This window comes from Haliotis rubra, unplaced genomic scaffold (assembly GCF_003918875.1).
Source record: "Haliotis rubra isolate DU_JTF1 unplaced genomic scaffold, ASM391887v1 Scf145, whole genome shotgun sequence".
NCBI classification, from domain to species: domain Eukaryota; kingdom Metazoa; phylum Mollusca; class Gastropoda; order Lepetellida; family Haliotidae; genus Haliotis; species Haliotis rubra.
The window spans coordinates 82,008-154,096 of record NW_025765392.1 but is presented as its reverse complement, the minus strand read 5'-3'; the positions used below and the strand labels follow the sequence as shown (position 1 = coordinate 154,096).

The following is a 72,089-nucleotide window of genomic DNA, read 5'->3' as shown; positions in this document are numbered from 1 at the left end:
ATACAAACTGTTGCAGGATGGTTAAGTGGGTATAATCAAATTTTACAACAATTCTTTTAATTTTCAATTATACAGAAATTGTTTTTGTTTCTCCTCATTTAGTGTTTACAAGGCGAATCCATCACTGGGTCTAAGTAAACTGAAAGTACATGTTATATTTCTCAGTTGTGGTACCATCAGAAAGTGCTGATGATCTCCCACTCTCGGCACATTTCAGGTATCCAGTCATGGCCAGAAATGTATATTGGCGTATTGACCAAGGTTAAGTACAGTTTCTTCAATGAGGTAACGATGTCAGTGCATGTTCTCCGTTATCTTAGAATGTTGACCAAATGGACAAACATATACATCCTATTATATGTTGAACACAATTCCGCAAGTAATCATAACAATATAATCGGGTCTATACCCTTAGTGAGTTGGGCTCCATTCACTGAGTTCAATTTTAGTCTAACTACCAAACTTCAATAGACCCTTTGCTCGGGCATATTTCATCTTGTGACAGTCTCTTCTTTTGTTAGTCGTTTACCGTTTCCATCTTTGTATGGAAAAATACCCCTTGACAAGTGTTCCCTAACACAGCATGGCATTAGGTTTCACAAATAAAGATTAGATATATACAAACCAACCAGTAAATGTTTTTGGACATATTTAATATCCTGATACATTCAAAGTATGTATGACTATGAAACATGGAATGTCATGGAAACATAGGTACAGGATAGAATAAATTTCATATTGTCTGATCACGATGGGCAGTAATGCGGAAGATGAGACACCGCGACACATGGTGATTGACGCAGCTCTTCAACTGCCACTGGTTTGGGAATGTCTGTGTTTCGACATTCATTTTCAAGATAAAGAGATAACTTAAATAAGGAGTCATCATTTGTTGTCAGTAAACATATGAATAGTATGGTGTTTATAATACAAGGGCAAATAGTGAGAGAGAGAATTTATATTTAAAGTCACATCGACAGTACTTCAGGCACATCGTGTCTAAACATGTTAAACATTAAAAATACATTTCACTCTAAAACGTGTCGTCCGTTGTTTCTTAAAACATGAAATCTAGCTTGATTTTAAGTTTAAATAAGCTGCAAATACAAATAGAACATGATATTATGAAAGATAGTGTTTCAACAGAAATTGCATAGATCTGAATCGGTACAAGGGTGGTTCCCTGGGTATTCTGCGCTGGCGCGTCATTGACCCTGGCAAGGCCTCCGCTACTGGGCGACACGCCTTATATATTTATATTTTACTGTTTAAAAATAACAAGAACGGGTGGTTAGAGGTTTTTTAGTATTTTTCGCTCTCGTGGTGCCACACCCGATATTAAGGCACTTGTGCTCAATTCTTGTGGTATGTCATATGCTAGTGTGCTCAAATACTGGACAGTCATCCCCTATGTGATAAACGTGTCTACAGAACTGTAAATAACCCTTCTTGTTTTTTTGTCCGTTACATTTATTGAATGATTGTTCTTTGATATAAAATGTTAAAAAGATACCATTGTTTGTGGTTGTGCTTTTGCGAAAAGGGCACATGGTTTTCCATTTCCAATAGATAACATGCCAGTGTAGTGATTTGTAATCACCTGGGTAGCGTCACGCAGAAATGGTCACACCATGACTGTTGTTATTCTGTTTAAGAGTGATGACAATTGCATTACCATGATCATGCTGTGAAAGCGATATGGATGTTACGTTGAAATGATTTATGATAATGAATATATGCTTTTTTAGCATTATCCCATTCAGCCTTGACATTGTTAAAAACATGCACACTGTTAAAGAAAATACATGGTTGAATTAATTAGTTATGTGGTTCAATTGGTTTTAGATCTATTCATTACATTCATGTCAAAACAATCGAGTGACCAAATATCAGAACAAGTGACACCCCAACACTGGACATGATTAAAGCGGATCAAAAGCACCATTTTCTAGTTATTATACAGTTTATTACCCAACAATCAACAATAGGCCAAAAAGGGTCCAATCATCGATATGTGCGTCATGAAATTAGCTAAATTAAAGATGCTGAGGATATTCAATTAATCTGGTCGTTCAGTTCCGTGTATTGTATGTACCGTTTCGTGTCAATAGCGAGCTTACACGAAATATCAAAACAAATATCGGTGTTGAAAATGGGGTGTATGTGGCTGTTTACATTTCGCCCAAACACTTTCTGCTCAAATACCATTTTCCTGCTCTAAAAGTCACTATGAACCTTATTCTTGTGGCGTATACTATACTATAGTATCGATGAAAATGCTAAAAATACATTCTAACCACCCGTTCTTGGAATATTCGACAGTAAACCTATAGCGTGTCGCCCAGTAGTGGATGCCGCCAATGGGTTGCCCTTGATCGCGCCAACACAGCATACCCAGGGAACCAGGCTAAATCGGTTATAAACTCATTTTGGACTGTATATCAACTTTCACATCTGGATAAATCGACCTTTCATGGACTGCTTGCTTAATACATACAGTAAGACAGGTTGGGTGAACTTATGAAATGAAATGAATATGAAATTCAAAGATATGTATGTTATATTGAAACAGTTGCCTACTGAGAGATACCAATAGAATGGAAACAATGATACACTAAGTGAAGCCATTAACAATGGTTCATCCAGAGACAGTAAGCACTCAACATGTATCATCCCTGTTGAGCTTCTCTACTATAGGCTGTTGAGGCGAGACTTCTCACCTCTATTACTTGTAAACTGCAAATATTCAATTACATAGGTCCCCAGATATCATTGAATCATGTTTGGCGTCAAGGAGTTTTCCAAGGCAGCCGTTAGATTTTCAAAAGACAGGAAATATAAAGGAAGAGTAGTTCATCTCCCCTGGCAATCATCATGACCTTTCAAAGCTTGGTCTCTCCTTAAAACACTGAATGACAAGAATTGACTGTGCTTCGTCATGTAGTTCTAAAACCACGTTTTGTTACACGAAACTATATAATGAATTACAAAAACATGAAAGTGTCTTGTTGAAACCGTGATCAATCACTCAGAATGTGTTACAGAATCTGACAAGATGGATGTATATATATATATATATAGACAAAGTCGACCTTTGGGCGACATTTGTGCGACCTTTAGGCGACAGCTGTCGCCCTAAGGATATATTTCTGTCGCCTAAATATCTGCATGTCACAACTATGTTCATTTTCCTTAATAACTATTCCAAACTAGATGGTTGGATAGAGGGTCGTCTCAGGACCTTCGGGTGTGCTTCTTTTGTATTTTTATAAAATTTCAGTGCTGTTATTGAAAAAACAAAAATATCATATATATAACGTCTGCGACCTTTCGGCGACACGTGGTTTTCTATAAAATTCTCTAACATGGATATATGTTCAGAAATAAACAATGGAGAAATTATTGTCTAAATATATACTCTTAGGTTTTGTACAGTTTTTTTCAAATATACACATCGTCAAGTGTTCAGCATAACATCACTGTTTCGCTCGCAGTACCTTTCGGCGATTTGCCTTCACGCTCCTGTGCGTCAAAACGTGAAAGTTCAAAAGCGGCAACGTCGAAATGAACACTTAGCTAATAATTCAATAATGTCTGTAGATATTGTGGGAGCTGACAGACAAGACTAATATGCCACCAAGAACACGTTTAAATACTTAAAACATTTCATTCTTCGATCAAAATAACAATGTAATAATCTGTAAATAAATTGAATTCATGTTTCACACGAAGGCCCGTTCACGTTTTGTGTCAAATCGGATCCCCTTTGCTACAGTTTTCGCGCACTACACGAGGTGACTTGGCAGCACAAAGCATTGGGAAATGCATGGTATGTATCGTAATCGGAGTATTTTGTTGAAAACAGCAGCATGTACAATTGTTTCAAAGGCGATGCCTGTCCCATGACACAATCTATTTCAAGATTTCTCAACTGGAAGAAACTGTTTGCTAGTAACTTGATCGCAATTGTGACGTTTCGTATCATGTTGTTTCTTGATCCTCACCTAGGGTTAGACTATCGCTTAGTGTCTGAATATGATTTTTTTATATCAACAAACAAACGCATTATAAATTGAAAGGAGCCCCGGGGAAAACAGAACTTGAGAAAAATCTAGACTTGCTTCATTTAGGGCCTTTAGCATTGCAGAAAGAAGGCAAGGCAGTAGGAAAAAATAATATTGTGGTTCAGGGGACTGTGACACAGACTACAGGGTACAGTAGTTGGCTATAAGTGAGTCATCATTAGTGAAATTTCCATAGACTTACATGTTAATTAACTGTTGCAAGAATAATTTTCATAAATTGAGTAGAAGTTTGCAAACATCTTGGAAATCATCTTCAGCTACGTGTACATAATTTTCTTTCATCTTTTCATTGATTAGTTATCGAATGACACCTGATTAAGCACCATAAATACAACTTTATTTTTATCTCTATCCCATAGACATGTTAAACCTGATTGGTATGTCTAATATATTTTGTTTAAGAAGTTGCAGTCTTCTTAATAATCCTCGAAAATTGAAAGGAAATTATGTGTACAAAGCTGGTAGATAAGTGCTGAAAGCAATTCCACCCAAACTAAATGTATGAAAATTATTCTTGCAAGAGTTAATTAACATGAAAATCTATGTGAATTTCACTATTGATGACTCACTTATGGCCAAACTACTGTAGATCCACAAACCTAAAAGAGCTAATCACAGCTGTATGATTTTATGTTCACTCAGTGGGTGAAATTGACCTTTTACTTTTAGGTGCAGTTCGGTCTTGGCAAAAAAACCCAAAACATCTCTCATTCTGACGCCTGATATTCAGGGTATCAGACTGACTTTTGCACTGATATATTGTTTTCTTATTTTAAATATATATCTACCAACTAATAGATAAATAAACCACCAAAAACAGTCAATAACCATTACTAATTTCAGGAACTAACCAAATCTGTAAGACTTGATTTCAGTAAAATTACTTATAGGCCAAATGTAGACATAGCATAACACATTACAATCGGTTTTATCACCCACACTGCATATTCTGACCATGGGGTAATACTCATTGACATGGGTTTGCTCAAATAATGAGCTGATAGTGCAGTGTTGAGGAAGACTTGTAGTTATAGTTTCATAATGGCACTCTCCATTGTTGCTCTTTGCTGTTTCCTCTGATAGCTGAACTACACATTTTTATATCAGCTACACATTTCCTAAATTGTTCATGCAAAGGAAATATGCATTTGCTCTCTTGACCATAATGTGTTTCAGTTACATTATTGATATCAAGAGTTTCTAACTTTCAAATATAGCTTTTTGTACTCCTGCTTTGAACCCTGCTCCTTTGGGTGTTTATGTGCAGTCTATCTCCTCCACTGGTCTATCAGAGTGAAAATATCAGTGTATAGTGATGAAATGTATATGTTGCACCATTTTCATGCTAATAATAATAATTATCTCCATATGAGTACAAAGATTGTAGCCTACCACCTTATTACCTACAAGTAAAGGCTGTCTGGGTCAAACTTTGTTTGTTTTTAGTAACCTGATACATTTTGTGGCTGATTATGACAAGAATTTCTAATTACCAGAAAACACATTTACTGATGCTGAGAGATCCTAAAAGATAAAAACTTTTCTTGCATTTGGCCCAGGACTATAACCATGTCTGTCCACATGCCACTGCCACTCAGCCAGCATAATTATGAGCAATACATCCTCCCACTCACAGGTTACTCAACTGACAACCATAAATGTTGGTTACGTTGTATTTTTCTGCACTTGGTCCAAACTTGATATAGTTTCAAATGCTAGAGATTTTCCACTTCACTGGTGCACTTGAATCTGTTAATTCAATATTGTGCATGAATACAGTCAGAATTCCCTTTTTGAGCTTTCATAATTCAATGGCAGCTACTCTTATCTTTGTATGCTTAATGCAGGGACATTTCCTCATTTCAAAGTCTAAATCCTGTACATTGTGTAACATAGGAAAGAGGGTAAATACCAGTGGACAGGATAAGATTAACTGAAAATCAAGGATGGATCTCACTAAACACATTAAGACATGTTATAACTTATTGGTTGGTCAATAGACCAACTGTTCCCTATCACAGGGATATGTTATTAGTCTTTTATGGTTTTAAGTTCCTTAGCAGTCAAATTACATAAAAGGGTAATTTTGTTCTCAAAGCGGGTGTTTCTTAAACAAACTATTTCTCTTTTTAAAAATGGAGGTGAAGTTTAACATTTCTTTCAGTACAAATTGTAAGAATTAAAGCCTCTTCCTGTTGTAAGTAACCTTTACAAAGCCATAATAACAGTTTCAGAAATGCCTCTTTGATGCATCTGTTTTAGGTAGTGTGCTATTCATCATTGGTCCATCATCGGCTAATAGTTTGCATTGTCGACTAACACCAACATCTCTGAACAGCACTGGGCAGACAGTATTGATATAAATCATAGAATCGATGATTATTATTATGAATAGTAAATTAAAATAAACCTGAAAGAAATCAACATTTTGTATTACTTGTGAGTTTTACCTTTATGCATGGATGACTAACAAAATCCTGAACATGACTTAGAAGCAACCCATGAATAAAGAGGCATAACTTTGTATATTGTGTGAGTAAAGTGAAACTATGATATTATGGGTATTCTTTAATTCCAATCAAATTGACTTGATGGCACAAGTTTTTTCCTTTGGTCACCCTTCAACTCAAGATCAAAGTTGACATAGACTGTAAAAAGTCAGGAAAGATCTAGCCTGTCTCATAGTTCCTGAACTGCATTATTTTTTACTTCCGTCTATGCCTTTCTGCAATGATAAAGACCTAATTTAAGCAAATCTAGATTTACTTAGTTTCAGGAATCTCCCATCTCACTGGAGCTCCTTTTCAGTTTAAAAGGATTATTTTGATTCTATCAAATTATATATATTCAGAGACTAATTGCTAGTTTCGGATGGTCCTGTTAGACATGGAAATCCTATCCAATCCAGTTTATGCCTGGTAAGTTAATTTTATTTTACAATGGTTTCTGAATATGAAACATTGTAAATTCATAATGTATGTATGTTGTTAGGGTGATAACTAAATCATGTAGAATTTTAAATACTTTATCAGTTCAGAAGAAAAATATTATTTCCTAAGCTCAGTTTTTGAATTTAAGTTCATAATCATTTTTGAGAATAATAGTGTTAACATTTTAATGTTACATAATACAGACAACTATGAGACGGGACCAAGACACGTTGAGCTTGGCAGAGGAGAAATGTGATCTTCAAATTGCAGAATCCGGGGAGTCTCAGGCATTCCAAAGTGAGGAAGTGGTAGGTTATGTGATCCAGAGATCAATACCTTCATGTTACTAGATTTAAGTTGTGAATACCAATTTTACAGCTTTGTTAAATTTATTTCTACCTTAACTAGGGATGTCGCGATACATAAGTTTCATGAATCGACACGTATCACGCGATACTCATGACATGATTCGATATGTATCATGATACCTATTTTAAGCTGCATTATTGTGTAATATTAGTTACATTTTGAACATTAAATATTTTATATTTTATAAAGCGTCCTTGAAAAGATCCACGTTTTCTATTCTCAGAGATTAAAAGTTCTAATTTCCCATCTTTGTGTATGAAAAATAATCATTTATAACTCTCATAACATAAAAACGGATACAATTGCAAAATGTGAACGATACATATTAAAACATGTTTAAATCAATACTTTCAAAACTAAATATCGATAGAGTTTTGAATGCATCAATGATTGTATCATCTTAGAAAAGTATCGATGTATCGTGGCATTCCTAACCTAAACATTGTTCTGGCCTACCTTTAGAATTCGGCACCACAAACTTGCAATACCGATGAAGTAATGCCTCATGAATCTTTGCAATTTGTTTAATCCTTCTCAATATTAGTACAGTTATCTTGAATGGTTGTGTGCCGATCAGTACCGAGTGCAGCAATACATGTTTTAGGTATTATCTCAATACAGGATCTTTTACTATTCATAAAAGTATCAAGCAATTCAAAATGGCCAATAAAGAGATTAATTAATAGACATGGAATAGCCTTATATACAGATAGTCTGTCTCTGATGACATATATGAAAAATTTAAAGAAAAACTGTATATACTCTCATAACAAAGCAGTTCCAGACAAGTATTGTGGTTCTGATCATGGAAATCTTTACAGAAAATGTAGAAATTTTGAAAATTGGCATAATTTGCTCTTTTCAAATATCAATAGGGTAATTTTCAACATTTTGAAGCTTTTTCTATTGACTTTTTGCACTTGATTGATGTCCAAACATTTGCAATTCAAAAATTTATCCCTGCAATAATCATATCTTTTTATAATAGAGATATCATTTTCCTTTTTAGGTTACTATGTATTCATATCTTACCACAGTTTTATAGAGAGCTGATCGTGTCGGAGTGTTTTAAGTAGTGCACACAATTCAGAAAGGATTGGCATTTTTTCAATACAGAGTATACAAATTAACATATTCCCTACATTTTTGTTGTTTGTCTGTTGTCAAACTTTCAATCTTCCATCGGATAATCAGGTGTATTAAAGTTCTGACACCATTATGTTCATATCACTTGAATTGGGTTGGGGGTGGGGATGGGTGGGTTCTCAATTAAATTTGTTTTACATAATTGTATCAGGTGTTTAAATGGGTTGTTGTCAAATGATTCATGTAATTGTTGATACATTTGCATTAATGTTTTGGTGTCTTTCATACACAGGAAATTCAGCAAATGAGAACTGAAGACACCTCTATTCCATGATAGCAGATACATTTTATTTGTTTATCTTTTCAGGATTCAGATGTAGTATCTGTGAGAAAGTACTGACATGTAAAGGTGGATATACTGTTCATCAGCAGATGACTTGAAGTCAAAGGTACCACCAGTTTTAGTAGTGTCTTTCTAGATATCAAGATAGTGAACACCAATAACATATATCATGATACAAAGTCAAGAATGTGTTTATCTCGACTGCTTTATGATATCCCTGGCAGGTCATTAGTAAATCAATCAAGCTAAATTCCATTGTATGCAACTAGGATGTGTGGTCTAAAGGTCTGTGTTGATGATGAATAGGATGTATCTTGTTGACCATCGGGCAACTTCTATATATATATATGTATTAATATTCAGCAGAATGTTGGGTAACACATCATATCTGTTATAATCACAGCCCATTGGGCAACACATCCCATCTATTATTTTTCGCACCTTTGGCCAACACATCCAATCTGTTATTTTACAGACCATTGGGCAACATATATATTCACATCAGACCTTATCAGAGGACCTTTGGGCAACACATCATATCTGTTATCAGCTGACCATTGGGCAACACATCATATATTTTCAATAGACCTGTGGGCAATACATCATATAATCAGTAGACCTTAGGGCAACACATCATATATATCAACAGTAGACCTGTGTGCAACACATCTTATATATATCGCAGTAGACTTTTGGTCAACACATCTTATATATCACCAGTAGACCTGTAGGCAACACATCTTATATATCACCAGTAGACCTTAGGGCAACACATCCTATATATCACCAGTAGACCTTAAGTCAACACATCATATATGTCACCAGTAGACCTTTGGGCAACACATCTTATATATCCCAGTAAACCTTGGGGCAGCACATCATATATATTACCAGTAGACCTTAGGGCAACACATCTTATATATCACCAGTTGACCTTAGGGCAACACATCTTATATTACCAGTAGACCTTAGGGCAACACATCATATATATTATCAGTAGACCTTAGGGCAACACATCTTATGTATTACCAGTAGACCTTAGGGCAACGAATCATATGTATTACCAGTATACCTTAGGGCAACACATCCTATATATCACCAGTAGACCTTAGGGCAACACATCTTATATATCACCAGTAGACCTTAGGGCAACACATCTTATATATGACCAGTAGACCTGTGGAGCAGCGTAATCATATGTATTACCAGTATACCTTAGGGCAACACATCATATATATTACCAGTAGACCTTAGGGCAACACATCTTATATATCACCAGTAGACCTTAGGGCAACACATCTTATATATCACCATTAGACCTTTGGGCAACACATCTTATGTATTACCAGTAGACCTTAGGGCAACACATCATATATATTACCAGTAGACCCGTTGGCAACACATATCACCAGTAGACCTTAGGGCAATACATCATATATATCACCAGTAGACCTTTGGGCAACACATCATACAATCAGTAGACCTTTGGCCAACATCTTTATATATCACCAGTAGACCTTAGGGCAACACATCATATATATCACCAGTAGACCTTAGAGCAACACATCTTATATATCACCAGTAGACCTTATGGCAACACATCTTATATACCACCAGTAGACCTTAGGGCAACACATCATATATATTACCAGTAGACCTTAGGGCAACACATCTTATATATCACCAGTAGACCTTAGGGCAACACATCTTATGTATTACCAGTAGACCTTAGGGCAACACATCATATATATTACCAGTAGACCCGTTGGCAACACATATATCACCAGTAGACCTTAGGGCAATACATCATATATATCACCAGTAGACCTTTGGGCAACACATCATACAATCAGTAGACCTTTGGCCAACACATCTTATATATCACCAGTAGACCTTAGGGCAACACATCATATATATCACCAGTAGACCTTAGAGCAACACATCTTATATATCACCAGTAGACCTTATGGCAACACATCTTATATACCACCAGTAGACCTTAGGGCAACACATCATATATATTACCAGGAGACCAAGGGCAACACATCTTATATATCACCAGTAGACCTTAGGGCAACACATCTTATATATCACCAGTAGACCTTAGGGCAACACATCTTATATATCACCAGTAGACCTTAAGACATCACATCTTATATATCACCAGTAGACCTTAGGGCAACACATCATATATATTACTAGTAGACCTTAGAGGCAACACATGATATATATCACCAGTAGACCTTAGGGCAACACATCATACAATCAGTTTACCCGTGGTCAATACATGTTATATGTCCCCAGTAGACCTTAGGCAACACATGATATATATCACCAGTAGACCTTAGGGCAACACATCCTATATATCACCAGTAGACCTTAAGTCAACACATCATATATGTCACCAGTAGACCTTTGGGCAACACATCTTATATATCCCCCAGTAAACCTTGGGGCAGCACATCATATATATTACCAGTAGACCTTAGGGCAACACATCTTATATATCACCAGTTGACCTTAGGGCAACACATCTTATGTATTACCAGTAGACCTTAGGGCAACACATCTTATGTATTACCAGTAGACCTTAGGGCAACAAATCATATGTATTACCAGTAGACCTTAGGGCAACACATCCTATATATCACCAGTAGACCTTAGGGCAACACATCTTATATATCACCAGTAGACCTTAGGGCAACACATCTTATATATCACCAGTAGACCTGTGGGCAACTTGAATCATATGTATTACCAGTATACCTTAGGGCAACACATCATATATATTACCAGTAGACCTTAGGGCAACACATCTTATATATCACCAGTAGACCTTAAGGCAACACATCTTATATATCACCATTAGACCTTTGGGGGCACACATCTTATGTATTACCAGTAGACCTTAGGGCAACACATCATATATATATTACCAGGAGACCTTAGGGCAATACATCATATATATCACCAGTAGACCTTTGGGCAACACATCATACAATCAGTAGACCTTTGGCCAACACATCTTATATATCACCGAGTAGACCTTAGGGCAACACATCATATATATCACCAGTAGACCTTAGAGCAACACATCTTATATATCACCAGTAGACCTTATGGCAACACATCTTATATACCACCAGTAGACCTTAGGGCAGCACATCATATATATTACCAGTAGACCTTAGGGCAACACATCTTATATATCACCAGTAGACCTTAGGGCAACACATCTTATATATCACCATTAGACCTTTGGGCAACATCTTATGTATTACCAGTAGACCTTAGGGCAACACATCATATATATTACCAGTAGACCCGTTGGCAACACATATATCACCAGTAGACCTTAGGGCAATACATCATATATATCACCAGTAGACCTTTGGGCAACACATCATACAATCAGTAGACCTTTGGCCAACACATCTTATATATCACCAGTAGACCTTAGGGCAACACATCATATATATCACCAGTAGACCTTAGAGCAACACATCTTATATATCACCAGTAGACCTTATGGCAACACATCATATATATCACCAGTAGACCTTAGGGCAACACATCATATATATCACCAGTAGACCTGTGGTGAACACATCATATATATCACCAGTAGACCTTAGGGCAACACATCATACAATCATTAGACCTGTGGTCAACACATCTTATATTGCCAGTAGACCTTAGGGCAACACATCATATATATCACCAGTAGACCTTAGGGCAACACATCTTATGTATCACCAGTAGACCTTATGGCAACACATCCTATATATCACCAGTAGACCTTAGGGCAATGCATCTTATATATCACCCATAGACCCTAGGGCAACACATCATATATATATTACCAGTAGACCTTAGGCAACACATGATATATATCACCAGTAGACCTTAGGGCCAAAACATCATACAATCAGTAGACCTGTGGTCAACACATGTTATATGTCCCCAGTAGACCTGTGGGCAGCAGCATCTTATATGTCCCCAGTAGACCTGTGGGCAACACATGAAATATATCACCAGTAGACCTAAGGGGCAACACATCTTACAGTCAGTAGACCTGTGGTCAACACATCTTATATGTCCCTAGTAGACCTAAGGGCAACACATCTTATATATCACCAGTAGACTTGTGGTCAACACATCATTTATGTTACCAGTAGACCTTAGGGCAACACACATCATACAATCAGTAGACCTGTGGGCAACACATCATATGTATTATCAGTACACCATTGGGTTACACATCATATGTAGTGTATATATACCAAACTCTCTGTAGTTCACTTGACTACAGTCGAATGTAATCAAACTGTGTATCCCTAAAGAGGCTGTTTCACTGATCAGTTTGTAATCTAGGTATATCATATGGGTAAGTTGGGTTTGGTTGTCACACTGTGCACTCAGCTGTAGTATTAAATCATACATACTAAAGGGTTAAGATTTCTTCCTTGCAGTCTGTATTGACTGATGTCAGTTATGATTCAACACTTCAAATGATATGTGTCACCTAGATAGATAAAAATTACAGAAATGACAGATCATGTTTGTATTCTACAGTGTCGGTACATACTGTATGTTTTTCTAGATTTGTGGGTTTCATTGAGTAGTCAATGCCAAAATTGTTTACATTTCAAACCTCAAGCTGAACTTATGTGCTCTAAATGTAATTTCTGTTTATCAAATACACAACAAAACTCTTAAATCTGAAAACATACCATGTCTTTTTCTAACTGAATAACTAACCCTTAGCCTTTAGCAGTGCTAGAACTTGGCTGACATACTGCTGACATATGTCATCAACTGGTTCCAATTGCATCGTGCATGACATGTAGGAGATTTGGAGAAAAATCTCTCAGCCAATTGTATGCAGAATTTTATGAAGTTTGGTTTAGAAGTTAAAGCGAATCAGATCGTTCCTTTTTTACATATTTTCAGTTGGGACCTTTGTTATACAAAAACTAATGCTGCCATTTTTGTCAATCAAAATGTTGTTTTAATTAAAATGTCTCTTTTGTTCAATTACTTTCTTGTTGCTTTGATTATTTTATCATTGCCGTAATAATTTCTCTGTGTATATACCAAAACATGTGTATGTTGCTGCATATTAATATTGTCAATGTTTTGTTTCGTCATTATTTCACTTGTTTGATAAACACTAAGCAATAAAGTTAACCAGTATCTATCTGGACATCCTCCCACCTTTCCCTTTCTCTGTGGTATTCAGTCTGTATCTCGCTTAATGAAAGCTTACTACTACTAGGGTTGATGGTAGGAGGGGTAGTAGCCTAGTGGTTTAAGCGTTAAACTTGTCATAGCTAAAAACTAAACTCACTCACTACTAGTGTGCTGACCCTCATTTCACTCATAGACAGTGGCAGTCCTCCCATTCAATTTTTCAGCCATGTTGTTACCAGATTAAAGTTTCCTGAATACTCAAGGCTTCATCTTTATAGAACTATTTCTATTCTACGTTATAGCAAACTTAATTTAATGACTATAGATTGTTATATTGTATATTGCATTGATTAGAAACTAACATATACTACTCACACTTTGCTAAGGATCACATAAAATTCCCAACTATACTTACACATAGATTTATAATTTGAAATTGTATACATTTAAAACTGGATAAATAATACTATAGTAACCCTTCTTTAGGCAAACAGCTACTTTAGTCTAACCTTATGCACTTGATACATGGTTAACCATAAAAATGGTTTTAATGGCACCAATCAACCATTTTGCAAATCATGGAACGAGTCATTTACAAACAAACAACACCTGTCAATAGCAGGTATGGGATCCACAAGATGAAATGACATACTGAAACCTAGGATCCATGCTTACAATAAGCTTAGATATTTAAACCAAATTTGATCCCACATTATAGTTTTCTGTTGAATCAATGATTTGATCCTTAGCAAAGTGTGAATAGTATATTTAGGCCACAAGTCCTCATAATGATAACAAATTAGCTAAATCTTAAAATGGCAAATGTTTACTTGTCCTAATAAAACCTTAAGTTGGGGAGTTGGGTAAAGACTATAGGACTAGAAGCTGAGTGATGATACTCACTGTACATTGATGTTTAGCATAATTTTGAAAACTTTGTTATATTTCAGAAGCGAGAGACCATTCAGTCATTTCTACAGATTTCCAAGCACGAATGCTCTTATGTTCAGCTGAGAAAAATGATGAACAAGCAGAAAATACAGCAGCAAAGGACAAGGAAGAGATGGCACACATTTTAAGAATGAAATTAACTTAATAAATATTCAGATCATTTCTAAGGGATGTTACATTTGGGAATTCACTTTTCCAGTATAGTACAGATACTAGTACTTTGCTGGTAGAGGGTGGAGTGAATCCTTGTGTGATTTGAACCAACCCTCTAAAGGTGAAACACCTTATCCTGGAACAACATTGTTAGCAATTTAACCTGACAAATGTTAGTCAAGGTCTCGATCAGAGAAGTGTAAATGCCACAATTACAATTTTTTGCAAAGTTATGCAAATAAGAATGTCAAAACTATTTGGTTTAATAAATAGTAATTATTAAACTTACAATTTTTTCTTGTTCCTATCATTGGTTCGCACTGGGGTGGAATGTGGCTCCATTTTCCATGGTGGAGTCTCGAAGCTGATTTGGAAAAATAAAGGGTATGGGGTGGTAGCACTTGTGGATCCAGTCGGTGATGGGCTGTGTTTAGATGGTATTCAGACCAGACATCAGGCAAATATCGGTGTTGGAGCCCCAGTTTATTCAGGAGTCGTCTGGTATGCCTCAGTGTATGATAAGAATACTGGAATAGTCCTGAATGGCTCAAAATGGGCTGCGTTTAAATGGGTATTCAGACCAAATATCAGGCAAATATCAGTGTCGGAGCCCAAGTTTATTCAGGAGTCGTCTGGTATGCCTCAGTGTATGATAAGAATACGGGAATAGTCCCGACTGGCTCACAATGGGCTTTGGTTAGGTGGTATTTAGACCAGACATTTGGCAAATATCCGTGTCGGAGCCCCAGTTTATTCAGGAGTCGTCTGGTATGCCTAAGTGTATGATAGGAGAACCGGAATACTCCCGACTGGCTCAAAATGGGCTGTATTTAGATGGTATTCAGACCAGACATCAGGCAAATATCCGTGTCAGACCCCAGTTTATTCAGGAGTCGTCTGGTATGCCTCAGTGTATGATAAGAATACTGGAATAGTCCTGAATGACTCAAAATGGGCTGCGTTTAAATGGTATTCAGACCAGACATCAGGCAAATATCAGTGTCGGAGCCCTAGTTTATTCAGGAGTCGTCTGGTATGCCTCAGTGTATGATAGGAGAACCGGAATACTCCCGACTGGCTCAAAATGGGCTGTATTTAGATGGTATTCAGACCAGACATCAGGCAAATATCCGTGTCGGAGCCCCAGTTTATTCAGGTGTCGTCTGGTATGCCTCAGTGTATGATAAGAATACTGGAATAGTCCTGAAAGGCTCAAAATGGGCTGCGTTTAAATGGTATTCAGACCAGACATCAGGCAAATATCAGTGTCGGAGCCCTAGTTTATTCAGGAGTCGTCTGGTATGCCTCAGTGTATGATAGGAGAACCGGAATACTCCCAACTGGCTCAAAATGGGCTGTATTTAGATGGAATTCAGACCAGACCAGACATCAGGCAAATATCCGTGTCGGAGCCCCAGTTTATTCAGGTGTCGTCTGGTATGCCTCAGTGTATGATAAGAATACTGGAATAGTCCTGAAAGGCTCAAAATGGGCTGCGTTTAAATGGTATTCAGACCAGACCAGACGTCAGGCAAATATCAGTGTCGGAGCTCTAGTTTATTCAGGAGTCGTCTGGTATGCCTCAGTGTATGATAGGAGAACGAGAATACTCCCGACTGGCTCAAAATGAGCTGTGTTTAAATGGTATTTAGACCTGAAATTAGGCAAATATCCGTGTCGGAACCCTAGTTTATTCAGGAGTCGTCTGGTATGCCTCAGTGTATGATAAGAATACGGGAATAATCCCGACTGGCTCAAAAATGGGCTGTGTTTAGATGGTATTCAGACCAGACAACAGGCAAATATCAGTGTCAGGGCCCCTCGTTTATTCAGGAGTCGTCTGGTATGCCTCAGTGTATGATAAGAATACGAGGAATAGTCCCGACTAGCTGAAAATAGGCTGTGTTTAAATGGTATTCAAACCAGACATTTGGCAAATATCAGTGTCGGAGCCCTAGTTTATTCAGGAGTCGTCTGGTATGCCTCAGTGTATGATAAGAATACGGGAATAACCCCGACTGGCTCAAAATGGGCTGTATTTAGATGGTATTCAGACCAGACAACAGGCAAATATCCGTGTCGGAGCCCTCGTTTATTCAGGAGTCGTCTGGTATGCCTCAGTGTATGATAAGAATACGGGAATAGTCCCGACTGGCTCAAAATAGGCTGTGTTTAAATGGTATTCAGACCAGACATTTGGCAAATATCAGTGTCGGAGCCCCCATGCAGTTTATTCAGGAGTCATCTGGTATGCCTCAGTGTATGATAAGAATACGGGAATAATCCCGACTGGCTCAAAATAGGCTGTGTTTAAATGGTTTTCAGACCAGACATTTGGAAAATCACAGTGTCGGAGCCCTAGTTTATTCAGGAGTCGTCTGGTATGCCTCAGTGTATGATAAGAGAACGAGAATAGTCCCGATTGGCTCAAAATGGGCTGTGGTTAGATGGTATTCAGACTTCATCAACTTTCGCTCATCTCTTCATTGTGATCAGTCATTAGAATTAGTTTCAACAAATCCATATTTGATGACGAACGTTAATGATGTTGTTACTTTATCTCGTTAAAAGACGTTTTTCATATCTGGACTGTGCAATCCGGTTTATTAATTTTACTCAATTTTACTCTATTTCCTATAGAGGTTTTCAGTGTTTGAGTATGGGAATATTTGATATTTAGTTGTTGGTTAATCTTAACATATCCTTAAAACTTAATCCTTTGCAAACCTCGAATGGTAAACAACGGACACTAATTAATATGAAGCAAGGGCACATCGGCGCTTGAGTGGGAAACAATAAATGCATGTTATGCCAAATTATAAATGTCTGTTACAGCATAATATTTTTAGAAATATTACAAGTAATCATAATCTCAGTATTAATTCTAACTAGCCTGATTTGTTTGACAGCATCATATTTGAGATAATTAAGCACAAAACTATGAATTGATTGTACGTGCGATGTTAAAGATCGGAAACAAGAAAGTCAGTTTCATGCACACAGATATGAAATATAATTTCCTCGGCGCGCAAGACATTGAAACACAGAAACAACCAAAGGGCGACATATATATCAAATAAGCAGCCATGGAAATGTATACATGTATATAGTATTAAACAGCAACCGTTGGGCGACATATATATATGTATATTACATAAGCGACCATTGGGCGACATATATATACGACCTTTGGGCGACAGTCGCCTAAAGGTTGCATATATATACATGTACGCCGTACACTTTACCTTTTGGGCGACACGGTATGGGCGACATCAAAATATATTCTCTATTTGTATATATGTACAAGGTTTTATCCCTTTTAATGTTTAATTATCAAATTAAAGTGTATATAACCGAAGAAATATAAAAATCAATGTACGTTTGTAATATATGGCAATGTCGCCCAAAGGTCGCAGCTTATAGTACTGTCGCCCAAAGGTCGGATTTGCCCTTATATATATATATATATATATATATATATATATATATGTGTGTGTGTGTGTGTGTGTGTGTGCATGTATATATGTATGTGTGTGTGTATATATATATATTTGTTCAGTGGTACGTTATGACACTGCTAAAATGATTCGTTACTGTTAAAACCTTAACAACGGTGTACACAATGAGTCAGTAATTGAACTCCTCACTACAATCTATATAACCTCACTTCAGAGGTGAATTTCATCCTAAGGCAGAATACATTACAAAATGACATGTTGGGTATCGTGTCGTCTGTTCACTGGCTGAATATAATAATGTCTATATGTGTTGCTGCCATCCCAATGTCTTAATTTCATCCCTTTAGATTCCAGCGGTTTTTCTTAGATCCTTCCACAGAGTACCGTCCCCGTCCTGGTAATCCTCTACACGTAATATGCACTCCTCTTCAACCACATTCAGCAGACGCTCAGGTAGGTCTTCCACCTGCACGGGGCCCAAAAGTAACAAAATGATCCGGTTAGGAATCAGATCTGTTACCGAGTAAAGTGCTGCATCAATGGTAAAGTGTGACCACTGAGAACAATCTTGAAGGAAGTCATCTGAAATCACCAGAACAGACTTCCAACTGTTAGTGATACCGCAAATAATACCGTCGGCGATAGGAACACCTGGAAGAACATCACGATCCTTCAGAAACAGACGAGCCGGGTGATTACACTGTTCAAGTCCTGGTCGTACTTTCCGATAGACAAAAAGGAACAACAGCCGCACAATACGCGACAAAGAAAGTGAAATCAAACTCTTTGGGAGTCAGGTATTGAACACCAAATCCCAATAGTCTCATTGCAATGTTGCGGTATCTAGTTGAATTCTTGGAGACAATGTATGTCATGATTATGGATGTGACAAACATTGTCATGAATGTGATCGTGAGACTTAGACTCAATTTGCCTGTGCAGTAGCGATGTATACTTCTATAATTCCTAGCCACATCTACAGTTCCCGTGGTCGTGCCATTGTCCTGTATACAAGGGAAGTTTCGGTCTGATTCGTATATCACTGTTGTGTCCATCAACCACAAGATGAAGTCCAAATTTTCACAACCACAAGAAAATATATTTCCTTGGACCTTGATCTTCATCTTGCTATTCCGTCCAGCAGCCAAATCGAGTTTAGATCTAGCATCCTTACTTAGTTCTCCTATTAAGTTAAAGACATATCCAGGAGAATAAGACTAGTGTAATTGACAAACACTATGGGGATAGTATCAAAAACATTGTGAGACAGATTCAGTTCAATTAATTTTCCTGGATTTGGTATAATTGGGAAGTGTCTGAGGCCATTTGATGACACGTCTAAATTCTGGATTTCTTCCAGTTCCTTAAACATATCAGTCTTTGTAAATGTGTAGTTAGCATTTTGTAAGTTGCAGTTTCTAATAGAAAGCTTTTTAACATTCGAGAAAGCTTGGAAAAAGTCATAGCTTATGGCACCAAAGTCGTTCCCTGAAACATCAACGTTATACACATGTTCCAAACCATATACGCGTTTGACAGATGCTTTGTTATAACCAAATAGAAAGGTCTTCAAGTTGTCCGTATTGTAAAAAGTTACATCAAAATCAACGTCTACAGCACTAGCAAAGTAACGCTGTTACATCAAAATATACAATATTTTGTGGTAGTGCTACCGCTATTGGAGATGCTAACATGGTTTGGCTTGGTACGTCATATACCTGTCGCTGATAGCTGACATCAAGATACTTCAAACGTGAAAATACCATCAAAATTAATAAAAGGCCACCATCCCCAACAAGGAAGTTTTCAGATATATCAAAGCACTTCAATGCATTCCCTGAAAGGACTTTTATTGATAGAGCCAGCTTCAATCATGTATATTCCATTATGTCGCAATGATAATACTGATAAACATATTTGTGTCAAATATCTTGTGCTGTTTGAGGTAAGTACACGCTCATCGATGTCAGCCTTATGCTTCAATGGAGAGGTATGTGACCCATTGAGCCAGATTCTACTCATGTTTCTGCCTACAAAGGGAAACAGGAGGTGTAAACTCTTCTGAATTCCTATCCCATTATAACATAGTTCCAAATGTTTCAAAAACATTAGTGGCTTCAAAACACCAGTTTCACAGTGTGCTATATGGCAGTGGTTCAAAATCAAACTTTCTACTTTGGTTTCATTTAAACTCTGGAATGATTTATTTGTAAGTTTTCTACTGAACAGTCTCCACCATAGACAAATCTTGAGTCCATTTGAAGAACCTTTAAAGTTGAGAGTTTGGAGAATCCGGAACCGAACACAGGCTCTGGAATTGAGTCTAAATATAGACTATGAAGGTTTGTAAGAGGAGGAAACACCCGATCCGGATATGACGTCATACTATTCTTTTCAAGATTTAATGTATGCAATTTATTGAGGTCTTTGAAAATATCCTCAGGGGAAAGATTCATCGCCAAGTTTGTTCTTGGCAAACGACAACTTTACTGTCAGATTAAACAAGCCTCTGAAGACACCAGTGTCCATTTTTTGAGAGTAAGTTTGAATTAAGATTCAGATAAGTGAGATTTGAGAACTTCTGAAATGCACCACTGCTCAAACTGGTTAGACCATTTTCACTCATGTCAAGTGCGGTTATATTACATGGAAGATCATTTGGAAGGTGTTCCAATTGTCTCCCTTGCAATCAACAAACAAACCATATCGTTGGTCTGTGTGCAGGCTACAAACAGGTTTCTTCCCTTGGCAATAGCCCAGAGTCAGTAGGACTATCCACTCCTTCAGCATGATGACCTGGAAGAGAAGTTTGATATAGTTAAAGGAGAATACTAGACAATTGTAATAATTTACTGGGTGAAAGATAAAGTTATCAGAAACATTTACTCCAATTTTAATTTAAAAATATGGTTTTCTTATGTTTTATCGTGAAAACAGTTTCTGTTATCTGAGCTTCGGCCATTATGCATATTCCGCTGGAACTCACGTGACCTTTCCGCTCGTGACATCATATGTGACTAGCGTCCGCCATATTGCCAACGCACAAGCGCTACAGTAATACAAATCGTGTTGTTTCTGTCGTTTTTGTAAATGGTACGATGGTGTATTCCGTTGCCTGGGGATGCACAGAATCATCGAACAATGGGAAGAGCCACCATTTCTTCCGTTTTCCAAATAAAGAGACAGAGTTAGGCAGGAGAAATGCTCCGATCATTCTGAGTCGGATGCATATGAAAGAGACATGCACACATGGGATATGAAAATCCCAAAGCTTGGCTGAAGAAGGAAGAAGTACCCACGAGATTCATTTATACTCCATCATTCCCTGTAACAACTTACTGTCAGTGGTATTTTTAACATAAATTAAATCAAGTCCGATTACCAGTCGAATTGCGCCAGCTACAAATTGCACCAGCAAATTTGGTCAAATTGCCCTGGAGTTTTGGTCAAATTGCCCCAGGGTGGGAATGATCAAAATGCTAAAATTTGTTTCAAATGATTATATATAGGCCATAAATTCATAGTTTTGTCAACTTTGATATTATGCTCTTCATATAAAAGTATATACATAGTTATTAGTTTACTAATGGAACATTTATCAGAAATATTACTTCCTAATATTTTTTATAAAAAGATCATAAGATCAAAGTTGACAAAAACTATGCATTTACGGCATATATTTACACATTTTAAATAAATTTGACCAAATTAGTATGAATGACCAAGTTTGCTGGGGCATTTGGTAGCTGAGGCAGTTCGACTGGTACCCATGAGATATATATTATCAAAATCAGTAAGAGATTTCACATGAACTTGAAAATGTTTCGCTATAACGTTCTTTTCGGTTTGGAGCCCTAAATGCTGCAGTCTACCCGAAACATTGCCAAAAACAACGGCAAATCATGAAGCACTTGTTGCTTTCATTGTTTTCCATTTTGTCCAATTACGCACGTCGGCATCAGACTCGCTATTTGTCAGTAGTGTGTGCCGTGAAAGCTGTTCTGTATTCTCATTGGCTGACAAGATGTCATTCTAAGTTTATGACCGAGCACCATGTAGCTATTTCCATAACCAAACACTGGGAAACATACATTGCCGTGGCTAGTACATTTAATTCACCACTTTTCGAGGGAATAACTTATCTGCGTCGCGAATATTATCTCTGCTCGACCAGGCTGCGATCTTGCCATGGAGACTTGATACGTTATTAATCAACATTAGGATCCTATTTTTTTTCTAAAAAATAACTCCAGTATAATTTTTGTAGCAGGTAATTTCTATTTTCCCCGTCTGAGGCATAATTATTTTGTTTTAAATCCCAGACACTCTACAGCCACCCATTTGACACAAAAGGAACTGCAATCACATTGCAAAAAAATATAATTCATAGGGTCTGGTCATATATTTATAGGGCTGGGTTTGCTGGTTGGAACTGTATCACATTTTGCTGACAAATAGTATTCTTGTTAAATTATATGGTCTATTTTTATATTTATTTTGACCTCAAGCGGTGCCTCCGTTTTGTTTGATTCTTCTTCTTCATCTTCAGTGGAAGATTGTCTTGCAAGATGTAAAATCGGATCGTGCTGATACGGTCTAACATCCATTTCAGAAATTACATCAGGAACATCTTTTATTGCTTCAGAATTCATGGACACTGTTAAGTTGTGAGGTAAAATCAAAGAGGAAGGCATCAGCAACAGGCACATATGACGCCGTGTCACGTCATACCCCTCTGCTCATTAACTGTCGGGTGTTTCCGTAATAGGCGGAAATACAAGTACGTTTTTTTTGTGTTTGCACTGCTATTTTACAAACGTTTTGTTCAATTTCAATCACGAAAGGTTACTGTTAGAATATCCTTTACAATGTATCAAAAGTGTTGTTTTCGTTCGCATTCTCCTTTAACGTCACATATACCTTAGAGGATCCATACCAGATCGGCTAGATCATACTACTCGAACAGATTACCAAAGCAGCTGATCACCAGCTGATCTTGTTTTAAGCTAGATGTTTGATTGTTTCATTTGTTCATCAAGTGACAAAATCACATTGAAACTGAGCAAAGATACTAATACAATTCATTGATCCAAGATCGCGCCACGTCAACATCAAACTCGTGTCGTTTGTGTGCCGTTTTCAGAGTTAGCCATACAATGTAGTGACATTAATGAAGCATATTGGCGGTACCAACTCGAGGTTATGAAAACACACTAAACGTCGATAAAGTCCTAGGGACAATGAATGCACTAAACGTCGATGAAAGTCCTAGGGACAATGAATGCACTAAACGTTGATGAACGTCCCGAGGACACTGAATCCACTAAACGTTGATGAAAGTCCTGAGGACAATGAATGCACTAAACGTTGATGAAAGCCCCGAGGACAATGAATGCACTAAACGTTGATGAAAGTCCCGAGGACAATGAATGCACTAAACGTTGATGAAAGTCCCGAGGACAATGAATGCACTAAACGTTGATGAAAGTCCTTGGGACAATGAATGCACTAAACGTTGATGAAAGTCCTTGGGACAATGAATGCACAAAACGTTGATGAAAGTCCCGGGACAATGAATGCACTAAACGTTGATGAAAGTCCTTGGGACAATGAATGCACTAAACGTTGATGAAAGTCCCGGGGACAATGAATGCACTAAACGTTGATGAAAGTCCTTGAGGACAATGAATGCACTAAACGTTGATGAAAGTCCTTGGGACAATGAATGCACTAAACGTTGATGAAAGTCCCGAGGACAATGAATGCACTAAACGTTGATGAAAGTCCGAGGACAATTAATGCACTAAACGTTCATGAATGTCCTGGGGACAATGAATGCACTAAACGTTCATGAAAGTCCGAGGACAATGAATGCACTAAACGTTCATGAATGTCCTGGGGACAATGAATGCACTAAACGTTCATGAAAGTCCGAGGGACAATGAATGCACTAAACGTTGATGAAAGTCCAGGGACAATGAATGCACTAAACGTTGATGAAAGTCCGAGGACAATGAATGCACTAAACGTTCATGAAATGTCCTGCGTGGGGACAATTAATGCACTAAACGTTCATGAAAGTCCGAGGACAATGAATGCACTAAACGTTGATGAAAGTCCTAGGGACAATTAATGCACTAAACGTTGATGAAAGTCCCGAGGACAATGAATGCACTAAACGTTCATGAATGTCCTGGGGACAATGAATGCACTAAACGTTCATGAAAGTCCCGAGGACAATGAATGCACTAAACGTTGATGAAAGTCCTAGGGACAATGAATGCACTAAACGTTGATGAACGTCCCGAGGACACTGAATGCACTAAACGTTGATGAAAGTCCTGGGGACAATGAATGCACTAAACGTTGATGAAAGTCCCGAGGACAATGAATGCACAAAACGTTGATGAAAGTCCCGAGGACAACGAATGCACTAAACGTTGATGAAAGTCCCGAGGACAATGAATGCACTAAACGTTGATGAAAGTCCCGAGGACAATGAATGCACTAAACGTTGATGAAAGTCCTTGGGACAATGAATGCACTAAACGTTGATGAAAGTCCCGAGGACAATGAAAGCACTAAACGTTGATGAAAGTCCCGAGGACAATTAATGCACTAAACGTTCATGAATGTCCTGGGGACAATTAATGCACTAAACGTTCATGAAAGTCCCGAGGACAATGAACGCACTAAACGTTGATGAAAGTCCTAGGGACAATTAATGCACTAAACGTTGATGAAAGTCCCGAGGACAATGAATGCACTAAACGTTCATGAATGTCCTGGGGACAATTAATGCACAAAACGTTCATGAAAGTCCTGGGGACAAAGAATGCACAAAACGTTGATGAAAGTCCCGAGGACAGCGAATGCATTAAACGTTGATGAATGTCCTGCACATTCAAATATTCAATTTAGAATTTAGAACTCGTGAAGGTCCGGCTTAGAATTGGCCTTCAGTAACCCATGCTTGTCGTAAGAGGCGACTAACGGGATCGGGTGGTCAGACTTGGTTGACACATGTCATCTGTTCCCAGTTTTGCAGATCGATGTTCATGCTATTGATCACTGGAATGTCTGGTCTAGACTCGATTATTTACAGACCGCCGCCATATAGCTGTAATATTGCTGAGTGCCAAACTCACTCACTCACTTAGAATTTAGAACATGTGACACAGTCTGTTCTTATCTTATCACTTTATCACGCATAGTCAAACACTATACATGTACAACGGTAGGAACATCGGGACAGAAACGCATGTGGAACAGTCAACACCAACAATATATCTACGAAATTGATACCAGTTTATATCGCCTCTGGGTCGGTATGTCCTCGAGTGAACTCAGGCGTCACCAAAGGGAAGTGAGTGAGGATGCAAAACAAAAGCAAGACAATTTTACCTGGTAGTACCACCCAATGGGACGAGGAATGCCATTTTCAAGTGTAATTCGAGAATTTCTAAATATTAGATCTTTGGTATGAAAGAGGCAGACATGTGTTTTGATCACTAAATCGTTATTAATTTTTATTAATAAGTAGAATCTATGCACATGATCGTATAAAAGCTTCACTTATACACTGTTTTCTCAGATAAACTCTGAAAGCAAGTTTGTTGGTGATTTGTACCATATCGAACCTCACCAGCTAGTGAAATTAGAAGATCAATAGTTTGTTCAATTTCCGGGATTCATTGCAATTCAACATAGGCAAATTTTGTTTAAAACCGACGGCTGTGTTAGGCCATCATTTTCAGGTATGTCGAACTCTATTCGACAAGGGTAATTAACGAATCAGATTGTGCAAAACACTCACTATTGGTTTACAATACCGTATACCATTGTGAGTCGTGAAGTGGCGTTTTGCGCTAAGATTCTTGCCTGTTACAAATTTATCGGGGATGATATTATTACTACTCATGCATTTATGTATCAGGTATTCAGTAATTGTCTTCCTACACATTTGGTTTCAGTAAAGTCTTATATGTACATCTGGTATTACCACAAACTGCTATAAGTCCCCGTGGTCCCTAGTTTGGTGATCTGCCTTCAGTTGCTGGTGACCAATAATCCGTCTTATATATTGTAATCTCCTGAATAATATCATAAATTTTTAATTACATGCTAAATTTATGTCTCTATCTTTGATATGCTCATTGCTTTACTGTCCTTAGTTGACAGAATTTAAATTTATTACTTTCTTATCATTAATGTATATTTAGTTTTAGTCAAGGTATGGCTGAAATATTGTCGATGTGACTCTTAATCCTAATTCACTCACTCACTCACTCATCACTAACTGATACTAACTCATGAACACATAGTTATGATAATGACAGAATCGGACAACGGTGTTTAGAACATATTTCTGTTGATCATAGGGATCTGCTTCTATAACCTAACTAAATCAATTTATATACATAATTCTTTCTTGGTTTATCAAAGCATCTATGTATCTCACCTGTTAGTGTGAGGTGTATGTCTGTATGGCTTGGCAGGCTGGAGTTCAGAATATGATATGTCAGTTCGGTGATATAATATGTCCCTCATCCATCGAAAGCCATCCGTCCGTTTACACAGCGAAGTTAACAATGCAGCGTTCGACGAAACAGGATCGTGAATACCAGCTCGGTCTGAACAGTCATTTGATACCAACGATTGTGCATTCAGGTGTAAACATCAGGTGACTCAGACCTGACGACATGACTGCCATGTTCCTGGTGTTCCAGTCGATAACTACCACTACTGTGTTGTAATAAGATATTTAAAAAATGATGTTCTTAACTCAACACATAAATATCTTAAGGTATTGATTTCTGTTTCACCAGATTGCCCGGTAATGTTACTCTGATGTGTGGCCCATCACCAGATTCTGTCTGGGCGCCTTTCTTATTCATGGTTATTCACGAAGCTTTAACAGAATATCCGTATGTGCATGTGCAGTAAATCCGCTTCAAGTTTGTCAAGAGGGCTTTGCATATCTACATTCAAAGCACGCACTATACGGTGTTAAGCATTGTCATATAACAAGCCGAAAAAGTGATGTGATATTCTTAGAGTGTTAAGTTGGTCCCCCGGGCCCTTTATCACAGTGAGTGTCAGTAATATTGCTCCCAGATTGTATCACCTATTTCAGCACGGCTCCCTTGGGGGCTGCATAAATCGCCTTACACGCGCATGCCGCGCGTTGTTGGATAGATGTGTCCTGTGGCTACACGGAGAATGTTTCCGAACGAACGAAATTTGAGGTTTTACGTCGGCTTTTAGCGTGGCCAATGTCGCCGACGGGGTAGGTGGGGTTGATATATAAATTAATTAATAATGTAGTAATAGGGATAAACCACCATACCCAAAAAAATGTAAGTTATGGGAGATTAAACTTAGGTAGTTTTAGAATAATAAAAGTAGTTAAAAATACAGTAGAACACGGATATAGCGAACACGGATATAGCGTACAAACGGATATAGCGAACACATTTAAAAGTCCCGTCAACAGTCCTTTATAATATCATTAAAATTATACGCGAATAACGAACTCGTGAGTAGCGAATTAACGGCTATAGCGAACTGATTTACTACCCCCAAGCCCAACTATCGACGTGATTAGCGAACTCATTAACGTGTCTGTGATGCAGTCGGCAAAATGAAGTCTGCAAGACGTGGTGTGCAGAGCAAAATTGTGGTACTTTGTTAAACGTAATTAAGTTATATACATGTATTTTTGAGATTGTTGTGATTGTTAAACATGTTCTTGTTAAACATGTTCTAGCTAATGTCTGTGAATGATAAATTCAGAATTTTAATGTTATGTCAATGTACATGTACAAGAATAAACATTTGTAGCCTCAGCATATAGGTGTCTCTACATCTCTACAATCCAAGATGGCGGTCAAATGTGAATAACGAACACCGGATATAGCGAACTAAATTTCGTGGTCCCTTGGAGTTTGTTATATCCGTGTTCTACTGTATGATATAAATAAAATGAAAAGCCGAAATTATAAAAAGAGTGAAAAAAATAAAGCAGTTGTTAATAATAAGAGGAGTTGGAGTAAATAGAGGGATAGTTAAAATGGGTGAGGGTGGGGTGGGGGTGGGGGTGGAGGTGAGTATAAAATAAGTGTATAGCATGTTAGAAATGTTATGGTGGTACAGTTAGGCTGTACTTATTTTAATAAAATGGGACCTAGTAAAGAAAGAAAAAGGGTTGTAACGGGTGGGGGTGGGGGGTGAGGAGACGATAAGGCAAAGGCCGTGTGGGTGGTAATGGGATTGTTGGCGAGCTGGCTTGCATTGAGGGTCGTGACCTTTGTACACGAGGGCTGGAGCTAGGTTTGTTTACGTATTAGTGGTTGCTGATTGGCTGGGAGAGGCGCGGACCTTTTAGCAGAAATAAGACAACTGTAAATAGATGATTTGGTTTCCCAGGTCTAAATGAGCAGGCTTATGTTGGTGATAGAGTTTAAGTATAGAGAAGTGAAATTTGGGTGCCTGGTCTAAATATATAGGCTATTGAGACGTAGTATGATGAGGATTGTTTGGGAGGTTCTAAATTTTATTTATTAAATTTGAGTTTTGGATAAAGGTGGCTATGGCATGAAATATATTTGACGGGTTAAAAGGATTTAAAAGTAGCTGTATGTTGTTGTGATATTTACTTGGAATGCTGGTGTGTAGTTGTGTGATGTTTGTTTGTTGGAGGTGGCAGTGTGTGAATATGTGTTCAATGGTTTCAGGTTGATTGCAATGAGTACATAATCCATCTGGGTGTCTGTTTTGTTTGAATAATGGATGATTTAGGTTTGTGATGCCAGTGATTAATCTTGTGATGAGTGTGTCCATGTGTTTGTTGCTTGAGTAGGTGAGTGTTTTGGTGATAGGTTTAGTTATGATTGCTTTGACCCAGGTGGATTTATTTGTGTTAAGGTTGTGTTGGTAGTTTTGGTTGATTATGTGGTGTTTGATGAGTTGTTTTATTTCGGTTTTGGATGTGTGAAATTGAATGGGTGGTGAGTTTTGTGTGGTGGCTAGTTTGGCTGCTATGTCTGCTGTGTTATTTCCTTGGTTGTGTGTATGAGCTGGAATCCACATTAGTGTTATGTTTTTATTTAGTTGTTGGAGTGACTCGGTTTGTATAATTATGTTGTGTATTAAGTCGTTACGTGCTTTTGAGTGCTTGTGTTGAAGTTGTTTGACGGCGCTGAGAGAGTCTGTAAGTAATAAGATGTTGGTGTGGGGCATAGTGGGGATGAGGTGAAGTGCTGTTAGAATTGCTGTGAGTTCTGCTGTGTTAATGTTTGTGTGGTTTGTATAGTGGAGGTTTGTTGTTAGGGGGGGTGTTTGGTTTACATGGATGCCTATGCCTATGCGTTTGTTTGTGCCGATTGAGGCGTCTGTATATATCTGGGTATGGTTGGGATAATTTAGGTTGATGTGGGTTTGGATGAGGTTTGTTTTGGTTTGAGTGTCTGTGGATTTAGGGAGATTTTGGAGTGTTTCTACTAGGGTGGTATCTGTAGGGGGTGGGGGTTTGTCATGAATGTATCTTGTTATGGGAGGTGTGTGTTGGATGGTGTTTAGGTGGTGTGAGTGAAGCAGACTGTTGAGGTGAGTGAGTAGAGGGGCTTTGTTTGGGTTGTTTTTAAATTTTTTGATAGTGGATTTTTTAATGTTTGTGTATTTAGTTGTGATAAGTTTGTAGATTGGGTTGTGTTGGGCCCCAGCCCAGTAATTGAGTGCGGTTTGATTTATTCGTGTTTTGATTGAAGGGATGCCTGTGAGTAGGAGAAGAGTGTTGTGGGAGGTACCAGTCCTAGTGCCTAGGGCTTGTTTAAGGGCTTTATACTGTATTGAATTGAGTTTTTGGAGGTTGGTTGGGGAGATAGAGTGGAGGACCGGAGCAGCATAGTCCAGTCTAGACTGTATCAGAGTTTTGTATATACTAATAAGTGTTTGTTTGTCGGCTCCCCAGTTTGTGCCGCTGATGGCTCGCATGAGATTTAAATCTTTTTGGCATGAATTGACCAGGTTATTAATGTGGGGTGTCCATGTCATGTGTTGGTCGAAAGTTACACCTAGGAATTTTGCCTCTTTTTTCGAACTTGATTTCTTGGTTGTTGAGATGAAGTTTGGGTGTATAATTTTGCATTCTTTGTTTTTTGAATAGGATGCCCACGGTTTTTTTAACGTTAATGTGGAACCCCCATTTTTGGGCCCAGTTTTGGATGTGGTTTAGCATTCTTTGAGTTTTGATTGTGGCTTGGTTTCCTGAGGTAGATGATGTCCAAAATGAAATGTCATCAGCAAATTTTGCAGTAGAAATTTCTGGCCACTTGTCCGGAAAAATGTCATTAATCATAAAGTTGAATAGTGTTGGGGAGATTATACTCCCCTGGGGGGTTCCATTTTCTAGTGGAAAGGGGTCCGAGACAGTGTTGTGAGATTTGACTATTATTTGTCTGTTATTAAGAAATGCTTGAATGAAATTTAGAATCCGCCCGTGTATGGCTTTTTCTTGTAGTTTTTGGATTAGGCCGTTGTGCCAGATCATGTCGAAAGCTTTGCTGAAGTCTATAAAAATGGCCAGCGTGTATTGTTTTTGTGCTTGGGCTACCTTTATATCTTGTTCCAAATGTAAAATGTGATCCAAAGTTTGCCTATTTGGAGTGAAGCCACTCTGGTCCTGCTTAATTAGGTTATGGGTTTCAATTTGGTGTTTTAGTCTATTGTTTACTATAGACTCTAGTGTTTTACATAAATGTGAGGTAAGGGAAATGGGTCGAAATGAATCTGGGGAGTTAATGGGTTTCCCTGGCTTTAGGATTGGCACCACCTTGGCTGTTTTCCATGAAGATGGTATGTTTCCTGTGGTCCAGATATGGTTGAATAGAGTGAGTGTTAAGTTTAGGATGTTTGGTGGAAGTTTGTTTAGTATTGTGTATGTAATGTTATCTGGACCAGGGGCTGAGGCTGTTTTTTTATGTTTTAAAGCTGCCTTAAGTTCGTGAATGTTTATGTTTTTGTTTATAGGTAGATGTGAGTGGGGTGGTTCAGGTGAGTAGGGTGGGTGATTTTTAATGGTATTTTGAAAGTTTGCTGTGTAGTTGGTGGAGCTACTAGTGTCCGAGAAGTGGGCAGCAACAGCATTAGCTTTATCTTTATTTGTGGGGAGGTTCGGAAGGTTAGGTTGAATTATAGATTTGGAATTTCCCTGTATGGCTTTAAATTTTTTCCACATTTTTCTAGAGTTTTGTTGATTTAGCCTCAGGGTCGAGCAAAATTTTCTCCAATGTTCCTTTTTTGCTGCCTTGATTAGTTGTTTTGTGTTATTTCTGAGTTTTTTAGCTAAATGTAATTTCGAACGGTCCCTCTTTGATTTATTGAGGGCCTTTTTCCTTGTCTTTCTGACATTAATTATGTCTTGGCTCCACCATGGGACTGTTTTTTGTGCTTGAGTGGTCCGAAATGTGGGTATGCATGTATTTGTTATATCGATGATGGTGTTGGTAAGCTGTGAATTAAAGGTTTCTGTGTCGGTGTTTATAATGTTGGATGGGTCGATTTGATTGCAGAGTTTGGTGAATTTATTCCAGTCTGCTTTGTGTACATTGTATTTGATTTCGGCGCTAGAAGTGGGGGTAGTATGGAGGTTTGTTTGTGACTCTGGTGTAAGTAGTGTAGATATGGTGGTTTTTATGGGGCAGTGGTCACTGCCCCAGGTGTCTGCATGTACCTCCCATAGGCAAGCTTTTGAATATGTAGGGGTGGTGATTGTAAGGTCTATTGCAGTCGGAGATTGGGCGTGGGAAAGAGGGTATCTGGTGGGTTGATTATCGTTAAGTGTGATGAGGTTGTGGTCGTCTAGCCAGTTAGATAGAAGTATGCCGTTATTGTCAGTATAGGGTTTTGTGCCCCATAATGGATGGTGTTTCCGTTTGTTTTTACGCAACTTTATAGCCGAGCAATTAAGGTTTCTGTGATTTTAAGCTGTGCGTTTTTCTTCCACGTAGGCCCCGGTGGAAGAAACTTGTTCCACCCAGCCTCCGGTGGAAGTCGCCTGCGCCATGGCATTTTTCAAGCCTTCTACTTTGTCATATCTATGCATGTTATACGTTCTTGGAAACCTTGGGAAACGCTCTCTCCAAATATGCAAACGTGAATATTGTGCTGCCCCTGGTAACCAGTCCAGATTGAAACTCCGACGTGATGTTTTGTGTAATTTTACTGAAGTTCAATTCTTCTGTGATATAGCAATTTTCGCCAACATCGCGCAGTCGTGATATAACGGCTACTATTCTTACACATCACCTCAGAATATACATTTCTATAGCGCGTTTGAAAGCCTATTAAGGCGTGTTTTAGACAATGTATAATACGCACATGTTGCACATTCAATGGTGGAGCTATATGAGTAAAATGTGCGAACTGCAAAATATAAGGGACGTGATATAGATTGGCGGAATATATGAATTTGTACACCGCCTATACCGGCGGTGTTAATATTTACATCTATAGTGCATTTGCAAGATCATTCATGTGGGATTCTGGGAATATGTAATATGTTGTTGTGCACCATTAGATAGTTGAGCAATACAGGAATGAACATGCTTGACATAACTAAAAAGGACAAGCGTTTGGAATCTAACCATAACAGCAATACCTGTAGTGTTATTATTTATAATGTTAGTGTATCAGAAAGCCCTTGAAAATGCAGTTTTGCCAAGGTATAATGTGCATTCGAGTCACACCTGATAGTCGGGCTCTGCGCGCCGTTATATTTTGCTGAAACCGGATCAAATCTATGATCTGGCGTGCATGCTCCGTCGGCCCGTCGGCGTTATGACAGCTATACTTTATCACAAAAGCCGCCGCTATTGTCACTTAATTAGCTTTATATCACACTCTATATATCACATCTACGTATCATCATTGTTTTTATAACGTCTGTTTGACCTGTCCTCGTGGATTCGTTGTATATACATGCACATCTCTAGCTTCCTGTAAATCTAATTATCACTTCATTAGCTGTCCATCACTCTGCTGTGTTTACTGTTTAGTCTGAGGCGTGGCAGGTGATTTCCGGAGATGTACCACTAATCAGCAAATTTAATTTAATTTCGTCACCGTGAAGATATCCTCCTTTTGATAAGCAGCTTTGTGATTTTATAATCTTGTCGCCCGACTGATTTCGGCCATGTGCATAGAATGCTTGGTTTTCATTGGGATGGGCAATTCACACCTTTTTGGCGTGCCCTTGCCCCTCCAAATGGACGTCATGCATAGAATGGAGATGGGCAATTCACAATTTCCTCCTCTCCCTTAAAAACATCCGACTTGGTCACATGACAGTGACCTTCATCTAAACCATTCCATTGGCTATCTGGCGGGGACGTGGTAATATAAGTGAATGCTCACAATATCATCATCACAGACCGAGTGTCTAAGTGGACGAATACCAGTCGGCGTTGACGATCCCTATTGGCAAGTGAACTTTACTTTTATTACCTTTTGCTTGTTTTTTAATAAGTCATCTACGCTGCTCAATATATCAAACTGATACATAGCATAAATAGGGTTCTTAAAATATCCAAGTACAAAACTGTGACATCAAGGCCCTTTTCTGTAGCTCCCAGAAACATAGTACAGTGAATCTTTTGCCAGTATGCCTTCCACAAATGTATCAGTGGTTTGTCAAAAGTGCAAAACATATTACAAAGGCGTTGCGCATTTAAAAAATGTTATCCTAACAGTTCTACTGCTGCTATAAACGCCATTCATACCCAAAATCGCCGCCAAAGCGAGTCTTATACAGCTACTCAGCTTGTGTCCATGTCGGCTCTATTGGCATTTTGTGGCACATTCACAATAAACAAAAACCAAATCCCTGAGTACATCAGGGTACACACAATACAAGGAGAGGACGCACCTGTAGCCTCTCCTTCAAATAATAATCCAATGCCGAGTACCAGTACTGGTTTAACTGGGTCGACCAGAAATGGTACTCGGTATAATTACCAACACAACTCAGTCAGGGCTAATCTAACTAACTCTGGCTTATATGATAGGTTCCCTGAAAGTGAACCCACACTTTCAGGGTTTAAGCAATATTTAACCAATATTCTTAAAAAAGCAGGGCGTAAAGCTGGGGACACATGTCGCCGCGTTTCTAAGTTTTTCTATTTTATCCAAAAACAGGTATTCCCAAATAGTAATATGGCTTGTATCAATTTTGATATATTTGAGCACGTAGATGAAATACATCATTTCAACATGGTATTTTCGCAAAACGGGGTTTCTGCAGGTGCCATTAAAAATTACCAGCAGTCAAATCCTGGGTTCTCACCTACTGTCAAACATATGTTAAAATGTCACCAAGGGTTTGCGATAATTTGCGTAGGTTTACAAGTGCTACAAATTGTTCATATACAGGTGTAAGTAAACAATATAAACGCGAGGAAGCCCATAAATCTGTTGCAGAATTCAGAGATGAAACCAGGCAACCGCCATCCATTTCCGTTGCTCAAAGGGATACACAGATCCTGCAACCAGACAGGAGGTGAGGGACATCCTGGATCGGGCCAAGGCAGATCGACAATCCGATGACGATCAGCGCCTGGTGATGCGGTACCTGTCCTGTGGGATAATTCAACTTGGTCATGCCCAAAGACCTTCGGTGGCATCCTGTATGAAGTTGGCTGACTTTGATAAGGCACGATCCGTTGGCGACAGGTACCAAATTTCGTTCATGGACCACAAGACGTCCACGAGCTTCCTGGTCAGCATAACCTTGTGCAAAGAGGAGTACAACATGTTCAGGGATTACCGCCGGTATATACGTGGTGACATGCCTGAAGATGTCCAGCCGGAAAAGTCGCCTTTCTTCAGAAAGGTGGACAATGGTACCGAAGTGGGTAACATGTCCCTCGAGTTGGCCCGCTTCCAGGGCGAAAGAGGTTTCTTTAAACCCAACGAGGGAAATAAACGTAAGACATTTACAGCCACGGATGTTCGAAAAGCTTTGGAGACTGAAGTGGCAAGGCAGCATCCCGATGATGCTGCAAAACGTAAGATGGCCAGTGACTATCTTGCACATGGCCCAAAACAGTAGATAAATATTATGCTAAAAACACCCTTACAGGCTGCTAGTGAGTGTGCATTTGTAGCCGGTGTCATCAAACAAGCAGCTAGTGCATCAAACGACGGTGAGGAACCTGCCTCGGCGTCCATTCCAACAGCGCCCCAGCCCCAGCCCCAAAACCCCAAAGGTAGGGGAAAGGAAAAGGCAAAAGTAAAGGCAAAGGCAAACTCATCAAGCCCAAAAGGTAATAAATTAGGTGGATAGTGGAAGGTAGGGGAAGGGAAAGGTAACAGTAACAGGGAAGATGATCAAACCATAATCAACTATAGGCTAGAAGTAATAGGATATAACCTGTAATTCAATAACCTAATGTCAGTATTGACGCATTAGGTTTATACAACAGTAGTAAAGGGTTCGCTGTTCGAACTTGCTGTTGTGGGAATAGTGCAGGAAAATGAAAATGGCACTCTTAAAAGAGCAACCTCCACGTGGTGAGTGCTGGTTAATACGAATAGCTCTTAAAGTTTCTTTGGGGTGGTTCCGACGAGTTATAAATCACCATTGTGCAACTTATTTGATACGTAGACGTACGTGTATTTCGTAATGTTTATCATTCATTTATATGACAATGTATATATATATATAAGGTCTCTTTTTTTCAGCTATAATGTCTATATGCAAATTCGTGTCTAACGAATCACCCCCACTATCAGCAGGGGTAATAAGTCCTTCATCCGTTGTGCGATCCATAATATCTATAATGCATATGGGCCCTTTCAAATTTGTTTCTAACAACGAATAACACGTACATCTGCGACATTTCCCATCTGGTGTGCCGACGCTATCAGCGAAAATCAGTGCTTGTTTCGTTTGGTAATTATTTCTATATCTGATGTTGGTCCTTGACAGCTATAATATTCATTATGCAATGTTGGATTTTTAATATCTATGACGCATTTGAAAGGCCTTTCCAGTGCGCTTCTAACGATGTATAACATGCACATTTACGCCGCTGCGCAAAGGTACCAGTGTTGTTCGTGTATAATGGTCATTTCCCGGTCCCATGTGCTATCGGCGGAAGATGTTTTTTGTGCATAAATTCATTATGCAAAGTTGGATTCTTAATATCTATAACGCATTTGTAAGGCCTTTCCAGTGCCCTTCTAACGATGTATAACATGCACATTTGCGCAGTTGCGCAAAGGTACCAGTGTTGTTCGTGTATAATGGTCATTTCCCGGTCCCATGTGCTATCTGCGGAAGATGTTTTTTGTGCATAAATTCATTATGCATAATACGATTCGTAATATCTATAACGCATTTGAAAGGCCTTTCCAGTGCGCTTCTAACGATGTATAACATGCACATTTACGCCGCTGCGCAAAGGTACTTTAGATGTCCGTATATAATGGTAATTTCCGTCTCCCATGTGCTATCGGCGGAAGATGTTTTCCGCATAAATTCATTATGCAAAGTACGATTCTTAATATCTATAACGCATTTGAAAGGCCTTTCCAGTGCCCTTCTAACGATGTATAACATGCACATTTACGCCGCTGCGCAAAGGTACTTTAGATGTCCGTATATAATGGTAATTTCCGTCTCCAATGTGCTATCGGCGGAAGATGTTTTCCGCATAAATTCATTATGCAAAGTTGGATTCTTAATATCTATAACGCATTTGTAAGGCCTTTCCAGTGCCCTTCTAACGATGTATAACATGCACATTTGCGCAGTTGCGCAAAGGTACCAGTGTTGTTCGTGTATAATGGTCATTTCCCGGTCCCATGTGCTATCTGCGGAAGATGTTTTTTGTGCATAAATTCATTATGCATAATACGATTCGTAATATCTATAACGCATTTGAAAGGCCTTTCCAGTGCGCTTCTAACGATGTATAACATGCACATTTACGCCGCTGCGCAAAGGTACTTTAGATGTCCGTATATAATGGTAATTTCCGTCTCCAATGTGCTATCGGCGGAAGATGTTTTCCGCATAAATTCATTATGCAAAGTTGGATTCTTAATATCTATAACGCATTTGAAAGGCCTTTCCAGTGCGCTTCTAACGATGTATAACATGCACACTTACGCCGCTGCGCAAATGTACTTGATGCCCGTATATAATGGTAATTTCCATGTCCCATGTGCTATCAGCGGAAGATGTTTTTTGTCATATAAATTCATTATGCATAATACGATTCTTAATAACTACAACGCATTTGAAAGGCCTTTCCAGTGCGCTTCTAACGATGTATAACATGCACATGTGGAGTATTTTGCAACGGTGCTCCACACATCTGAAATTGCCGCCGTCTGTGGTGTTCGTGTCACCTGCGCCATCAGCAGATGTAGTGTTCGGCTATGATTTATATGTCCATGGTCCGATTTTCACTATGTCTAATGCAGTCGAAAGCCCTCGAAAGTACGCTCCTAACGACGTATAACGCAGACATGTGCGATGTTCTGCTGAGACGTTACGCACGCCGGTTTATACCGCCGCTTCTTGTGTGGTCGGCCTTTCAAATGCGCCCTTGTTCAGTCTTTGCCTTATCGCGTCTTTGTTTGCTTCTAACTCCGTTATACCTATCTGCAACAAACCTGTATTGGTATCATTAGAAAGCTCTTTTGACGTCGGTGACGGTGGTGAACACAGATTGGATCTATCCTGAAAATTAATATATATATTGAACAATTTGTTTGTAAAAATCGTCATGTTTTGCTATATTTCCGCAGGAAATCCTATATAACTTGGCAAATTGGCTTATATTGCCAGAAAGCCCATTCAATGGCGGAGGTGCATGCCAAAGGGCGTTTTCTAACCCTTCAAATAAAGTATTTATTAACTTTTAAAATGCATAGTACTCTCAGGCGAAAGTCTAACTATCCAACGTATTTACGGGTATTCTTTATATATGGGGACAAGAGCCAGGCTGGCCACTGGCTCAGAAATTTGCATAGGTTCCCGGGCAAGACGATGCGACGGGCACGGCGATGTGAAAATTGCGACGCTGCCGTCCCACGTCTGCCGGCGGAGGTCGGAAAGATGGGGACCGAGGTAGTGCATAGCGGGATAATTCCGACCTCCACCATGATCAAGCTTTTCGTTGCCTTGGTGTTTAAGCTTATGTAACGGCGCGACGTTGCTAGTGCTATTCGTTAAGTCATTGGTTCTCCGAAGATGCTCGATGCGACCCGCGGTGTAGCAGAACTGAAACACATTGAGTCCCGACAGGGCTCAGAGGCGACTTTGACAGTAAGCAAGCGCAAACGGTGGTTGATTTCTCCTGGAAGCAGGACGAAATGATGGTGTTGCATGGGAGTGAAGGGCGACCCTTAGAGGAGAGGCATTAGCGGCGGAACGGTAGCTGGCGCAGGCAAACCAGTTCGAGTCCCGCAGGCTCAGAGGCGACTTGGCAGTAAGCAAAAGCATAGCGGTGGTTGATTTCTCCTGGAAGCAGGACGAAATGATGGTGTTGCATGGGAGTGAAGGGGCGACCCTTAGAGGAGAGGCATTAGCGGCGGAACGGTAGCTGGCGCAGGCAAACCAGTTCGAATCCCGACAGGGGCTCAGAGGCGACTTGGCAGTAAGCAAGCGCAAACGGTGGTTGATTTCTCCTGGAAGCAGGACGAAATGATGGTGTTGCATGGGGAGTGAAGGGCGACCCTTAGAGGAGAGGCATTAGCGGCGGAACGGTGAAGGGGCGAGCTGGCGCAGGCAAAACCAGTTCGAATCCGGCAGGCGCTCAGAGGCGACTTGCAGTAAGCAAGGTGCATAAGCGGTGGTTGATTTCTCCTGGAAGCAGGACGAAATGCTGGTGTTGCATGGGGTGAAGGGGCGACCCTTAGAGGAGAGGCATTAGCGGCGGAACGGTAGCTGGCGCAGGCAAACCAGTTCGAATCGGCAGGGGGCTCAGAGGCGACTTGACGGTAAGCAAGCGCAAACGGTGGTTGATTTCTCCTGGAAGCAGGGACGAAATGATGGTGTTGCATGGGAGTGAAGGGCGACCCTTAGAGGAGAGAGCATTAGCGGTAAGCGGAAGCGGTGGTTGAGCTGGCGCAGGCAAACCAGTTCGAAACCAGTTCCGGGCAGGCTCAGAGGCGACTTTGGCAGTAAGCAAGCGCAAACGGTGGTTGATTTCTCCTGGAAGCAGGACGAAATGATGGTGTTGCATGGGGTGAAGGGGCGACCCTTAGAGGAGAGGCATTAGCGGCGGAACGGTAGCTGGCGCAGGCAAACCAGTTCGAGTCCCCGGCAGAGCGCTCAGAAGGCGACTTGGCAGTAAAGCAAGCATAAGCGGTGGTTGATTTCTCCTGGAAGCAGGGCGAAATGATGGTGTTGCATGGGGTGTGAAGGGCGACCCTTAGAGGAGAGCATTAGCGGCGGAACGGTAGCTGGCGCAGGCAAACCAGTTCGAGTCCCGGCAGGCGCTCAGAGGCAATTTGGTGGTAACTGTGCATGATTTGCCGTGTCAAATCTTTGCAATTCCCTAAGGTGTGGCATATGGGAAAGGAGGGTATATTGCTGTAGTGTCTACAGCTATGTATCTGAAGTCACCCAATTGATGGGTAGGCGCAATGGCATTACACGCCAGACGGACATTGACGTTTTCTGACGTTTGTTATGCATGTTGATGTAAATTGTAGTATGTATTGTTCATCACGTGTAGCAGCTCCACTGCCATTGTCAACAGTACCTGAAGAATTCACAGAGATCTGATCTACCACGACGACCTTCCTCATGTAGACTCAACTGCGCCATCACAGCAATCGGACTTTGAAATCAAAGTTGTATCCTTCCAGGTTTAATGTTTCGTATTATATATTTGTGCTGACATGTTTGAATCATCTGTCCATTATGCAATTGTTAGAGTATTGAATGCGTGAGCTATGGTTATCCATCTGGGTATATGACTGTGATGCACACATGCTTCGTCATGATCATGTTAAATCTTACAAATGGGGAATGCAAAATAAAAAGTACAAGTTAACACTGTCTCGCTTCTAAACTAACACTAACCACAAACCGATGTAACATAAAACTAGCGTGAAAAGGCAATAAGTCATCTAAAACGCTAACCTAAAAACCGAAAAAAACATAAATTAAAACTAAAAGCCTACGGCCTTCTCTTTCAGCTGAATCACTAACCAAAACCGCAGTAACATAAACTTAAAACAAAGAAGGTTAAAACGTAAAATAACAATAACAACACGAAACAAAGAACTAATAATACCGGTAAATTAAAGGGGAAAACATCGATGTGGGCAATAATAAGTCCTTCTCTCCGACACCGAAAAACCCATAAATTAAAACTAAAAGCTGATGCCCTTTTCTTTAAGCTGAATCCCTAACCCAAACCGCAATGACATAAACTTAAAACAAAGAAGGTTAAAACGTAAACCAAAACCGAAAAAAAAACATAAATTAAAACTAAAAGCCTACGGCCTTCTCTTTCAGCTGAATCACTAACCCAAACCAAATTCTATGAATTGAGTCGGTAGGCCGGCCGAGGCATTGATAGTATTGTTTCCAGGTGAGGGGAACATGCTTTCAATGTCTACGAACTAGCCCGGATATTTGTCTTCAATTCCACCTGGTGTGATGGCGAACTGAAAATTTGCTATGTTTGCACTTGGTTTGATGTTGTCTGGAAGGATGAATAAAACGTTTTTCAGTGCTGCGCTTAGCCTCCACCTGGTGTGATGGCGAACTGAATTTTTGCTGTGTTTGCACTTGGTTTGATGTTGTCTGGTTTTTCAGTGCTGCGCTAAGCCGTGGTATTGTCTTTAATTCCACCCGGTGTGATGGCGAACTGAACTTTTGCTATGTTTGCACTTGGTTTGATGTTGTCTGGAAGGATGAATAAAACGATTTCTTTGCTGCGTTTAGCCTTGGTATTGTCTTTATTTCCATGTGAAGAGAAAACGGAGACACGTTTTTTGTGATATTTAATTCTTATTGTTGGTTACTGAAGGTCACCTGCACACAATTACATTCCTAAAGTAGCTTCATAGTGAGTTCTTACTCACCTCATTGTCTTCAAATGAGCCTTGATTGGCGTCACGTTTGCAGAGGCACTTGTTGTGGTGGGGCACACAGGCTCTGCTCTGATGTTTTGATTGTAATGCCTAATCCGAGAGTTTCTGAGTGGAGACATGGAAGCCAACCAAGTGGCGGAATTACGACTGAAAGCCGCCAATCGTTGATCGGTTGTTTAATCGCATATGTGAATGGGATGAGTAAGTCGTGTCAGGTTTAAGCTACCAACCGGCCTTAATCCATGAATGATTGATTGACTCTGTGACCTCAATGCAGAGCTTAATACAAACACTTTTCAATCGCTCGGGCTATATATACCTAGCAGTCAGATACAAGCATCACGGCACTTGTGCTAACATTGTTTGACACAACACATTGTTGAAGACTTCATTCAAGTCATGGCCTACACACTTTTTAAAGGTCCTGTTTCAAAGCCCGTCCACTTTGCCATCCTGGGACATAGCTTCGCGTCGCGGCGACTTGATCAAGTCTGTCCCCCATCCACGTGGCATCATCACTTCCGTATGTGGGATAGGAGGGGCGACTGTCGCCGGATGAAAGCAGTGGTGGATGCCCTTGATGCAGGTTTCCAGGGCATTGTTTTCTTTCAAGTGGGAGAGAACGACGTGTCGGCGTCAACTGAGCCTCAGAACCTGGTTGAGGACTTGCTGGATCTTCTGGACTACCTTCGGTTGAAACGGCCGGGCTCCAGAGCAGTGATAGGAAGTCTGTTCCCGAGGGTAAAACCAAGGAACATGACGGTCTCTGCCACACAAGCGGAAGGCGGAGGAGACGAATCGGCGCTTGAAGGGATGTTGCGACACCGTCTGGATGCCACCTTTTGGGACCACAGCCAGCACATGAGGATGGGACCTGAACTGTTAGGCAAGGATGGCGTCCACTTGACGTCAAAAGCCAATGCCCAGTTCTGGCTTTCCATTCGTAAGTGTATGTGTAAGTACGTTTAAACGCACATGCCCTGTCCGGTAGATCATCATTTTATCGTAATTCCCAAACTCTATAATTGTCGTTTCGGCCCATTGTGTTGATATACAGCAGTGGCAAAAGGGTTCCGCGTGTGAGACGATCAGTGCAAACGGGACGCACAGATCAGTAAAATCTGAGCGCACGGGGCTTAGCTTGGGATGGCTTTAAGGGTGGGAAAACGTGACGACATCCGCACGTGTCGCACATGACGTGAAAGCTAAGACCCGGGGCTTTCGATCCATAGTAACGACAAAACCCTGTGGTCGATGTACAAAACATGACAAGCATCTGCAGCGTGAAATACGGCCGTAAATCGGGTCAAATCGGGCTTAAGAGCGCCTCGGCTTCGAACCCGTTAAAGACAGGTCACTTCTGATGATACCACCAGTTGGCCCTGGGAACCAGCTTCACGTCGATGTGCAACATGTCAATGGGTTGTGTATTTTTGTCGTCCACGCGACGTATAAAAGATGATCGCAGAGCAGGGCTCTTTTCTTGGTAAAAAGACATGTCTGTATCAGATGGCCCAATGGACGTGGACGTCCAACCAGGTGCCCCACGTCCACCCCGTGACGATCCCAGGTGCCTTGTGCACGTGGCAACATTTTCATATATGATATGCGTGCATATGTTTCTTTCTCCGGTTGCGAGACGATTAGTGCAAGCGGGATGCAGAGATCAAACCCCTTTTGATATGAAATCTGAGCTGTTTTGGCTCCCGTCACACGCACGGGGCTTAGCTTCGGGGGGCTTTAAGGGTGGGAAAACGTGACGACACCCGCACGTGTCGCACATGACGTGAAAGCTAAGACCCGGGGCTTTCGATCCATAGTAAGGACAAAACCCTGTGGTCGATGTACGAAACATAACAAGCATCTGCAGCGTGAAATACGGCCGTAAATCGGGTCAAATCGGGCTTAAAAGCGCCTCGGCTTCGAACCCGTTAAAGACAGGTCACTTCTGATGATACCACCAGTTGACCCTGGGAACCAGCTTCACGTCGATGTGCAACATGTCAATGGATTGTGTATAGTCGTCGTCCACGCGACGTTTAAACAACAACACCCACCGTGTCTGGCCCGTGATATAGGGCATAGAGATTTGGTAGCCTCCCTGAATGCGAGAGGCTACCCATTAGGCTGACGTTACGAGGGGGAATCCCCCTCCCGCCCATGCGTGAAACAAGGTCATAGCTCGCATCCTTATAGCGTGAGCCGACGCCATGATGAAAAAGTCGTCCGTTTGTATAATGGGACCAACGCATATGAATGTAAACTTATTGGGCGAAATAAACAACGACAATATACAACTTCTATACACAATATTTAATAAGCCTGTAAATCTAAGTAGCAACAGATGCTACTTTCACGATACATCACATCATAACATAAGCCTTTATATACATGATGGCTTACAATTTCAAACTGTTTCCAACCTGCTAATTATCATGTATCCACCGTATAGCATATTCCATATAATCCATGTGTTCGACATACAGCATGGTATATTCTAATATTCCATGAGATCAACAGTCACATTTTTTTTCACATGGTCATGTAAACAGGCCTTGTCATGTAAACACAGTCCTCACTCTCGTACGGATTCGTAACAGGCGTCATCCATAAGTACTCCCTGCTGAACAGAACACTGTCACAGGTTTATACATAGTTTTACACCATCCACTTGTATCCAACAATATATATATTTCGTGTTGCAGTGGCTTGTGTTTAAGACAGTCTTACTTTGTCCACACGCCTCGCTATACATAATATACTTGTAACTAGGTCAGTGTGTCAGTCAGCCAACCTTTCATATCGTTTTACACAACTATAATGCAAATCATGATTATGAAAACGTAACCACCAAGTTTTACAGTCATTTACACGCGTAATTATAGCAATACATTTATAAATAGTTGTATTAGCATTTCTTAAATTATGTTTCATGCACTGACATTTTGTAGTGTCATTTCGATGACAAACCCTAAAATCAACAATTAATTCCACGAAAAACTCGTAAGAACGAGGAGATGGTGTTTGTAATCTAAAACTCATTAAAAGACGTGAATATAGACCAGAAATGAATAGATAATGATTAATGAAAACACAAATAATGAGTGCAGATGAGCTATAATCGATTTTCAATCGTTTTAATTGGTTGTTCTCTCCGACGTCCGCGCCTGCCAAATAAATACAGTGTCATCGCGCGGGTCGTTTCATTGTCGATTGGACTGCTGCTGAGGTCAGATGTACGCCTTGTTCCCATAAATACCCAGACGTTTCTAAGACTACCTACTGGAAATCTATAGAAGTAAGCATTGCTACTTCACAATTTCAGTGGAGAAGTGATAGACTGGTAGTTGGTATTGTTTATTCAATATTTTTGTTATTTATTCAACATTTTAATTACTCATAACTTACGAATTAATTTATTTGTTATGTATTTATTAAATATTTTATTTGTATTGTTCAATTATTTTTCACATATATATGTAAAATAAACCTGATCCCCTGAATAATCTTCCGAAACAGATTATCTCTGCTAATCTTCTGCTTATACAAGTTAAGGGAAACAAAGTCAAAACGGATGATATGGATCTATTTGCATTCTTAGATTTTCATCAACACCAGGAATATTCTCCCAAATGTTTCCACAAATCTAACAGTGAAGATGATAAGCAATATCTTTATGAGCAAGAAAATCAAAACACTTGAAAGAAGCCTGCTTATGACCATTCGCTTATGTTGATGTGAGGTTAGTTGACATCAGTAGAAGAAATAGAATCAATTGTTTTTAATGATACTATATCTTTCTTGCGTGCAGAAATGTATCTGAAGAAAGGTCCAACTAGCCCACATAATCCGTACATGCTTCCAGTCAGGTGAATGTTCGAGAGGGTATTCCTTCATGAAAAACTACAGCTCAGGTTATTTTTCAAAGAAAAGTTCTTCATTATGTTTCGTTTGTCGTTATTCCGTCAGATCAGGGATCTCATGTCATTTCATGTTTTTTCAGCAGTCTATGTATTAGTTTATGTATATCTCATCGTCGTTGAACCATCCAGTGCATATCATCCTGCATCTCAGGTAACTATACAGAGGTTTCGTCACACTCTTCAGTATCTTAGTATTTGGAAATATATGGGATGTCATTCACTCATTCATTCATTCATTCATTCATTCATTCATTCATTCATTCATTCATTCATTCATTCATTCATTCATTCATTCATTCATTCATTCATTCATTCATTATGATGTAAGAGAGTAAGTTCAGAGGGACATACAAACACCTGGCTCTCGTATGAAAGACAATTTTATCATGCCACTAAGATTACATTCTTAGTGTCTTGAAAATATACTTACTAGATGTTTTCGCCATGTTTCTCCTCTAGCTAATTAATCGAATTGTGATACTGTTTGAACTTGTGACTTGGCGGCTTCACTGTCAAGTGCAGCCCTTAAGTTAAAGATAACTCAGCTGTAAAGTTGTGTCGTAAGTGTAAAATTCATTTGAATCAAAAGATTCAACTGTCAGAAATATTTCAGGATTTTGCTGTTTCTGTAACTTGCAATTTCGTAATGACAAATGTGTTGCGTTTTCAAATGAGTGAAAATCAAACACATTATCAAACTTGTTTCCTGATAAATCAACATTGCTAACATTTTCTAAACCCCAATGTGCATTAAACCATGAACCAAGTTAGAAGCCAGGAGAACAGTTTCCAGGTTGTGTGTGTTTTTGAAAGACGATTTCTTTGATGGTGTGTGAACCTCCTGATATATCAATTAAACCAAAATATCTAATTTTGCTTTTAGATTTACCTGATGCAGGTGAAGGTGACACTAGAATGAATCCAAAGAAGGGTGTTCCATACATGCTTGATGCTTACATGATTGAAGCAATTCATAGTAACTGAAGTTCACTTTACATTTTTGTGCCAAACTTTGATGGTAAAAAAACATGCAATGGCTGAATGCTGTTGCTAAACCTGACTCTTACTCAATACCAAAAATCAATGATTCCATCAACAAAATCAGTCAAGCAAGTGTCTCACCATGTTTGACCTATTGAAGGGATTTGGGCAGTTTCCACTACCTGAACGGACCATTCAGTTTAGTGATTCCAGACAGATTTTTATAAATACAAATAATTTCGGAAGCCACCCTCCAGTCTCTTATCAATCGTAATTCAAGCAGTTTTGAGGACGCCAAAAGCCTACACGGATGCATATTAGCACTCATTCAATATATGGGACAAATACTCCACACTGACCCGTGCCTTCTTCAACATATTCAGACTGAAGCCAGGTTGACAGCAAATTTGGAGAAATATTAATTTGTTCCTGCATGTGAGTAATTTTGGAGCCATGTCATGACCAACCCCTTCTAGAAACGATGGAGGTTATTTTAAAAGTTGTGTTTCAAGACGTAGTGACTGGATATCATGCACATCCATAGCTTTAACAAATCTAGCGACACACTGTTCATATGTTATATTGCATTATATTGTTAAATGCAAGTTAGACTGCATGTTCCAGATGTTTGTTTAAGAGACAATAGGACCCTGGAATAGAATGATAAAATATTTATCATCTGTCAACATGGCTGGTGAGAGATGTTCCAAGAATTATTTAGCAGAATAGACTTTTTATTCCTGGTAGTTGTTGTTTATACTAAAATAATGTTATAATTGTGAATGTAGTCATTGTTTGTTATAAAAGCTAAACATGTGACAAATAGAAATATTATACGCTAGTGAAATATGAGAATAAACTATTGGAAAGGATTATTCTTTTCTACATTAAAGGCACACAGATAAGTATTAGATATGAATGGTGACAATAAACATGGAAAATATACTCAACGAACTGACGTGCATTTTGTGCATGAAAACAAAGAACCCCAAACCAATATACAGGAAAATGTTGTTGTACATATGTACATCTATAACTGATAAAGAATAGTTGTGGGAAACAAGCGGTTTCTTTATATCAACTGATATACTAAATCGACAGGAATCTTAAGAGGTCCATCACTGTTATCACTTGAATACAATCTTGGTCAAATGAAAATGGGAATGAACATTGTGAACTCCTTTGCCAGAAACTGGCCACAGTGTGGGGAGAGTTTCTGGACTTTGGGGTTTCTAGAATTTAATTGTGACGTTGACCTATAATCATGAAAATGAAAATGAACATTTCTTATCATTATTAAATTTGCAGATCATGCATATCCATACCTATCATCACATTTGACGTTTACAGTACGTGTCTTCCAGCAACCCACTGTCGATATGTTATAGGAAAACGCATGTAGGACTACATGTTTCATAGGAGACCATGCGACGCTAGAATGAAGTGATAAAATATATGCGTATTTTCTGTCAACATAGTTGGTTACAGATGTACAAAGGATATTTGGTAGAGTAAATGTACCGGGACATTGCTATACACATGTACATCTAAAGCTGAAACAAACAGATACTTTCTATCAACTGACATCATAAATCGACATTAATCTCAAGACGCGGATCACATTAATCACTTACATAAGACGTCGGTCTATAATCGTGGAAGTGGAAATGGATGTTTCCTATGATTATGAACTGTATTTAGTCCACCTGTTGTTGCCACGGATTTCAGTTGCTCGGTGATTGTTCCAGACTAACAATGGTAGATATGTTCACAATTATCAATTGTCATCAACGTCTTATTAATAACTTTCAACACGTTAGATTCCAGCGGTTTATCTGAGATCCTTCCACAGAGTCCCGTCTCCGTCGTCCTGGTAATCCTCTGCACGCAATATGCATTTCTCCTCTACAACATTCAGCAGACGCTCAGGCAGGTCCTCCACCTGTACGGGGCCCACAAGTAGCACAATGATCCGGTTAGGAATCAGATCCGTTACCGAGTAAAGTGCTGCATCAATGGTAAATTGGGACCACTGAGAACAATCTTGAAGGAAGTCATCTGAAATCACCAGAACAGACTTCCAACTGTTAGTGATACCGCAAATAATACCGTCGGCGATAGGAACACCTGGAAGAACATCCCGATCCTTCAGAAACAGACGCACAGGCTGATTACACAGTTCCAGCTCTGGTCGTACTTTCCGATAGACGAAAGGAATGTCAGCCTCACAATACGCGACAAAGAAGGTGAAATCAAAATCTTTGGCTGTTAAATATTGGATGCCCAACCCAAATAGTTTCAGCAAAGCATTACGATATCGCACTGGATTGTTGGAGACTATGTATACTGCAATAATTGAAGTAAACATTACAACCATTAATGTAACTGTGATGCTAAGCATCAGTTTGCCTGTACAGTAGTGAAACAATCTTTCATGATGTTGTGCCACATCCACAGTTCCTGTCATTGTGCCATTATCCAGAATGCAAGGGAAGTTCCTGTCAGTCTCGTAAATGACAGGTGTATCCACCAACCAAAGAATGAAGTCCAGATTTTCACAGCTACACGAAAAGGTGTTCCCTTTGAAAATAAGTTTGAGGTTGTTCTTTTCAAATGACAAATCCAGTTTTGATCTTGTGCCTTTATCCAACTGTCCAATCAGGTTGAAGGACATGTCGATAAGGATAAGCCGTGGATATTCAATGGTTTCAATAGGAATGGTGTCAAACTCATTGTGAGATAAATTTAGATGAGCGATTGTATTAGAAATTGGACGAAGTGATATATCAGTCAGTTCATTCATTGAAACATCCAAGTATTGTATTGATTTCAGAGGACTGAATACACTATGTTCACTAAAGGATTTATGGGCAAATTGTAACTTGCAATTTCGTAATGACAAATGTGTTACGTTTTCAAATGAGTGAAAATCAAACACATTATCAAACTTGTTTCCTGATAAATCAACATTGCTAACATTTTCTAAACCCCCAATGTGCATTAAACCAAGAAACAAGTTAGAAGCCAGCAGAACAGTTTCCAGGTTGTGTGTGTTTTGAAATTCAATTTCTTGTATGATGTTTGAAGATCCTGATACGGCAGTTAAACCAAAATATCTAATTTTAGGAGGCAATGTGAATGTTACTGTTATGTTTTTACCTAATGTTTCATAACTTTGAGTCCTTGGAAAGTCACCGTCTATTTTCTGCAGGCTGCAATCGAAATATTCAAGTTTGGAAAATCTAAAAGGAAAAAACCTAGTACAAAAACATCCCCAACAAAAATGTTGTCAGACAAATCTAGAACTTTCAAACAACTTTCAAATGGATCTTGGTAGACTGCTGCATATTCGACTAAGTATAATTGGTTGCTTCTCAAAGATACTTCAGTGACACATATTTTAGTCAGATAATGCATGCTTTCTTTAGTTAGGCTTTTATCGACAAGGTCTTTTTCATCTCGCATTTTGTTCTTGTATGTACCATTGAACCAAATCCTGGTCATGTTCAGATTTACGAAGGGATAGAGAAGACGTAAAGCGTTGTGGTTTCCTATGTGATTGTGGGTTAGTTCCAACTGTTTTAGAAACAATAGTGGCTCCAGAACGCCTGGCTCACAGTCTTCTATACCACAATGATTTAAAACCAAAACCTGAAGCTTTGTTTCATTTAAACTCTGAAATGTTTCATTTCTTAAATTTTCTGTTGAACATTTGCCTCCGTATATAAACCTGGAGTCCATCTGGAGTACTTTCAGATTTGTTAGGTTGGAGAATCCTGGACCAAACAAAGGATCAGGAACTGAGTCGATATACAGACTGTGGAGCTTGACGAGATGAGGAAACACCCAATCCGGATATGAACTCATTTCAGTCTTTTCAAGATTTAGAGTTTGCAAACTCACAAGGTCACGAAAGACTTCCTCAGGGAAAGACACTCTGTTTGATCGCAGCTTGTTCCGAGCAAGGAGAAGTTTGGTGAGACTAAACAAGCCCCTGAATGCCTCTGGTTCCAACTCTGACAGCGGGTTTCTGTTGATATTAAGGTAGATGAGCTTCCTAAACTTGTAAAATGTGTTATTTGTGAGAATTTTCAGATTATTTTCACTCATATCCAGAGCTGTTATATTTTCCGGAAGGTAGTCTGGAACATGTTGAAGTTTTCTTCCAGTACAGTCAGCAAACAAACCTCCATATTGCATGTCAAAATGCAAGGCACAAGTCTGTTCATTTCCTTGGCACAATGTGAATGTCAGCAAAACAAGGAGAGTCCTCAACATTGTGTCTGAAACAACAAACAGTGCATGGACATCGCTCATCGTATACATTATTTTGTTGACATCAGAATAACATCTTATGCAATGCTAATTCATTCATCTGGTATTTGTTTTAATGTGTTGAGCCATGCTTTCTCCAAAGTTACAATTAATTCCAAACGTAACTGCAACTGGCAATTGTTAAAGATACGCCAACATAGGCAAGGCGTGGCTTGCAATGTTATGACGTTGGTTTGATGCGAGCATGTGCGATTTGCACCGCACTTAAAAGCTTGCTGTAGGCATAATGTCACTGTTATGTGTCTTACCTGTGTATGAACTCAAGTGAATTAAAATACTCATGATGATTAAAACAAATCAGGACAAATTACAAATATGGGAACAAAGAACTACATTTTCGTTATGCACATAATCTACCACGGTAAACGTAACGGTTTATTGTTACATGATAGCACTATCCATTGCGTAAAAACGCTCCAGGGCCTAGATTTTCGAAGCGATCTTAGCGCTAAGATAGTCATAAGTTCATCTTAATGGCACCTACGACTTTCTTAGCGCTAAGAGAGCTTCAAAAATCTAGGCCCAGGTGTTTAAAATTGTACAGAAGGGAGTTGTGTTTGCTATATTTAGACGAGTTCTGGAAGTTATACCACTGGGTTCTACATCCCTACGGGCCATTCTTCTATATTCTGACCCAGGGAGTTGGGGAATTTTCTTCAGTGTTTCTTTTAACGGTTGTTGCAGTTACTATATCTGTCTATATTGCAATAATCCTAGAATGCATCATACTGCTTTTGAATTTGTAGTGCCACTTTAATTTATACTGTCACTGTAATACCTGTACATGTGTTGTCATTTGTACTATTTTGGAAACATAGCTAATTTAGAATTATGGAATATCACATTGCCTTGTCTGTTGGTTGCACTGCGTTACGGACTGATTTCTGCTGAACTCCTGCATCGTTTTCAACCTGGGAATCAGCTCGGAACAAGTATTAAAGGACAAGGAAAAAATCCCAGCTCTTGTATATAAATAAACACATTATGAGAACGAGCTCTGTGCACTCCGTGTAACGTACAACTCTCAATGCATAAACACATGATTCAGTGGCACAATATTGTATATTGCCTCTTGGGAGAGATCGAATTAAATGTCACCAACAGTGTAATACACTTCAAACACTGTCACACAATGAGTAACACCGCATTTTACTGAATGTCAAAGGAACATTTGAACAAAGATGAAACACTGACATTGCTCAATGTACCTGACTGAATGTCAACAGAAACAGTGGAATGTAATTGAAACACCGTCACACAATGAATAACATCGCGCTGAATACAGATGAAAAACTGTAACAAAATGAATAACGTTGCACCTTACCCCATTTTATACATGGTCTCTGATAGTCGATAACTATAAAGTGGCACAAAAGCAGTGAGCTGGCTATTGTTTATCATTCTTTTTTCCAAAGCTTCTTATACTTATCTCACCTGTTGTTTCAAGGTCTATATCTTCCTAACAAACTGCATCTTTAGTTATGTACATAAAACGTCCGGAGTATCCAGAGTGACACCGTCAGCCTCCGTTCTTCTCACAGGTGTGGTGTCTCCGACCCTATCCCCGACAACTTTAACACAGCAGCGTTCCCCGAAAGAGGAGTTCCTGCTTGTTTAGGTTCAGTGAGCACAGTCATATGTTGTAAACACTATCATATGAGATAGCTCAGGTAGGATGTTACCCATGGTGATACTCCATCGGTTGTACTCGGCACAAACATATGCAATGGCAACTGTGTACCATCGGCTTGTTTCTGTGGGGAGATGATGGTTACCTTGTAATCTGTATCAGGTCAAGATTAAGCTGATGGTTCAGTGACATGTAACTGCTTAAACACAGAACACTAGAAACTCTTTGAAGAGGAGGTCAGCTATCCAATCCTCATAATATTGGTCTGTCAGGATATACTGAGTCAAAAAAAAAAAACTTCACATTCTTTCTACAGGGCACTATAAAAGAACAAGAAATGGTAAAATGGTTAAATTGTTATTATCTCATTGCTGAGATCTGTGTGTACTCGATACACTGACAGTGCCATAATCAGTTCCATTAGGCTACACCGCCGTTCCAAAACATGGGTATACAGAATGTCAAGTCACAAGAATAAAAATGCGAAATTTCTCAGTTAAATATCGTGTATGGCCGCCCCGCGCATTCACCACTGCCAAACACCGTCTCCTCATCGACTGCCTGATGCTTGTGAACACGTGGTTGGGGATTCTGCGCCATTGCTCTTGCAAGGCAGTGCCAAGTTCCTGCAAATTCTGAGGTTGGTTCCTAAGACCACGAAGCCTTCTCCCAAGTGCATCCCAAACGTGCTCTATTGGATTAAGGTCAGGGGACCTCGATGGCCAGTCCATGACGTTGATTCCAGCGTTTTGAAGGAAATTTCGTGTCAACATCGCGGTATGCGGCCGAGCATTATCATGCTGGAACTGTAGACCTGGGCCATGAGCCGCCATGAAAGGAACGAGTTCAGGGGTGAGCACCTGGTCGCGGTAAGCAGCAGCTGTGAGGTTTCCATGGATGACCAGAAGTCGGGAACGGTTGTTCCCACAGAAAGCACCCCACGCCATGCAACTTCCGCCCCCGAATCTGTCGACTTCCTGTACACAACATTGGGCATACCGTTCACGACGTCGTCTCCAGACTCTATGCCTGCCGTTCGCGAATCTGAGGGTAAACCTGGATTCATCGCTAAAGATGACTCGATTCCAGTCTCTCTGGGTACATCGGAGGTGACGTTGGGCCCACAGCAGACGTTGACGTTGATGAAACGGCGTCAATATTGATCCACGATATGGACGTCGAGAATGGAGATTGGCAGCCCGCAACAGATTTCGAATGGTCTGTGAGGACAGTCGACCTCTAAACATCTCAGCCCTGGTTCGTGTAGCCGGCAGAAATCTGTCACGTAGGTGACGTAGGACGATTTGACGGTCTTCTGCTCGTGACGTCACACGTCGACGACCCGACCTTGCTCGATCAGAAGTGGTGCCAGTTTGTTGTAGACGAAGGCTGCATCCCATTGCTCTTGCGACGTCAATAACTGATCTTCCCGCTTGCAACATGCCAACGGCACGTTCACGTTGCACATTTGACAATCGTGGCATTTCCAGTACCGTTAGAACTGTGGTTTAAAAGTGTTTTTTCAATTCTTGAGGCCAATGCAGACACGTGCATATGAAGAAAACTTCGATGCAAAGATCACGTGATCGACTGCACGTGCAAAACCTGATTTAGCACTAACGTCATTTGCACGACGAATGGATGGGTTTGAGTGGGTTTTGCTAACGTTTTTCTAGAGTCGAAAGATAGGGATCCCATTTCGGATACATAGATGTATCATCAGAGAAAAATTATTCATTATTTTTCAAATTACATTTTGTGAAGTTTCTTTTTTGACTCAGTATATTTCACCTCAGTGCTTCTGATAGCATACGTAATTAAACCCCATCCTCTCCGGTACAGCTTTAATAGAATTTAAGAGAGGAAAGTTGTACTACTAGTACATTGATACAGCTTATACATAAGTCGATCCACAACATTCACTAAGCTATTTTGGGAAAGTAAAACTTTATTCCAATAAATAATCATTCCAGTTGTTGATCATTTCTAGAGGCTATCCTCCATGTTCGCCATAAACCATAAAGTTTCGAGTTGACAGCTTAACTTTAAGTATACGCTTGCTATAATATAAGCAAGTTCGTCAATCAGAATGGACTTTCAAAGCCTCACACGTCAAAAACATATGGACGTTTCCGACTTTTGTATCTTTGCCAAAACAACCAACATGGTTCTCGAGACTTGCTCGCACAAACGATTTTAAGCATGATAAAGTATATCACATACAGCACCTTTAGAAGTATTGCGCCATCTTCCGGTCTCAACAGGAATGCTTTTCTTTCACGTTCGAAAGTTTAGCAATGGATGTGATACTGGTTCAGGAAGCGATGGTTGCATAGGGTGGTGTAGAACCATACACATGCTCGTGGGTTTCACCTAATGGGTACAGGTCTGAAAAGTGCATCATATCACTTCTGATTGTCTCTCTGCAGTAAGCCAAAAGGCACTGATATAATATAGTGAGTGAGTGAGTCTAGTTTTACGCCGCACCTAGCAATATTCCACATACATGGCGTCGGTCTGTAAACAATCGAGTCTGGACCAGACAATACAGTAATCATCAGCATTAGTATCGATCCATACAACTGAGATACGATGTCAGGTGTCAACCAAGTCAGCGAGCCTGACCACCCGATCCCCTTAGTCGCCTCTTACGACAAGCATGGGTCACTGAAGATCAATTCTAACCCGAATCTTCACGAGTCCTGATATACCTGGAATGCCGTTGAAAGTAACGAAAAAGTCTAACTCGATTTCTCTATGCATAACTGGCCTTGATCACCTATATCTCTTCTGAAGTATGCACGGTATATACATGAACATTAATGTCCAAACATGCGATCGTACCCTAACATACATGTAAAGCACGTGCTTCAAGCAATATGTCAAAAGCTATGGGTCCTTTCAAGCGCATTGGGGTATAAATTTCATAATGGTAATTGCAGTTTTCTAAACAGATTTAAAATATGACCGTGCTAAAAATTACTTATCTTGACATGACAAGACATCCACTCTCAGAAATCACAAAGTGTAGCATGTATGACGCAGGGCTATGCTGTCGGATGAGGTAGATAGATAGGTAGATATCTTTATGTCTTTATATCCTCCACGATTGAAGATTACAGGTTGCTGAATAACATTATACATGGACACAGATGTAATTTAAATGGCAGCAAGAGGTATGCACATAACATCTTTACAATGAAATGAGGTTGCAAAAGATGATAAAATGTCTTTAAATCGGGATCATACAGTCTCTCCACGTTTCAAACGGAACATCCGAGAAACAGTCAGGTCCACCTCCAATCATAAATGACATAATGGCATCGTCATCATTAGACCGCCAGTCAACAAAGGTATTCATCAATGACATCACATAGACTTTCAAACAGTCCATTTCTTACAAGCATCGTGACAGGGCAGATAAGGATGTGTTTGACAATGCCATCAGCTACTCTTCCACACTCACATTCACCAGATTGGACTTTGCTGCCACCGAGTCTTGGTATTGTTGAAAAATCGTAAACTCTGTCAGGAGCATGAATAGCGAGCTGCCATATATTTAGTGTACAATGTTGTCTTATCAAGGCGTATCTATTCAAATCCTTTCTGACAGATATGTGTCTCTGTAATGATTTAGTCTCCACTCGACTTGAGAGGAAACAGGTGGCTTCCGGTGACGTAAACGATCGTCCAAGACCTGGAGGATCAATCACCGAGTCCGAATTTGTTAGACAAGACGGGAATCAAAAATTGCCGATGTCACGTTGAATTGTAACAATGACACGACGCAATCCCAGGACCCAAGAACGGGGCCGAAGAAAAGAATGGGAGTCTGACTCTCCATCAGCACAATTAGCATGAGACTGGCGGTCTAAGGGAACGTCGTCCGATCAGGCGACCCTTCATCGCAGATAGGCAAAGGAAGGAAAGTCTGGCCTGGTGCAAGCTCCAGGAAAACCGCAATTTGCGAACTTGTCGTAGGGTCGTAAGACGTGGAGACGAACGACGCATATCACCAGAAGATGATCCATGCAACCGTACCATTTGTTTGTGGCTCAGTGATGGTGTGAGGTTGCGTTTCTGATGACTGCAATTTTTATCTCATTGTAGCACTTGGGATACTCAATGGCCAACGTTAACAACAGGAGGTACTGGAGATTGCCGTCGTGTAATATTTTGACATTCATTCGGGGATGACAACGATAGGCATCATCGCTCTCAAGCCGTCATCACAAATTTACAGAACAACGCAATCGAAACATTACCATTGCGCCCCAGGAGACCCCACATGAACCCCATCAAACACCTAGGGACTATCATGGACCACAAAAAACAGATCCCATGTTCGAAATCTGCAGAATTGACGCAGACACCTTATGAGGAATGTCAAAGAATTCCGATGCTGAGAATTCAATGCTTGAATGACAGTACGAGGAGGAGACTGTCAGATGTTATCCGTGCGAGCTGTGAATACATCAAGTACTGCTGTGGTAGCCAGTGGTGCTTCATACAATCACAACAATCAATATTTGAAAATTGTATGACAATCAGATAGGTGCTGTAATCATGGTGACCACACTGTCATTGATGATATTCACGTTTGTGTTTCTCTCAGGTTGAAACTATATTGTCACCAAATTGCAATTTCATTATTCTTTTTAATAACAGTAAAATATGTTTCAGTTACCAATTTAACACCAGAAGTCGTTTTCAAAGCATATATAGTGAGTAAGTTGGATTTTACGTTGGAGTTTAGCAATATTCTAGCAATATGACGGCGGTGGACACCAGAAATAGGTTCACACATTGTACTCAAAGCATATATAACATGTAGTGTTTGCGTACGTTTAATACAGAAAAGTGGGTAGTACTTGATTACTGCTCGGATGTATATGATCGGTTTTTGGTTATCTGTCTAAACAAAGGGGCAGTTGTGTGGAAAAGTATATTTTGCTTTCGAAGGGGTTTATAAGCTCCGCTCTATATAGTACATCCGATCATCCAACCATGTCACCTCCCTTATGCGGTGTAGAGACCAGCAACTTATCCCCAAAGGCCTCAGAATGAGAAGTCCTGTCCAGTCAACTGCAGCTAACAATATTCTTAAGAAAGCTTCCCAACTCCTCATCCAAGAAAGAATCCGTCACCATCGTAAGACCAAAGCCATCGCCCTCAACACCATAGCTAACCAACAAGAACAACTCCAGACCATCCTGAGCCCCGACAACTACAACACCCTTAGACAGCTACAGAACCAATCCAACCACAACCTTGATGATGCCACTAAGAAGACCCACATAACGAAACTGAACAGCCTCGTGCCCAACGGACCTATCACCAAACGCCAACCACGTGATGATTACCTCAATAAAATCAATCTCAGCAGCAGGACCCTCAGCGATGAGGACAGAGCTGTACTTTCAAAAGGCTTGAATTTTGCACCTTCGCCTCGCCAGCACAACGACACGTTCATCGCCAATATTGAGAAAGGTTTACAGCAGTTTGCCCCTGGAGGTAAGGTAGACTATCTGAGACACCAGATAGCCAACATTCTGGTAAAGAAAAACAATACAAATGCCAAAATAAAAGATAACTTGTCCAAAGCTAACAAGGCAGCCCTTAAACAATTGCAGTCTGACCCAGCTATCACCATCGCACCAGCAGACAAAGGAAGAGCCACTGTCATCATGGACACCACAGCCTTCACCACCCTAACCAACAACATCCTGAACGACCCCGCCACCTACAAGCAGCTGAAGAAAGACCCAACCAACAGCCTCCAACGTGACCACAAAGCCCACCTCAAGGAACTCCGTGACAACAACGAGATAGGCCCCACTCTTCATAAGCAGCTCACAGTCCCTCATCCACGACCACCCTATGCCCGCGCTACCATTAAAATACACAAAGACCCCATCAAGGCCCGCCTACTAGTCTGCTCCAGAAACACCGTCAACTACAACACCGCCCAACACATTGCCCGTCTCTTCGCCCCCCTTGGTAAATCAGCCAAATCCTTTGTCTCCGACTCCGCCGAATTCTGCACCAAGATCAGTGCAATCACCCAGCCCGGCAAACTAATTAGCTATGACGTCGTAGACCTTTTTACCAATGTACCCAGAGAGGAAGCCCTTACCATCATTCGGAAAAGACTCCAAGACCTCCACCCTGACCTAGACACCCACCTCAGCATTGACAGTATAATCCGCCTCATCAACTCCTGCATCAGCTCAACCTACTTTACCTGGTCAGATAAGATTTACCAGCAAACCAATGGGCTACCTATGGATTCTCCTCTCTCCCCTATCATCACTGAGATATACATGACAGAACTAGAAGACAAGGCCCTGCTGACATCAATCATTGCACCAATTTGCTGGTATAGAAAAGTAGATGACACCTTCGTAGTTCTCAACCCCAACGACAACCCAGAACACCTCCTCAACCACATGAATTCCCAACATCCCCGTATGCGGTTCACAAAGGAAGAAGAATCTGACAACAAGCTCCCTTTCCTCGACGTCCTAGTAAAGAAAGAAGACAACAAGCTCTCCACTACTGTGTACAGGAAACCCACCAATACCTTCACTTTATCTCCAACCACCCGCTACAGGTTAAGAAACGCATCATATCCACTCTCACCCGGAGAGCTAAGAACATCTGCTCTAGAATCCGAACTTAACCACATCCGCCATGTCTTCGTCCATTATAACCAGTACCCCCAGAAGCTAGTCAACAATATCATCACAACCACCCTCAACCCAAGAGATAAACCACCCCGCCGGCAATCAGCACCCTTTGTAATAAGTATCCCGTATGTCCCAGCAGTCAGCCACCAGATAAGACGACTCCTTCAGCAGCAACCAAGCATAGACGTCCTGTTCCAAAAAGGCAAATCCATCCAGAACCTCCTCCAAGCCACAGGCAAACCACCGTCAACAACAAAAGATTACCCCTCGGGAGTAGTCTACCAGATTCGTTGTCAATGCGGAGACCTCTATATTGGTGAAACATCCCGCCCGCTCCCACTACGAATCAAGGAACATAAAGCGTCAGTCCAGAAAAACGACTCCAAATCCGCCATAGCTGACCACACCCAAGCCAACCCTGACCATGCCATCCTATGGAACAACATCGATATCCTAGAAATCAACCGACAGGACTACAAAATTAGGAAACTCCTTGAAGCCATAAACATCCAACGCCACAACCCCACCATGAATCGAGATCAAGGTTATTTCATCCAGTCAGCCTATCAACACCTAATCAAACACCACCACCAGTAATCCTTCCCTACCTCCGTTGTCCATCTGGCTTCCATGCTTCCTCCTTTGTGCTTGTAATCACAACTATTATACGTCAACTCATCAATTGTATAAACTCAACTCTAATCACAATCAATCACTCTGTACATCAACCTCCTCTGCTGTAATCACTTATCAAATATCCAATGTACATCAACCTTGTTAATTGTATATACTCACCATACAGCTATGTATATATTCTCCTTGCTTCAGTTGTTGTATCTCTTGCTTGATAACGGTGTTAGTACCTACACCGAAACGTCGCACTCATTGCCATAAAGAAGTTGACTATCCATACAAATCAGTTTTCCTTCATCTTCACAACTTCTAAAATGCCTCATCAAAGCCCATCCTAACCACACCATCAAATGGGACAAGACAGAACCATAGTAAAGAACCCGTCAGACTACAAAATCCGTAAACTTTTGGAAGCAGTATACATCAAGAAAATAGGACCTGCCCTCAAAAGAGATGAAGGATACTACATTCCCAGTGCCTACCATCACTTGATAATGTAATCAATAATATTCCTTGTGTACATTACCTGTTTCATTCCAACCATGTACATCAGCCCCTTCAATTGTATAAACATCCACCTGGCTTCCTATCAGTTATATAAGCTCTAACTCAGTCCTTGTATGTCACCCTACTGGCTTCCTATCAGTTTACTCAATCTCTCATACAAACGTTGTACATCAACCTCATCTATTCTATAAACAACTCATTGCCTATCTACTGTAACAACAACTCCTGTATATATTCTCTCAATTTTTTGCTCATGTATCACTTGCTTGACAACGACATTAGAACCTATGTCGACACGTCGCCTCCACAGAATAAAAGAAGTTGTATATCCATAATAATTGTCATTATTCTTCTTTATGAGGAAGTTGTTTGACCTGTAACAATATCATCCAATAGGATGCGATGCATCTCAAGGCATCCAAGCCGAGACAACAGTATTTACTTACTTCCTGCTCTGTTACAACGTCACAGAATAAGACGTCCGTCAAAGCCGATGTTTAGTTACGGTTCGAAAGCAGGACATCAGACAGGTTAAATGGATTTAATGTCGAGTTCAAGGGTATTTCTGGTCTTCAGGGCGTGAGACTACGTATTTGTACTAGTACGGTTTTACAGTAGCAGCCTGGTATGGCATGGTCCAGCGGGGTGTCACCCGCCCCGTACTTTTATAAGTGAAGGTAAAACCCCGACTGCATCACATACATATCTTTGATGCCTAAAGCGGCATAAAACCGTATCCACTCACTCACTCACTCACTCCAGGTGGGTTACATACTTGGAGGAAATATTTGACAGAATTGGACAAGAGAGAGTTTGTTTTTCTGTGGAAGTGGGGTACTCGTACTGCTGTCGCTCTTCAATCTGCTTCGTCGGGTGGCCCTCGAGGACCAGAAACTTTATGATTGCTCTGCACTCAAGCTTATCCATTTCTGCCATTTCAATACGGGTACATGTGATTAGATGTCACGTGACCGGAAACTAGCGACATGTGCATGTCAGTATTACGTTTATGTGAATGCTGTAAACCATTTTCAATATCTCACAGTTATATTTATCCTGCACATATCAGAATTATTTTATGCTCAAAACTTTTGATAGCCCCTCGTAGCAGCCAGAGTACAAACACATGGGGTGCGTGTATGTATGTGTGTGTATCGCACCGTCCAGAGATAATGTCACTGCACAGCTACAGAGGAACATACGAGGAAGAAGCCCGTGTTGAGAATTAAGTGCATTTCCCAATGGGACAAGCATGGAGTGTTCGGGTGCATGTGAAAACTTCAGTCTTTGTTAAGCAAGCCACCATGGAGATCATTCCGCTACGCTTGATAGGTCCACTTAAACGTACGGTGTACAAGGAAGTTAGCGACCTTGACACGCGGTTTTAACCACCAATCGCATAAAAGGGTCCTGGGAAAATAACGACAATACAACAAATACGACAGCAAACATGCCACCTTTATTCGCTGGCATCTTTCCAAGGTGAGGGGCTAAATTCACTGTAAATGGGTAGATGAACATGACCATGAAGCACTTATATTTCCAGATTCCATGGTAGCAATTACAGTTATAGAAACTGGTGCAAATATACACATACCTATTACATTTTTATTGGATAAATAAATAGCGCACATATCCACGCACTAGTGCATGCTCAAGGCGCGGTGTGTTTCTTCATCGATCATTTGATGTCAATCTCAACGGCACATCATATTATCAATCTCAACTACGTGGGGATCATACAACCCTTGCTGCAACAATGCGCACCGAGTTATTGTGGCTTTCTCATCCTTACAAGGTACCCATTCACAGCTGGGGTGACTGGGACACATAGTCACTGTACTTTGTCCAAGTTTACTGCACGTTGCTGTACCCGCAACTAGGTGTTTGCACATATTCATGTAGCCATCATCTGGTCATATACCAACGTATTCGTGTTTTTTCTAAGTGGACAGGGTTGTGTACTGTACACTAGGGTTGTGACAACACTGAAGGAATCTGCACACAAAGTTGATTCCAAGGTTTTACACCCGGTCACAGGTGGCTCGAACCATTACTGGACGTGCACGTGCTGCTATGAACTGTTGTTACAAATTCAGATAAATATATAAGCATGACATCAATCTTAAATTATGGCTGAACTACTGAAATGTTATATCTCTGGGATGAAGCATTTTATCGTCCTAATATAGCTTCCATATCATTTTTCTAAATGTTTTAGATCATATCACAAGATTATGGCTATTGTTACCATCAACGTCTTATTAATAACTTTCAACACGTTAGATTCCAGCAGTTTTTCTGAGATCCTTCCACAGAGTCCCGTCTCCGTTGACCTGGTAATCCTCTACACGCAATATGCACTTCTCCTCTACAACATTCAGCAGACGCTCAGGTAGGTCCTCCACCTGTACAGGGCCCACAAGTAGCACAATGATCCGGTTAGGAATCAGATCTGTTACCGAGTAAAGTGCTGCATCAATGGTAAATTGTGACCACTGAGAACAATCTTGAAGGAAGTCATCTGAAATCACCAGAACAGACTTCCAACTGTTAGTGGTACCGCAAATAATACCGTCGGCGATAGGAACACCTGGAAGAACATCCCGATCCTTCAGGAACAGACGCACAGGCTGATTACACAGTTCCAGCTCTGGTCGTACTTTCCGATAGACGAAAGGAATGTCAGCCTCACAATACGCGACAAAGAGGGTGAAATCAAAATCTTTGGCTGTTAAATATTGAATGCCCAACCCAAAGAGTTTCAGTAAAGTATTACGATATCGCACTGGATTGTTGGAGACTATGTATACTGCAATAATTGAAGTAAACATTACAACCATTAGTGTAACTGTGATGCTAAGCATCAATTTGCCTGTACAGAAGTGAAACAGTCTTTCATGATGTTGGACCACATCAACAGTTGAGGTCATTATGCCATTATCCAGAATGCAAGGGAAGTTCTTGTCAGTCTCGTAAATGACAGGTGTATCCACCAACCAAAGAATGAAGTCCAGATTTTCACAACTACACGAAAAGGTGTTCCCTTTGAAAATAAGTTTGAGGTTGTTCTTTTCAAATGACAAATCCAGTTTTGATCTTGTGCCTTCATTCAACTGTCCAATCAGGTTAAAGGACATGTCGATAAGGATAAGCCGTGGATATTCAATGGTTTCAATAGGAATGGTGTCAAACTCATTGTGAGATAAATTTAGATGAATGATTGTATTAGAAATTGGAGGAAGTGATATATCAGTCAGTTCATTCATTGAAACATCCAAGTATTGTGTTGATTTTAGAGGACTGAATACACTATGTTCACTATGGGCAAATTGTAACTTGCAATTTCGTAATGACAAATGTGTTACGTTTTCAAATGAGTGAAAATCAAACACATTATCAAACTTGTTTCCTGATAAATCAACATTGCTAACATTTTCTAAACCCCCAATGTTCATTAAACCAAGAAACATGTTAGAAGGCAGCAGAACAGTTTCAAGATTGTGTGTGTTTTGAAATACAATTTCTTGGATGAATTTTGAAGATCCTGATACGGCAGTTAAACCAAAATATCTAATTTTAGGAGGCAATGTGACTGTTACTGTTATGTTTTTACCTAATGTTTCATAACTTTGAGTCCTCGGAAAGTCACCGTCTATTTTCTGCAGGCTGAAATCTGAATATTCAAGTTTGGAAAATCTAAAAAGGAAAAATAGTAAAACAACATCCCCAACCAAAAAGTTGTCAGACAAATCTAGAACTTTCAAACAACTTTCAAATGGATCTTTGTAGACTGATGCATAATCGACTAAGTATAATTGTTGCTTCTCAAAGATACTTCAGTGACACATATTTTGTTCAGATAATGCATGCTTTCGTTAGTCAGGCCTTTATCGACAAGGTCTTTTTCATCTTGCATTTTGTTCTTGTATGTAGCATTGAACCAAATCCTGGTCATGTTCAGATTTCCGAAGGGATAGAGAAGACGTAAAGCGTTGTGGTTTCCTATCTGATTGTGGGTTAGTTCCAACCGTTTTAGAAACAATAGTGGCTCCAGAACGCCTGGCTCACAGTCATCTATACCACAGTAATTTAAAACCAAAACCTCAAGCTTTGTTTCACTGAAACTCTGAAATGTTTCATTTCTTAATTTTTCTGTTGAACATTTGCCTCCGTATATAAACCTGGAGTCCATCTGGAGTACTTTCAGATTTGTTAGGTTGGAGAATCCTGGACCAAACAAAGTATCAGGAACTGGGTCGATATACAGACTGTGGAGCTTGACGAGAGGAGGAAACACCCAATCCGGATATGAACTTATTTCAGTCTTTTCAAGATTTAGATTGTGCAAACTCACAAGGTCATGGAAGGTTTCCTCAGGGAAAGATACTCTGTCTGATCGCAGCTTGTTCCGAGCAAGGAGAAGTTTAGTGAGATTAAACAAGCCCCTGAATGCTTCTGGTTCAAACTCTGACAGCGGGTTTCTGTTGATATTAAGGTAGATGAGCTTCCTAATCATGTAAAAAGTGTTATTTGTGAGAATGTTCAGATTATTTTCACTCATATCCAGAGCTGTTATATTTTCCGGAAGGTAGTCTGGAACATGTTGAAGTTTTCTTCCAGTACAGTCAGCAAACAAACCTCCATATTGCATGTCAAAATGCAAGGCACAAATCTGTTCATTTCCTTTGGCATAATGCGAATGTCAGCAAAACAAGGAGAGTCCTCAACATTGTGTCTGCAACAACAAACAGTGCATGGACATCGCTCATCGTATACATTATTTTGTTTGTTTGCAATGCTGAATCATTCATCTGGTATTTGTTTTAGTATGTTGAGCCACACTAAGTTAGTATTAATTCCAAACGTAACTGCAACTGGCAAAAATAGGCAAGGCGTGGCTTGCAATGTTATGACGTTGGTTTGGTGCGAGCATGTGCGATTTGCACCGTACTTAAAAGCTTGCTGTAGCCATAATGTCACTGTTATGTGTCTTACCTGTGTATGAACTCAAGTGAATTAAAATACCCAAAAATAACTAAAAAGTTGACTGTTTCTTCATGATCATTAAAACAAATGAGGACAACTTACAAATATGGGGACAAAGAACTACATTTTGGTTATGCACATAATCTACCAGGGTAAACGTAACGGTTTATTGTTACATGATAGCACTATCCTTTGTGTAAACGCGCTCCAGGGCCAAGATTTTCGAAGCGATCTTAGGGCTAAGATAGTCATAAGTTCACTTACGACTATCTTAGCGCTAAGAGAGCTTCACCACTCACCGTATCCACTCACTCACTCACTCACTCCAGGTGGGTTACATTCCTGGGGGAAATTTCCATTCCTCGAGACATAATTGGACAAGAGAGAGTTTGTTTGTCCTGGGAAATGGGGTACTCGTACTGCTGTCGCTCTTCAATGTGCTTCGCCGGGTGGCCCTCGAGGACCAGAAACTTTATGATTGCTCTGCACTCAAGCTTATCCATTTCTGCCATTTCAATACGGGTACATGTGATTAGATGTCACGTGACCGGAAACTAGCGACATGTGCATGTCAGTATTACGTTTATGTGAATGCTGTAAACCATTCTTTAATATCTCACAGTTATATTTATCATGCACATATCAGAGTACAAACGCACACACACGTGAGTAGTATATATAATAGGGGTATGAGATCAAGTCCAATAAAAGCCTCTGCAAAGCCTTATTTCACAAATAAAGCTTTTGTCAGGCCCTTAGATCCCGCCCCAGTACATCTACTACTTTTGAGCCCCCAGTTAACCTCCAGGCCACACGTGACACTATTGTGTCGCTATGACAGCAAACCGGATCACGTGGCACTATGTCTTGTGAAACAGTTTAATGTTTCGCACCCCTTGTTCTATGTACTTTTTTTTCTCGTCTTCGCCTATAGCAGACTTACGAGACCTGAGCCGGATTTCTTGTTTCATCTTACGGTATTTGTCGAGTTCAGAGAGGATTTAGCGAGATTCTTCCTCTGAGATCTTACTGTCAGTGAGTGCTGTAGAAATACGCTCACTTACCGTGTTCAGCTTTGCTTCAGCCAGAATCCTGATCTCGTCGTGTTTCAATGCCTTCCGGTGCAGTCTGCGTGACACAAACTTAAACACCAATCCAGCCACCCCTGACACCCCAGCTGTTATTTCGATGCCTAGCACTGCGGGTGCAGCTTTGATGGTGGCCAACAACCCCACACCTACTGCCCCTAACCCCATACTGGTGGCCATAAGGGCGGTATCAACACCATCCACGACATTGAAAGCTCTATGGTACTTCTTATACAATGCTGCCCGTGTGTCGCGGTCTTGTTCTAGTTGGTGTTTTATATCGCATAACTGTTTCAAGTGGAACCCGTCTATGGTTTCCAGTGGCTTCGGGGCTTCCTCCGCAACTGGGTTCAGCCCCATCCTGTGTGCATATAGTATATCTTATGAGATATTTTTTAATTGGGCTTCAGTTAATAGTCGATCAATGTACTTGAGGCTTATAAGGTGTAGATCCTCATGCAGGGGAATTGGCGAGAGGTTAATAGGTAACTCTGCGTCCACACGAGCCCCAGAGGAGGGTCTTATTGAGGGGGCTATAGAACCCGTTGAGGGGTCCGGTTGTATGATGATACGGTAACGTTGGTTATTGGTCCGGGGACTCCAGTGTACTGTCACCCCGGGTAAAAGTTGTTGCTCTTTACTAACAGAATGTCTGAGGAGATAGACTTCTATGATGAGTGTGGAGCCTGGTACCATAGCCGGAACCTCCTGGTACCAGTAGCGGTTAAACCTTAACTCACCCCCCTCGTATGCCTGTAACATATTGGGTAAAACCGGTCTTAGTGTAATATTTGTATTAGACCCCGGAATGAAACCCCCGGGCAAGGTACCGTTATTCCTAATTTCAGAGATACGGCTATATTCGTTTAATGAGATATAAGGTGCTGTGAGGGTCATATTGAGCAACCATTTGGGTTCCCTCAAGCTTGCTGGTTAAAGCAATCGGCCTATACACGTGGCCGTCAAAGTGCAGGACGTACGAGGTGTCTTCCTCACAAGGCTGATCGAATCCTCCATGTGTCCTAGATCCCCTAGTGTAACGTTGGGGTGATGACTGGTCATTGCTATAATACTATTACGAGATAATTTCCAATTGTTTTTCTGATAATTTCAGGGGCGCACTTCAACCCCAGTGTTGAAGTGTATGTTGTCACGTAGGAAGATCTTGCTAAGTGATATCGTGTCTTCCACGGTCACGGTGACCCCCTGCAGACTGGTGTTGGAGTCAACACCCACCTGCACGTAAACAGTGCAAACGTGATACTGGTGTCGTTTCCCCCACCGGAGTTTGATCCCCTTCACGATTTCGACTTCATCACGCGATGGTTCCCCTAGGTAGACTTGGATGACTAGCGTTGAGTTCGCCGGTAGACTCTCCAGGATGTTGACCACGCCTTCGAATTCAGACACCAACTGCAATACCACGTTTTGCATCCCGGGCTTGCTAGATAGCATGTGGGCTGCCGTACTGGCGAGTGAACTGATGATTACACTACGTCTCTGCGTCGGGACGTAAGCCACGAGCAGGGTTCCGTTGTTCACGACTTTGTTTAGGTAGTTGTCTTTGTTCTCCGTGAACACATAGGGGGAGCCGAGCCTAATGTTAAGAAACCAGTCCACTTCTGCAGGCAACAACACCCACTTGCCGTCGTCAGTTAAGACGAGGGAATACTGCTTATATTTGGTTATGTCCGCCACGTTGCTCTCAACATCTTCTAAGTCGAACAGTTTGCCCCCGAACGATGGGTATATTATCCATTTATCATCACCGGTGTTGACTAGGGTGTACCGAGTGTTGACGACCGCTCTTGAGGTATCTACTATGTCACTTAGGTTCCTAGTACCACCGATGGAGGGGACTTCAACGCGTTTGTAAATGTTGTTTTTCAGTTGCAAGGTGTACAATTTACCATCTACTTCGGGGTCGTCGAATCCGCGTGTCCCCGAGGTCAGAGATTCCCGCATTGATGCATTTTTTCAACTTCATCCCGGGACCTTGTGCGCTAGTGATTTTTGTGAGTGTTATGCTGAGGTATCCTACATTCACACGATTATGATTTATATCTAGCACCAATATTATCCGCTCAGGGATGTTGCCTCGAGTTAACCTCTTATACTGCCGCGGTGAAAACGATTCGGTTCTGCCGTCGTTGTATTTCTCCGTTTACACCGGTACGGCTCTCAGTATCGTGGAAGGGTGACCCCCTTGAATGTTGTCCGTTGTGCTCAGCTGACCGAGATGAATGCACAGCTCTCGGTACGGTACTAGGTCGGGTAACTTCGTGCCTGTGACGGTTGTTGTTGGTTTTATCTCGTCCGGCGGCATTACGAGTGTCCTCGCCAATGGTCGACCGAGCCTCAAGGGGTTTCTTCCGTTGTTGATTAACACCACTGTGCCGTTTGAGTCGTTCATCTTGAGTTCGGCTCCCAGGGGTTTGAAGACCTCGTCGCTTAGCGAACACACGCTGTAGCAGCCGTCAGTTATCTGGATGCGAGCTCCACTGACGAACAGCTTATTGTTCTTGACGTTGATGTTAGTCCATCGCGGTAGGTAGGTGATATCGCAGAGTGCGATTTCGAGTTGACCCGACGTGTTATCGATCGCGTGCATCAGCTGAACAGACTCGCCGCTCGTTATTCCTAGAAGTGTTATGTACATGTTAGAGTATATATACTCATTATATAATACTTTAAAAATGTACTCCCCAGGAGTGTTTTACCCTAAACAGGACACAGATTTCCCCCACAAGATCGTGGTCGCTGCTGGGATGAATTTCAGCGCCCAGTTTATAGATGTGTTCGACCAGTATAGGTTTTCGCTGAGTCAGTCTGTGTTCACGTTCCACGTGTACTACCAGATCAGACGTATCCTCAATGAGATCAGCGCCCGGCTCCCACAGGACAAACGTGGGACGCGGTAATCAACCAGCATGATAGACGGGCCTACGAACGCGTTTGCAATGAATTCGAACTAGACCCGTAGACGGATTGGCGTTTGCCGGGACCGAACCACGGTTCACAACATGCACCTCACAACAAACGAGTGGGATGACCGTTACATGGCTTTCGACAACAGCAAGGATTACCGAGTCTGGAGGTTCGAGCAGGGGGCAGGGGATGACTGGAAAAAGTTCATGTTGGACACGTCGAGAGGGCTCACTCATGCCGGTGTAATCAGGTTGAACGACTCGATTCGAACGTACGTGTGGGCGCTGTTGGGTGCGCAGACGCAAACGCGTTCCAACATCCTGGGTAAGGGGACTGCTTACGACGCTCAGAAACAGTTCGTTGTTAACGTTGAGGATGCTATCAATGCTCCAGTTGATCTCCCGAGTGGCATCAAACGCTACCAAGACATGTTGGAATACGCCAGGTCGAAAGTCGACTACGTGTTCGACGTGGGACTGCACATAGCTCCGAGTGATATGCAACTGAGAGTAAAAAAGTGGTGGGCTACAACAACGAAATAGTCATAGCCATGGCGGACCAAAAGTTGGGTGTCAACCCCGATGTCAACGTCCCCTGCGTCCCACCACCCACGACCGGTGAAACGGGTATAGTGGCGCCACCCCCGAAGCCTAAGGTTCAACCCACACCCCTACAGCCCCAACAGCAGGCGTCCAATCAGCACACATCGACCGTAAAACAGCCCTGGTGGTTGGCGGGGTAGCGGTTGGGATGGGGCTTATTTGGTTAAAATATCCTTAGCCGCAACGGCAACGATGGCTGCCCACAGGTTTTGTCTGAGCCACGTGGCAATGCAGTCAGCCCAATGCAGTCAGAATGCTGGCGATGGTAATCCCTTGCTCTCGGAAGAGGATTCGGATCACATTGGCCAACGTGGTGTCCTCATTAAGGACTCGATCGATGGTTTCCCGTACACGACTGATCTGTGATCGGAGGGCTTCCCGGTTCGAGGAAGCGGATTCCAACCGAGTCTGTCTCTCATCTTCCAAGTTGTTTATTCTCTCCTTGATACGACGTTTCATATCACCGTCCGATTCGGCGAGTTTTATTTTCTCGCGAGCGATGTGCTCGTCGACTTCGTTCAGTTTCCCCATGCTGTTAACGAGTTCTCCGCGTACATGTTTCAAGGCTTCGTCTAGGCCTTGCAGTTCCCTCAGGGGAAATTCGAGCCCCGGCAAGGGGTTGTCATGGTACGTAGCCAATTTTTTTTCGATACTGTCTGATGTTTCTTTAGCACGTTCGGGTACGTCCCCAGTATTGCTGAGTTTGGTCCTGGCTATTTGCAGATCTTGGACGACCTTCGGGGGAAGCTTAGGTCGTGCGCACCCGTAATCTATGAAGCCTAGTTCCTCACGGATCAGTTGACTCCCACCAGGGCGACTGGTGAGTGTTGACAAAGCATATGGCCCATTCCAGTCTTTTTCCCCCCGGGTGAGCCTTCAATCGCAGCGTGCCCTTCTTATCGATGGTAAACTTGGCATAGTCTCGTACCAACAGCTTGATAGTGTCTCTATTTTCAACTGCGTCGTAATAATCGTCGACGGCCGGCTGTACAAGTTCAGCACTTAAGGGGCTGTTCGTGAATGTGGTGTCATCGTAATCCACATCAGCACCAGCACCCATATCATCCATCGGGATGTCCTCATGGCCGCCTTCAGCCATTATTTATATTCAACTTTTATATTTTATATATATAACAATGTATGGTAGGAAACTAGATCCTTTCCGAAGATCAAGAGAGCCTCTAGGCGTCAGAGCCGTGCGCCAGTCGGTGACCATCAACAACAATTCCAGCAAGATAGACCAGAATCAAACGCTGCTGGTTAGATTCCCAAACCTTGGTGAGAATGACCTTATCGTACCAGGCACGGTTCGACTGACGTTCAACCTCACGTTGACCTCCGACAACGACAAACGTGATCTCGTGCGGAACGTAGGTCGAGCCATCATCAAATAAACTACTATCAAGATCAGCGGTAACGAGGTGCTGAGCATGGACGACAGCGACGTGTTTCACTGCTACGGGGACCTCTGGAGAAGCGAGGGAGAACGCATCAATGGTGTGTATCAAGGTATCAGCAAATCGACTCAGTTGCGCGTGGGATATGGCTTCACGCAGGACCAGGTAGATAAGATATCGGACAGTGAAAAGGCCATCGCCCAAGCGTACGGGAACAGGTTCTGCATGCCGCTTGACTTCGAGTTGCTCACGGGATACGCGCCGTTTTACCAGGCCGCGCTAGGTGATAGGCTTGAATACGTGCTAACGATTAACGACTACAGCAACTCGTGCTTACGCCGAACGGCGATGAGGCCAGTTACACCATCGACAACATCTCTCTGGAGTTCGACATGGTCAAATGGTCAAAATCGCTTGATATATTATAAGATGGAGTGTGATGAACTGCTCGAACAACTGTTGGAGGGTGATAAGCGGCCGCAGGATGATAAGAGTGATGACAAGTGAGAGAAACTGGTAGCACTGGCGGTCGGTGGCAAGGCCAAACAATACTTTGGGGACTATACCTCTGATAAAATCCAGAAACTGTCAGCCGATGAGGTCGATAAGCTGTACGCGAGATACGAGTCCCTGCTCGGGGCCGAGATGACGAAGACTATAGGCTCAACAATGACGCAGATCTACACCGGTTTGGCATCGTA

General features: G+C 40.8%; 4 protein-coding genes and 2 long non-coding RNA genes across 6 annotated transcripts; 2 read left to right on the top strand and 4 right to left on the bottom strand.

Annotated features, from left to right (window-relative positions):
- The first annotated feature begins 7,282 nt into the window (after positions 1 to 7,282).
- Positions 7,283 to 15,182, top strand: LOC124269472. Its single transcript, XR_006896518.1, has 3 exons — positions 7,283 to 7,323; positions 8,838 to 8,919; positions 14,957 to 15,182. It is a non-coding gene; the product is annotated as an uncharacterized LOC124269472 (long non-coding RNA).
- Positions 15,183 to 19,889: 4,707 nt separating this feature from the next.
- LOC124269473 lies at positions 19,890 to 27,058 on the bottom strand. Its single transcript, XR_006896519.1, has 3 exons — positions 27,030 to 27,058; positions 21,271 to 21,364; positions 19,890 to 20,598 (listed from the first exon to the last, which is right to left on the bottom strand). It is a non-coding gene; the product is annotated as an uncharacterized LOC124269473 (long non-coding RNA).
- Positions 27,059 to 47,450: 20,392 nt separating this feature from the next.
- LOC124269428 (toll-like receptor 4) lies at positions 47,451 to 49,264 on the bottom strand. The gene has a single exon (XM_046704432.1). It carries the CDS (start codon positions 49,262 to 49,264, stop codon positions 48,422 to 48,424), a length of 843 nt encoding a protein of 280 aa, XP_046560388.1. The 3' UTR covers positions 47,451 to 48,421.
- LOC124269470 (insulin-like growth factor-binding protein complex acid labile subunit) lies at positions 48,744 to 50,868 on the bottom strand. Its single transcript, XM_046704474.1, has 2 exons — positions 49,750 to 50,868; positions 48,744 to 48,818 (listed from the first exon to the last, which is right to left on the bottom strand). Exon 1 carries the CDS (start codon positions 50,866 to 50,868, stop codon positions 49,789 to 49,791), a length of 1,080 nt encoding a protein of 359 aa, XP_046560430.1. The 3' UTR covers positions 48,744 to 48,818; positions 49,750 to 49,788.
- Positions 50,869 to 57,618: 6,750 nt separating this feature from the next.
- On the top strand, positions 57,619 to 60,860 carry LOC124269426. Its single transcript, XM_046704431.1, has 2 exons — positions 57,619 to 59,479; positions 60,781 to 60,860. The coding sequence occupies exons 1-2, from the start codon at positions 57,619 to 57,621 to the stop codon at positions 60,858 to 60,860; spliced, it is 1,941 nt and encodes a 646-aa protein (XP_046560387.1).
- Positions 60,861 to 62,451: 1,591 nt separating this feature from the next.
- LOC124269425 (toll-like receptor 8) lies at positions 62,452 to 65,092 on the bottom strand. Its single transcript, XM_046704430.1, is given in 3 exon segments — positions 62,452 to 63,196; positions 63,707 to 64,222; positions 64,225 to 65,092. Coding segments are annotated over 3 exon segments (1,860 nt in total). The 5' UTR covers positions 65,039 to 65,092; the 3' UTR covers positions 62,452 to 62,666.
- Between the last annotated feature and the right edge of the window lie 6,997 nt (positions 65,093 to 72,089).

Coding starts and splice junctions, on each gene's coding strand:
- LOC124269428 (XM_046704432.1), bottom strand. CDS start 49,264: ATGTCCTTCAACCTGATTGGACAGTTGGATAAAGGCACAAGATCAAAA.
- LOC124269470 (XM_046704474.1), bottom strand. CDS start 50,868: ATGTTGAGGACTCTCCTTGTTTTGCTGACATTCACATTGTGCCAAGGA.
- LOC124269426 (XM_046704431.1), top strand. CDS start 57,619: ATGAGAAGTCCTGTCCAGTCAACTGCAGCTAACAATATTCTTAAGAAA. Junction 59,480..60,780: donor GAACCTCCTCCAAGCCACAG/GCAAACCACCGT, acceptor ATCATCCAATAG/GATGCGATGCATCTCAAGGC.